At 39.2% G+C, this 60,631-nt stretch overlaps 3 protein-coding genes across 3 annotated transcripts; 2 read left to right on the forward strand and 1 right to left on the reverse strand.

The window, feature by feature from the left end:
* The first annotated feature begins 13,288 nt into the window (after positions 1-13,288).
* Positions 13,289-14,809, forward strand: LOC145779652 (uncharacterized). Its single transcript, XM_082591290.1, has one exon. The coding sequence runs from the start codon at positions 13,289-13,291 to the stop codon at positions 14,807-14,809; it is 1,521 nt and encodes a 506-aa protein (XP_082447416.1).
* Positions 14,810-23,489: 8,680 nt separating this feature from the next.
* LOC145780016 (uncharacterized) lies at positions 23,490-24,847 on the forward strand. Its single transcript, XM_082591717.1, has 4 exons — positions 23,490-23,637; positions 23,946-24,069; positions 24,196-24,342; positions 24,662-24,847. The coding sequence occupies exons 1-4, from the start codon at positions 23,559-23,561 to the stop codon at positions 24,750-24,752; spliced, it is 441 nt and encodes a 146-aa protein (XP_082447843.1). The 5' UTR covers positions 23,490-23,558; the 3' UTR covers positions 24,753-24,847.
* A 2,071-nt stretch (positions 24,848-26,918) lies between these two features.
* Positions 26,919-41,242, reverse strand: LOC145779653 (cholecystokinin receptor type A-like). The gene is made up of 10 exons (XM_082591292.1): positions 41,209-41,242; positions 40,456-40,707; positions 38,833-38,948; positions 38,500-38,645; positions 36,701-36,813; positions 35,603-35,682; positions 34,492-34,614; positions 28,806-28,913; positions 28,485-28,613; positions 26,919-27,257 (listed from the first exon to the last, which is right to left on the reverse strand). The coding sequence occupies exons 1-10, from the start codon at positions 41,240-41,242 to the stop codon at positions 27,159-27,161; spliced, it is 1,200 nt and encodes a 399-aa protein (XP_082447418.1). The 3' UTR covers positions 26,919-27,158.
* Between the last annotated feature and the right edge of the window lie 19,389 nt (positions 41,243-60,631).

A 60,631-nucleotide genomic window follows, 5' to 3' on the forward strand; every position in this document is an offset into this window, starting at 1 on the left:
TTAAATCAACCAACCCTGACAGAATACCTGGCTATTCTAGAATACTTAATTTCAAATCTATTCTGAAATTATGCGGCAATTTTTTCCAAATAGTATCAAACAAAAAGCAAAAAAAAGCTAGTCAAGCTAAAAACTACTAGTATATACTACTATTAAGAAATTCGATTCATCATTATTAAATCCTGGAATAAATTCCCAATAATTGATGCTTGTGCTAGTGTAAATATGTGATTTTTATCAAGGATTGACAGCTATACAGACCACCTCATGGTATGGAAGGCCTAGTTTCTATCGATGACGACACCAGGCAGGAGCTAACCAACGAATGCCCTGACTGACATATGGCGACAACACGAGAGAAGAAGATCAAACAATTCACTTGTTTAAGTTTGTTGCAATATGCAAAAACTGCTCATAGTTTAAAAGACACATGCATATGCAGGCCTCGAAATTCACGGCGGACACGGCGGTCATGTCCGCCGTCACAGCATGTGATGTCCGCGGGAAGTACCATCTAGATCGGTCATATTTGTCCGCCGAGAAATAACATAGGAACTAGCGATACAAATCGTCATTGCATAGCACGAACGTCGAACAATTGTTGCGACTTGCGAGAATATAATTTCTCGCGCATTCTAGCGCGCATCTAGAAAATTAAAATACTGTACGATATCCTCAGCTTCCATTCAAGCAGGAAAACTTTCGATTTTTACGTTGCTTCAACAATTGATGACATCGAATCAGCGTAACAGAGGTTAATTCTTCGCTAAGAATCGATAGGAGTACGGTACGATTTTTCTACAGCAATCACGCGCAACTTAGTTCAAGTCTTACGTCACAATGTCTGGCTTTGATCTCCGAGTAATATTGATAAGCCAAGGTTGGTTACAAAATTAGATTATACGAGTAGGCTATTACAGCAAGATGCAGCAAAATTTGTTAAGTTTTGGTATTACGTACAGTAAGTAAAAAAAAGGTCCAGGGAAAATTCACTTTCGCTCACATGACACGCAAAAATAAACTTAAAGAAAAAAATTCTAGTGAAACTTTGCACAGCAGAAAATAGTAGCGTTAGTGTAGAAGTTTTCCGACTCGTGTCCAGAGCATTGTGACGCAAGAAGCTACACAACCTCGTTCGGTAGAAGTTAATCAGATATGCGGCATATTAAGCAGCTACACGGCGCTTTGACTCTTCAAACGCACGTCGTTGGTCTTTTCAAATGGCGAAGAATTATCAAGATAAACTGATTAAGCATGACGATCGACGCTAAAACTCGTGTGTCCGCCGTGAGACTTAATTTGTCCGCCGAGATAGCTGCTCAGACCGGACACGTTTGTCCGCCGTCAACAAAAACGAATTTAATTTCGAGGCCTGATATGTGTCATTGATTCAACGTCATCAGCTGTTAAATCAACAGAAAATTGGAGGCGGGTACGTTGTCTGTCACTTTCATGAACCAAATTTTATAAAAGCAATTAGGCCTACAGGTAATCCCTTACAAACCTACACTAGACGGTCTAGGCCCTATGGACGCATAAAGAGTGAATTTTGTAGCAACCACAACGGGAACGCACTGCGTATCTGCAGTTCTGATAACTGCGTGAACCCTATGAAGGAAGAAAAAAGGCGGTCAGCGCGCAAGACGGAAAATATCAACTTTACATTTGTTTAATGTCGCACACTTTTCATTTAACAGATTTATTTTCGAATCCTGATATCCGAAAAGAAACTGCAAATGCGATTCGAATACATTGAGATTCGATATTCTGTATTGTGCATCCCTAGTGGCCGAGTGGTTAACGCGTTGGGCTCGCAGTCGAGAGCCTGCATGTTCGACTCCAGGTGTAAGTCGGAAGGCGTACACCGATGCATAACGCTCAAGTCCGCTTTCCCGCAATGCAGGATAAAGATAAACAAAACACTACAGTAGCCTCTTAGAAGAGAAAGAACTCTGAGCTCCCAAAAATTATGCAAGAATTTTCCCTACAAATTATAAAAGTTAACCAAACTGAGTCACCTAACTGACATCATAACTATCACGACTAAGTTTTTGAGTTAAGGAAACTTGTCACTTTTTGAATTTCTTGCGTGTATTGCAAAATTTACCGTAAATTGCTCTTGTTACACTTGTAAATGTTGATTGTAGTGCCTATTTTTACAACCTACTACCGGTCCGAAATAAAAGTTTTACTTTTTGCTCGGTTTGGTGTCTGTGCATTTTAAAGATAATGTTTTCCAGACACTGTTTTATCTATGCATATTTTAAACCTTTCGGTTTTGTCATCTTTCCCTTTTGTCGGACTTGGATCCTTCCAAATTCGTGTGTTTACTTTATCGTGTTCGCGCCAGCAACAGCAATGCAAAATAAATTGAAGTGCCAGAATCAGAGTTGCCAGAGCTAACAAATTTTCCAGCCAAAAATTGCAAAAACAAGCCAAAAATTTTTTGCAAGTAGTTAAAAAAAAGATTTTAAGCATATAGGTATTTTACGTAGCCTACGGTACACTTAGAAAAAATGTTTTCTTTCATATTTGTGGGTTTTATTTGTCGTCTGCGTCTCGGTTTCAGAGAACCAATGATCAGTGAAGTCACCCAATTCTGGGAGTAACTACTAATGCCCAGTGATGTGCATTATCGGCGATAATTATCGGCGATAAAATTTTATCGCTTATCGTTATCGCTCAATTATTTTTTCAGTTATCGTTTATCGTTATCGCCAAAGGCAATATTTGATTATCGCCGATAAATTTTATTTCGGATAAACACACAAGTGGAAGGACCATGAAAAGTAATATTTTTACTAGCCACCTAGTTAATGAAACTAAAATTGAAACAAGTTCTTCTTCAGTGCCTGAAGTGTGTGTGCACATGTCGTTGTCAGGGGAGGGGGCACGCCCCCCCTGCAGCGACGGCCATAACAACACAACAATTTTTAGAGTTGCAAATTGCAATTCAATGAAATGCATGCAACAATTCTCTTGTTGTTTTGCTGCAATCATCTGCAATCGACAATCGCGAGTGAATTTTACAATTAAAATGTAAGCGCACAGGTGGCACAGCTTTCTTTGAAGCGAAGCGAAAGAAATTGGCAAGCGGTTTGGGAAACTGTCGCAATACGAGCAGTGGCGTAGCCAGAAAACAAATTGGGAGGGGGGCTCAAGATCACACGGCGCTGGTTCGACTCTCGGGGTGTGCGTTTGAGCAACGCATTTCAGGACTGCTCTCCATTCAGCGGCACCTAGTGAATGGAGTAATTTCTCGGCAACAAGACTTCAACAATCGGAAAACTTCACTCTGCCAATCTCGGTAACCGGCCCTGCGTCAAGTGCCTCTACAAGTATGCGAACAAGTACCAGGAATAACCTATCAAGGCTTTGTCAGTCCGAGGATAAATATTCAAAACCAAAACCAAACCAAACCAACCAATTGAAGAGAACAACACAGTGTTTGATTTAAGCCATTGCCACTTGATGTCACAACAATGAGTAAATAATGGACAATTTCGATAAAAGTTACTGCTGATCTAAGTGGGCATTGTGACATATTTCCTGCTTTTGTGGGTTAATATGGTTTAATTGTGTCGCAGTTCCTGATTTACATTGCTTCTACGAGGATTTTGACAAAAATTACTCTCAAGAAACACAAAAAGTTTGTCAAAAGCCATAATTTGACAAATTTTGACTGTATTGAAAATTTTGACTTTATTGTCAATTTTGATTTTATTTTGACCTATAGGCTAAACTTCTTAGAAACAGTCCCCTCGGTGCTGAAAACAACTTTATTCTTTCTTCTTGTTTCGTTTGAGACTAGATCAAATCAAATTTCAGGACAGGTGGTGGAGAGCCAGGTGAGTGTAGCTTCGTCCAGCGTTGCTATAACTTACCATGCGTTCCATTTGGTGCCTTGTAGATGGGGCATTCGAGAACGACATGGTCAGCAGTTTGTAGACAGACGAGGTCCTTAAAACTTTTTGACTTCATTGACTTTTGCGGGCCCTAATCATAACATGTGACTAGGGAACTGTGTTTCGAAAGCTATTGCAATTCGCTATTACCACAGCGAACTCGCAGCATCAGGCTAAAACACATCGTTAGTATCTACACTGTGAAGTAAGCAACGATCATGCTGCTAAAAGCGAAACTCAAATTATTGCGCTTTTCTGTTTATCATCGTCTTTCGACAATCCGAACTCACGAAAATAAAATATTGGAAACTTATAAGCTACTCCTCGTCATTAAAGAAATCGTTTAGTTCAGCAGTGGTCTTCTGTTATCAGGGACAATCAATTCAATTCAAACATCACTTCAAATAAAGAAGAAAAACCTGAGACCCTTCCAAGTCGGATAGTTCCTCCAGCTGCTTCATCTTAACTATTGATCCTGCAGTGATGAACATTCTAATTGAACTTGGGATCGCAATAATCAATTATAGCTCGGTTTATAAATTTAACAAACGACAACTTTTCATGTTTAAACGTCAACTTTGTGCTGAATTATTTTTAAATTTTAGTTTAAAAAACGTTTTGTGTGACAAGAAGGGCAGTTTTTCAAAATTGTTTCAATATCAGGCTATGGGTTAGTTCCAGTAGCGCACCCAGAAAAAAATTTAGGGGGGGGGCTAATTCAGAAATGTCGGTCGAGTGATTTGCGATAATAGTGACTGTAGGCCAATGCCCATCAGTGCCGGTCTTTGGGGTGTGCAAACCGTGCGATCGCACAGGGCCCGCAAATTAGGGGGCTCGCAATCTACTCAGAAAATGCAGTAATTTTGTTATTTCCAATGGAAAAATTCAACAAAGTGAATTCAACAAAGGAATTAGCAACAAGAAAACATAGAGACTCAACGGGTGCAACCTTTTTTGTCCCCTGAATGTTTCGTATCCTGAAAAGATCGAGAAAAAAAAACAACAGAGCCGAAGTCGCTGATCGGAGTTGCCGCAAACATTTCAAAATTTCTCTCGATGTTTTCAGGGGACGAACTAAGTCGAAATTTGATTTTGTTACTCCGACTTCAGGGTACGGAATCGGGGTAAGAATTTTTTAGGGGACGAAATAGGTTGCATCCAAATCAACATAGAGACATAGCTTTATATTTCCGAAAAATGCTGAGGAAAGCATGATCTTATCCTTTTGCTATGCCACCGGACAGCACCATTTTACAGTAATATTCATACCCAAATTGTTGATGAACATGCTCTCATAATGCCCCAAATTCAAAGTAATTTTTCAAAATTTTCTAGGGGAGGACCCCCAGACCCCCCGCCACAGGGTGGGCTTCGGCGATGACGCCGTTAGGCTTCGCTCGCCGACCGTAAGACCACGCCCCTTCCTTTTCAAAATATCTAGCTTCGCTACTGAATTGGATCATTGTCATTGGAGCCAGCAAAATATATTCCGCACAGGGCCCGAAATACCCTAAGACCGGCACTGTGCCCATCTCTTTGATTAATATTTAAAGGCACTCACAGCCCACTACCCACCGGTTTGCCGATACATCAGGATTCGTTCTCTCAAATCAGATTAGAAGTTGGCCTAGTGAACCCCACGCTATTAGAACCATCAACACTCTCATCCCTACGTCCACTCTCGCAATCTTCTATAGATCTCGACTTTTCGTCATCTAGGCTTATGACAAGATAAAATTAGCTTTCCGTTTGCCAACACAGATAAGTGCGAAACAAACAACTAGCACGAAAACAGTTTGAAACAAAACACTAATTTTGTAAACAGTAAATTTGATGTGGACGTTTTTCCTATTTACAAAACATTCAAAATTAGTTCGTATTTTCAATTGAAGTCCCAGACGCCTTCGTCTCTCTGCTCAAATGTCGTAGGCCTATACAGTTTTACATGTCCGTGTGATTCGGCATTGACGTATGACGCTATGGTACATCGGTATGTCCAGTTGTCCACCAGACATTTGACCACGAGAGTACAGGAGCATCTGAGCTTTAGGGAGTTAAAGAAAGGTGCCATCAAAGACCATATCATTGAGTGTTCTTTTTGCACAGATCAAAAATTCTCTGCTGACTCATTTATAATTTTAAGCAAAGGAAAATCCCAATTTGACACCAAAATTCAGGAAGCACTGTTAACGCTATACGCTACAACCCAAATTTAAACAAGCAATTAGCCTATTTGCTGGAGGCGCGTCCATTCTCCTCAACATTTACTTGATGTAGGCTATCACGTTCCCTGTGGTGCAAATTTTTTGTAGTTATTTATGTAGTTGCCTTTTCCTAATGTAAATTTACCTTCAAGAAGTTGAAATTTATTGCATTTATTAATTATTTTCTGATTCTTGATTAGGGCTTAAAATTAAGCCGAAAGCGTTCGACTGTTAAAACTATTTGTACGGTAATTATGTAAAATATATTGTTATAATGCTCGGGCCTGTTGTATTGTTGTGTCTTATTCATATCTAACCTGTAAGTAAAAGGTATAGCCTAGCCTACATAGGGAACATACAAAAACTTTATTTTTTGTGACGAGTTTGGGGGGGGCTTGAGCCCCCTTAGCCCCATGCTGGGTGCGCTACTGGTTAGTTCAGATCTACTGCATTTCCAATTTTCACCTGGCGTAGACTTTTTTCAGAGATGCAATGTTGTTGAATTGAGATAATGGATGGGGAAAAATCGAACGAAGTAGAAAAGTTTTGAAGCGTCATTGGAAAACTTTTTCTCGTCTGAGGCACAGAAATAGAATAGATATAGAAGGCTCATAGAGCGCTTTATATGGCACCGTCGCAACTTGCTAGCCGCCATCTTTGTTAGCACATGGGTAGCCGATTCACCGCTGGAGCTTTCTCAAGTTGATATACGTGCTACAAATTGTTTACAAAATGCCTTATTGTGCAGCTATAAACTGCACAAATCGCCTCAAAAAGGGCTGAGGGAAAACTTTTTCAGGGATGGTCGAGCATTTTCAGGGGTTGTCGAACATTTTCAGGGGTTGTCAGGCATTGTAGAGTAGCCTATAGCTACTTTCAGGCATTGTCGATAATTTCCAGGCATTGTCTAGGATTTCCAGGCATTGTCGCTCAATATCAGTGGTTGGCAGGTTTGGTAGTCATTATGGAACATTTTCAGGCATTGTCGAACATTTTCAGGGGTTGTGGAGCATTTTCAGGGGTTGTCAAGCATTGCAGAGTAGCTACTTTCAGGCATTGTCTAGGATTTCCAGGCATTGTCGATCATTATCAGTGGTTGACAGGTTTGTTAGGCATTATAGAACATTTTCAGGCATTGTCGAACATTTTCAGGGGTTGTCGAGCATTTTCAGGGGTTGTCAGGCATTGTAGAGTAGCTACTTTCAGGGATTGTTGGGAATTTCCAGGCATTGTCCAGGATTTCCAGGCACGTTCGATCATTATCGGTGGTTGACAGGTTTGGTACCGTAGTCATTATGGAACATTTTCAGGCATTGTCGAGCATTTTCAGGCATTGTCGAACATTTTCAGGGGATGTCGAGCATTTTCAGGGGTTGTCAGGCATTGTAGAGTAGCTACTTTCAGGCATTGTCTAGGATTTCCAGGCATTGTCGATCATTATCAGTGGTTGACAGGTTTGTTAGTCATTATAGAACATTTTCAGGCATTTTCAGGCAACTTGAAGCTGAGGAAAAGCGAGCACAACTTGAAGCTGAAGCAGAGGAGAAGCGGGCGCAACGCGAAGCAGAGGAGAAGCGGGCGCAGCGCGAAGCTGAAGAAAAACAAGCTCAACGAGAAGCTGAAGAGAAACAAGCGCAGCTCGAAGCTGAAGCTGAAGAAAAACAAGCTCAACGAGAAGCTGAAGAGAAACAGGCGCAGCGCGAAGCAGAAGCTGAAGAAAGAAGAGCGCAATATGAATTGGAAAAGTTAAAACTTGAATTAGAAAAACAAAAACTGGACATTGGTGAGCGATCTAATTCTACTAATGATAATGCTCGAGATGTTATTGTGGCGCAAGTTAGACGTCCAGATTTGCCATCATTTGTTGAAGAAAAAGATGAGTTGGATAGTTATTTGTTAAGATTTGAAAGATATGCTACAATAGCCAAATTGGAGAAGTCGACGTGGGCTACCCAGCTAAGCATGTTATTATCGGGACAAGCTCTTGATGTATATTCAAGACTTTCGCAAGAAGAAGCCATGAACTACGACAGATTGAAGTTAGCTCTGTTAAAGCGATACAACTTTACCGAGCATGGATACCGTCAAAGATTCCGTGAGGCAAAGCCTGAACGACACGAAAGCCCAGGTCAATTTATTGAACGTTTAAGAAACCTTTTGTTAAAATGGTTTGAACTTTCGGGGGCCGAACAATCATTGGACGGATTGGCAAACCTTATAGTTAAGGAACAATTCACAGATTCATGTTCAAAAGGTCTGTCTGTTTATTTAATGGAAAGAAGTCCAAAGAATCTAGAAGAAATAGCCAGTGTGGCAGAACAGTACTTAGTTGCTCATGATGAGAAGTTGTCGACTGAAGAAACGTTGTCATGCGATAATGACGAGGAGCAAACAAATAATTTTAAAGGAGGTGCTGTTCCAAAAGAAGTAGCCTACGTTGTTTTAATTGTAATGGCTTAGGTCATCTCGCCAAGGACTGTCCGGAGAGGAGGTGTTTCCGATGTAGGAAAATGGGTCATCTTGCTCGCCGATGCACTGAAGACATTGAGGACGATGGAAACTTTCGCAGAAAACGTGACTATTGTTTTGAGAAAAGCTATCGTTGGTAGATCATGCAACGATGGACTTATGAGAATTGATTTATTGAGTAATTAATTGTTTTGTGGTGTGTTTTGTATTGATTGTGTTGTTATATTGTTTGCAACAATATTCTAAGGGGGGGCGTATGTCACAATCAATGTGCAAAGCCTCGCGTCGGGCTGCTTTGCGTCTTGACAGAATGTGCTGTTTTCATTATGGAATTCTTGAGCGGTATGTTATTATCGGTCAATGACCAGTAGTAACCTCTAATTGTGAAGTCGTTGTTCTGCAACGTAATTCTAGATCATTCTGTATCTGGAACGTTCTGTTGTTTTCACAATTGCCAATATCGTTTGTCATGATGTCACAAGGTTGTTTACGAATGGACCTCTGATTACGAAATCTGTATTATGTAACAGTCCTCTACCCCTACGTGACATTCTTTAGATTTCTTTAAACTTGCTTGTTTATGCCGCTCAATGCTACGTGACCGACGATGAGTTCGTGTGATGCAACACTACGTCACCTTCTCGAAGTTACTGGACTGAACAACCAACTATATAAATAGTGGTGTAGTTTGTGTAATGTTTTATTATTGTTATGGTGATTATTATGAGTTGATTATGAGAGGTGTGCTATGAGTTGTGGATTGGTAGTTGATGCAGAAATTAGAGTTATTTGAGAAGCCGTTCGTTAAAGTTCTTCAAGAAGTCAGATTATCATTTCACTAGTAGAATTATTCGACATTTAATTGACTGCTTTTCGGTTTGACCCATTAAACTACGTCATTGAACCTTTCCAAGTCTTTTTCCTGGTAAGAGATAGAAAGAAATCGTGACAGCCTGACAATACCTGATAATGCCCGACAATGCCTGACAATGGGTATTTAGAGGTACCGGTTGAATAGGCTTTCACGATTGGTTGTGCTAACAAAGATGGCGGCGGGCGCACTCGAGTGGTGCCATCGCGGTGTGTGGAGCGTGAATGGGAATGAGCCTTCTATATCTATTCTATTTCTGTGGTCTGAGGTCGGCAACTCTGTTGCCAATCGCAAAATTCACAAATTGCAAATGGTTGCGCAAAGTTTGCACTTTGGTTTAGAAAACGAATAAAAGCTTGAGAAAACTTGGTTGGTTTCGAATCTTTATTCTCGGACTGACAAGGCCTTGATAGGTTATTCCTGGTAGTTTTGCAATCTTGTAGAGGCCTTTGACGCAGGGCCGGTTGCCGAGATTGACAGAGTGAAGTTTCCATTATATTGAAGTGTTGTTGCAGGGGGAACTATATTAATCAATCATTCATTTTCAATCAACTACGGTATTTTATTTTTTTGTCATTAACGCGTCCGGGACGAAAAAGATACTAACTACAAAAATCGATATAAACCTACCAGCACGTTAACAAACGGGAAAAGGTGGCAAAACCTTGAAAGGTTTAAAACGTGCCTGAATGAAAAATTATGTAGGCTAGTAGGCTACCGTATTTCTCAGTAGTTAGCACGGCCACAAAATTCAAAAAACAAATAGCAAAAAATAAAACAAAAACAGAGAGAAGCACACATGTAGTAATGAATGACAGCTTAATGAAAAGTGTTGTGGATTAAATTTGCCAGTTCCAATACTGATGTGGATGAGCAGTCATAATAATAGGATAGAGAAAGAAAACCGGACATAAAAGAAACCCATCCTCAGGCAAAAGCCCGTTTCGATGTGGCCCAGGAGAGCAGGTGTTGAGCTCTTTCTATGGTTTTAGGTGCCGCTGAACCCCGAGAGTCGAACCAGCGCCGCTTGGTCTTAAAGCTTTTTTGTCCACGAAGTCACTTGCTAACCAAATGAGCTATCGGAGTGGATAAGCGATTTAGGCTTAAAAGATTTAAGCTTAAACAATACTAAAAGATTCAATCAATCAAGAGTTAGTTGAGGAGACAGATTTGTATTGCCTGAGCCCTGAGTGTGGTTAGTATTCCTTGCAAGGACCTTGCCGAATCATACTACTGTACTTTTCAAAATAGAGATAGCCAACAAATAAGTTAGGCAGTGGCTATTTGACCGGCTCTGGTCTTTTAATCTGAAACACTATTTGACCGGTCATGACAACACTATATATATAGGCACTTTTTTCTCTTTCAAAGCAAAAGACGAGAAGAGAAGAAAAAGTGCATATATATATATAAGTTCTAAATTCGACAATTATACTCATACTATCCGGAAGCGTTCTTTTTTTTTAACTAAACTTTGACCCGAAGTGACTCAATCGTTAGGCTGCTGCATTTTTGTGGTCAATTTTTAATTTGAGTAACCTACAGCCCAATTTTTTATGTCTTTTCAAATATGAGTAATAACTAATAAAGTTAGAGTTTTTTTATTTTGAGAATTTCTCTGGGTAATTTTCCGTTTGTCATAACAGGATGTGACTGTGTTTGCCAAACGATGCATTACATTTTTCTCTCAACAAGTTAGTTTGGTGACTGTAAAAAGTTATATACAATACTTCTTTAAAAAAATGGTTTCACGTCAAGTTTACTTTTAAGCAGTGTTTTTTAGCAGGCAATTTAGTAGTGCTTCTGGGTAGTATCTAACGGATGCAACCTAATTCGTTCCAAGAACAATTCGTACTGTCAGTTCGTACCTTAAAAAGATCGAGAGAAAAAATTAAAAAAATCCGAAGTTGCTGATTGCAGTTTCCGCCAACATTTTAAAATTTTTCGCAAATAAACAAAAACTATTAGGATCATTACCAGGAATTTTGAAATGTTTGCGGAAACTCCGATCAACCCTAACCCTTTTAAAATGTTTGCGGAAACTGCAATCAGCGACTTCGGCTTTGTTTTATTTTTTCCCCTCGATCTTTTCAGTTTGTTTGTTTGTGGAAACGCCCTAACCCTTTTAAAATGTTTGCGGAAACTCTGATCAACCCTAACCCTTTTAAAATGTTTGTGGAAACTGCGATCAGCGACTTCGGCAAACTTTTAGGATCATTACCGGAAATTTTAAAATGTTTGTGGAAACTGCGGAAAAAACGGAAACTGCGATCAGCGATGTTCTATTCTTTTCTCTCTATCTTTTCAGTTTGTTTGTTTGCGGATACCGCTAACCGATACCCTAATCCTAACCCTTTTAAAATGTTTGCGGAAACTGTGATCAGCGACTTCGGCTTTTTTTAATTTTTTCTCTTGATCTTTTCAAGGTACGAACTGACAGTACGAATTGTTCTTGGTACAAATTAGGTTGCACCCGTATCTAACTCATACCCTTGGGGATACCAGCCCGAGAAACATCGTACGTGCCGCTGATTCTATTGAATTTCTAACTTGTTGAGAGCAAAAATGTAATGCGTATATGCCTATAGGCACTTCTCGTCTTTCGCTTTGAAAAAGAAAAAGAAAAAAGTGCCTACATAGTGACGTCATGACCAGTCAAATAGTGTTTTAGATTAAAAGACCGGAGCCGATCAAACAGCCAGTAGCCACTGCCAATAAGTTATGACCAAGTTCCTAGCCTTTCAGGTGAATAACTAACCTTACAGTTAGGCGTACTGAGTTGACTGCCACCTCGTTCTGATGAAAATTGTGTTTATGTTCACAAAAAATGTGGAAAACACTTTTTGATTACATTATAAAGTTGGCTGTGACTATATTTACACAATATAGTGTAATAATAGCCTCAATAGTGTTGCCAGATAAGGAATTCTGCCCTAATTTGAGAAAAGTTTAAAGCTGTTGAAAACAAAAACTTGTATTTTGAAATTTTTTTTTAGTTTTTGGCAAAGATCAAAACCCTAACCTTATTCCTAAGTCTATCCCTTACCTTAAACCTTCCTAACTTTAATCCTAACTCTAGCAACACCTGATTGTAACCATGGCATTAAGTGTGGAAAAATAGCCACAAAAATAAAGTTATTAGCTAAATGATAGTTGTTACTTTACTTTGAGCTACTGTACTTGGACTATGCTTTTCATATTATTAATAATAAAATTGTTTATTTTAGACCATGCGATCCATATGACATAAATTGAGCATGTAAAATGAAAATCATAGATTCGAAATGAAATTACGAGCCCATTTTATTCAAACAACCAACTAGTAAAAAATATAAATGTAATTAAATCCTATTATGTCAATCACAATTAGGGATGATGTTAATTTGACTCACTTCTTGAAAAGAAATGAAAGCTCACCTTGAATATAGTTATTGCCGGGGGTCTTGATATCTAGGCAATGAAATGTTTACGGTAGCAATATTCGAACAGGCAAAACCAATCAAGTTATGTCTAGATCGTCCTGTTCAAACGTATATAACATGTGTATAATGTGAAACTGCTAACCTTAAAAAGCCATGTGCTGTTTGCCCAAAAATGTTTTGTTTAATCAACAATAACATGTCGCTAAGAGCCTTATTGTTTAAGTGATTTTTAGTATCACAGTCTTAAACACTGTGGCACATGTAAGGTGTTTTGTTTTTGAAATGTACTGGTGCCATGAAAAAAGATGATGATATTTTTATTATATCCATTGAATTTTTCCATTCCAGTTTGATTTTAAAATATGATAAAATGATATTCTACACTCAGATCAACCGATTAAAGTACGAGATTTAGGCATGCCAAAGTTGAAAAGGCATGAAGTGGGTTCGCTGCAATCCGTTTGCTTGAACAATGTAGTGAACCACATGGATGTATGGTCTGCTCATTATAGAGAAAGCTTTGCCGGATGTGAAAAAATTTTGTATATTATTGGACCATTCGATGACCTAAGCAGCCACTTTGTTGTAAATTTAATCAAGAGGTTGAAGAAGCGGAAGAATTTGTGTAGTTTGTATTTAAACTTGCTTGTCACTCCAACTTTAACTGAGATAGACTTTTCTGATTGTGGAAGGATTGTGAGCAACAATATCATGAAGCTTGTTGCAGCCAGATGCAATTGTCTTAATGTGTTGAATTTAAAAAATTGTCACCAGGTTTCCACAGTTGTCCTTGCTCTTTTAGTGGAGACTTATGGTTGCAGTTTGAAGAAACTTGATCTCTGTGGCACCAAGTGTGATGATGAGGTAGCAACATGCATAGGTGCCTGTTGTGAGAAACTTAAATATCTCAATGTATCAAAATGCAAAGCACCAAAGCTAAATGAAAAGGGGTTTAAAAATCTGTTTCTCAAAGGAAGGGCTTTCGAAGATAGCAGTACTCTTGAACTTACAAAATTAGCAAAGGCATTGTTAGTTTTCAATATGGATATGTGTGCATTTGCAAACATTGAAGAATTTATCATTATGCTGCTGGTTTGTTTTTGTCCACAGCTGGAAAATATCACCCATGACAGCTTATGGGATGCTGTCATGCGCATCAGTCAGCGTCCAGAAGGACCATTACTGTTGAACCTTGTAGGTGACGCAAACCAATTTCCTGGTTTTGATGTTGAATCTATAAAGTCAAAAGGAAATTTTTCTGATTTTGTTTCCTGTATCCCTCAACTGCGACACCTAACCATACAATACGGTTTTGAGAAAATGGGGAAAGAATTCCTGGATATTGTTTTCAGATGTGGTTCTAACTTACAGACAATTCATTGTGATTTTACTTTGCCATTTAATTATATTTTGTATGTTGGATTTCTTTGTCCAGGTTTAAGAACTTTGCAATTGTTTGTAAACAGAAAGGACGTTTGTGATCTTATAGATATTAAAGAATCCTTTGAAAATCAAATCACTACAATTTCACAGACTTTGGATGTTTGCCACAAGCTTCCTTGGTGCCATCTTGAAGTCTTATCAATTGAGTTCAGCCATCCTTCTCCGGAGTATATTCATGTCCTCAAGGAAATTTGTTTCAACTCGAAAGATTCCCTTCGTCATCTCAGCTTCAGGTGGAAGAATGATCCAACCATCAATGACTTTTTAGTTTGGGGAGTTGAAAATAAAGTTCTAAAAAAATTAAACATTTTAAAAATTCCATTCTCTCAAGTTACAATCGATACTCTGTGGCTTCTGATTCAAGATGATAGTGAGTTGACACGACTTGATATTTTTGGTTGTGCAAGTATTGTCAGAGGAGATTATAAAAAATTATTTGATTATGTGAAGAAAACGAATCTGAATGTCACTTTCTTTTGCGACATCGTCTGTTGAATTTGTTCCTTCTAAGCAGTAAATCAAGTATGGATGACCTAAGCTGCCAATCAAGTATGGATGACCGACGAAGTTCTAAAGCTCATGGATAAGAGAAGAGAATCGAAGAAAGATCTGAAAAATTTCAACTCATTAAATAAGGAAATCAAAACTCGATGTAAACAACTGAAAGAACGATGGTGGAACCAACAGTGTGACGAGATTGAGCGCAAACCATCCATTGCTCACATCCAAGTGAAGAAGATGCAAAAGAACTCTGTGCACTCCTGCACAGGCTGCATCAAAGCTAAGAACGGTAACATCTTGCTGGAGAAGGATGAAATCCTCGAGAGATGGGCTGAATATATCAGAGACTTGTTCGACGTACTCGTGGAAACAAACCTGCGATATCGAAAGAGATGGATGGACCACCGATTCTAGAAAGTGAAATACGTCACGCTATAAAGAAAGCCAAATTGAAAAAAGCTCCAGGCCCTGATGCTGTGCATACAGAAACCCTTAAGGTTTTAGACGATTTTGGAATAAAAAAGTTGACTGAAATCGCGAATGAGATTTATGACAGCGGAAAAATTCCGAGGACCTATTACAATCGATCGTCATCACATTACCGAAGAAACCCGGGGCGATTGATTGCGAACTACACTGCACAATCAGTCTAATGAGTCATGTCACCAAAATTTTTCTGACCGTTTTACTCCATCGACTACGCAGATGCATCAATCCCGAAATCTCAGATGTGCAATGCAGATTTGTGAAAGACAAAGGAACTAGAAACGCCACATTCCTAATCAGAACACTTGCTGAGAGGTCGATAGAACACAGGGAAGACCTGTACCTCTGCTTTATGGACTACAAGAAGAAGAAGAAGTTCTTTTATTTTGCATCATCAGCACATGCGAAAAACAAAACAATACAAGATTACAATGTGAGCTAGGTTGTTTGCTGATGACGATGGGAGTGACAGAAGGACCGAACTGGTCATCGAGTCTGCCACACCCGAGTGGTGTCATGGCTTATTTAAAATGGAACGGTGTCGAAGTTGAACGCAAATATTGATTGATTGATATATTGATTGATTTGATTGATAGATATATATTATATACAAATGCTTTCGACTACAAATGCTTTCGACCTACAGCAAAGCTTTCGACCGCGTTAGACATGAGCCACTCATGGAGATGCTTGACAGCTTAGACACAGATGGTAAAGACCTTCGACTTCTCAGAAATCTCTACTGGGATCAATCAGCAGCAGTCCGGATAGATGGCGAGCTGAGCAAGTGGACACAAATTCGGAGAGGTGTTAGACAGGGGTGCGTAGTTTCACCTGATCTTTTCTCACTCTACGGCGAAATGATCTTACGACATCTAGATGACGAAGAAGGCGTCTCTGTAGGCGGACAACATTTCAACAACATAAGATACGCAGACGACACAGTACTAATCGCCACATCAAACTCCAGCTTACAAAATTTACTCGACATAGTCATTAAGCAAAGCGAGAACCTTGGACTTAATTTGAATGTAACAAAAACCTTCTGCATGACCATTTCATCAAAAGAAATAACTCCAGTATGCACTATCAAAATACAAAATACAACAGTCTCACAAGTAAATAGTTTCAACTATCTGGGTTCTATGGTCACTTCGAATGGTCGATGCTGGAGCGACGTAAAATCAAGAATTGCACAATCCAAACAAGCTTTCATCAAAATGGACAAAATACTGAAATCTAATTCAATCTCTCTAAACACTAGAATAAGAATTTTACATGTGTACATTTGGTCAGTTCTGCTATATGGCTGTGAATCCTGGACTGTATGCCCGAAGATAGAGAAGAAGATCAACAGTGCTGAAATTTGGTTCATTCGTAGAATGATGGGAATAAACTGGACGGATAAAATCACTAACGAAGAAGTGTGGAGACGCTCTGGGTGCACCCCTGGCGTCCTCATCACAACTATCAAAAAAAGGCAAATGACATTTATCGGGCATGTCTACCGCAAACGCGGAATTGAACACTCGGCAATGATGGGGCGATTTCCTGGTCAGAGGCACCGGGGACGTCCACGTTTGGAAATCTTCAAAAATCTTTCAACATGGACAAACCAAAATTTTGAAAACCTAATTAGAAGTATGGACAATCGATCGTTGTGGAGACTCACGGTAGCCGACGCCTTATTCAGGCATGGCCGATGATGATGATGAAGCAGTAAAATGCAACTCCACAGGAAGCTTGCAATTTTTTAACTATATCACTGTGGCAGGAATAGAGTTACATTGTAATTTTGCAAATGAATTTATGAACCAAAGCTAGTGAGTGCTTTTGCTTTTTATCGTGTATTTTATTATTGCTCACTTTATTTTTGAACAGATTAGATTTAAGTCCAGACCCATTCATATTATTAAAATTTTGCTTGATTGTAACGTAATTTGTAACAATCCCGTAATTTGTATTGATATTTGCAATTATTCCCAATCGTTTTTGTAAAACGATAAAATAGAGGAGACTTTGGTAAAACAATGCAAAGAGTCAGCACTTATGTTAACGGTCTTGCGAAACATTGGTCATATCTTTCTTGATGTCGCTTTGTTCCTTATTCTTTGCATTACCTAAATAATGTCTTTAACTGAATGTATGTTATGTCTTTAATTTGAAGAACTGCATCTTTAAAAATATTATTGTCCCCATTTTCAGCAATAACGTTAGTTTTTGCATAGTTGTTTCCATTAGCAATTGACTAGTAGACCGCATGTTTGTTCCCTGTCATTATGGTAGCATGCGTAACTTTTGCATTGTGTGATTACTTGCATAATGCATATTTCAAAGTCGTGAGTAACATGAGCCGTTATCATAGAAACAGCACATCAATATAATCTCAACAAAACTTTCTCAAAGCTGTGGTGCTCTATATTGATTAAGAAAGTACGTAAATTCCCAGACATTAAGAGCAATTTACTATGCTCTAGTTCACTCCCACCTAATGTATTATCTGTTGGGGTCGTGCGTCTAAAACGGAACTGTATCCTTTAAATCTGGTACACAATCGCATCATTTGCTGTTTAAACTTCACCAAGATTAAGGACAGAATTCCCACCAAATCTCTTTTAGCAACTTGCTACAAATCGAAGACATGTTTTTAATAGAAGTATGTAAGTTTGTTTATAAAAGCAATAAAGGTCATCTACCAGCAATTTTTTTGAGTACTTTCGTCCTAGTAATGAAACTCATAACTATAATACCAGAGGTGCTAAAAAAGGTATGCTTTTTAAACCAAGAATGCATACATAGCTTGGCCAACGCTCAATTAAATTTCTTGGAACAAACACTTGGAACAAATTCCCGGAACAGCTAAGAAACGTTCAAACAATTAGTATGTTCTCTAAAAAATTAAAACTGCACTTAATGCCTGAGTATAAGTAATTGGTATAGTACCATCAAACTGTTTCTACTTATTCTCACCGTATCTCGCTAATTACTGTACATTCGCTTTTGTCTTACCAGTATGCTGTGTTGTATGTATATGCCATTTTGTATTTCTGCATCGTTTCTTGTATTCCTGTTTTTATATTGTACTGTTAAATTTCGTATGTGTATTGTTTTTTATGTTGTATATAATACATATTAAAGCTTTGGTAGAGAGTTTGCTTTGTTGAACCATAGAGAAATAAAACATAGTAACTTTAGCGGGTTTAGTATACTTTATTTCACACAAAATATAACATAATTAAATAAAATAAACTCAAACGTTTTCGACACGTACGTGTGTCCTCATCAGGAATTAAAAAAATCAGAAATTAAAAAAATAATATATATTTGCGTTCAACTTCGACACCGTTCCATGTCAAATAAACTATGATACCACACGGGTGTGGCAGACTTGATGACTAGTTCGGTCCTTCTGCCACACCTATCATCATCAGCAAACAACCTAGCTCACTTTGTAATCTTGTATTGTTTTTCGTTTTGTTTTTTCGCATATGCTAGTGATGCAAAATAAAAGCACTTCTTCTTCAAACAAGTTCTTGTTTCTGACAAATAAACCATTCAATGATTCTAATGTTGGTGGTTGACTTCAGGTGACTCGATTTGTAGATGTCAGTCACCAATCGGGGGTGTCCCGATAGCTCAGTTGGTTAGCACGTGACTTCTGGAGCGAAGTTCGACTCTTGGGGTGTGCGTTTGGACAACACACGTTAAGTAATGCTCCATTCAGCGCAGGGGCGTATCCTCAATGGAAGCAAGGGAAGCATTGCTTCCCCTGTCAAAATTGAAAAAAGAGAAGCTGATATTTTTCAGTAAAACGATTTCGTAATTTCTTTACCTAAATGCGATTTAGAACGGTTTTTAACTCATGCCCCCCGTATGATTTTAACTCGGTTTTAATTTTAAAAAAGTTGGAAGCCAACGGAAGCGAAGATTCGTATTGCATCCGTTGCTCTCGTTTTTGCAATAAGAAGAAACAAGTTTGAAAGAAAGGAAAAAAGCAGCGCAAAGTTTTCGCAATTTAGGTTTCTTTTAACTAATCGCTGGAAGCGATTTAAAAATTGCTTCCAGTCGCGGGGTTGCCAGATTAGCCAAATTCCGCGAATTAGTTTTTTTTTCAAATAACTCTTCAAAATGCATAATAATCAATATGTCTCTAATATTGTAACCTTACCAGATGAAACCATATTCAACATTGTTCAATACATGTTCTATACTTGTTTAATACTCGTAATGTGGCGGATCAAAACTCATCCGCTACTTTTATAGGCTAACTTGCTATTTTTTGGGCTACTTTCAGAATTATTTTTGCTACAATTTATTAAAATCCACTACAAGTTATAAAATATATATGTAAATTTTATTATTTTTGATAGAAACTGGTAAATATATCCATTTGACCTTTTTTGTCTAATATTTTCTTTGTTTTGGCCTTTTCTTTGTATTATTTTGACTTTAAGACTTTTTCATAGTCTGGCAACTCTGCTCTGTTGGATGTTGTGCCAGTGAGCTATGTAATGAGAAAATCTAGGGCACTGTTATGGTTATAATATCGGCCTTGTAAGCAAAAGTTTGAGCCAAATGTTGGCTTTACACTGTTATCCTGGCTGGATAGACTTTGGAATAAGACATGATATGTGAGGTCTAAGCTAGACTTGACTTTGTAGCTGAGTTTTTGGTGTTCTCTAATTATAGTCGCATTTTTTTGCCCTTTGCCCGTTCGTGTGTAAGAGCTACCTTTAATAAGTTAATAGCTGTTTATCTGCTAATAAATTTCATACAAAAATTACCCTAAAAGTGTTTCCAGAAAGCAGTATAATTCATTATTTGAGTGTAATTTTGCAAAAATTTTCCGGGGGAGCATGCCCCCGGACCCCCCTAGAAAACACGTGCCTTCGGCACGCTCTATTCCCCCACGAGTTTCATTGCTTCCCTTGCTCAACCAACCAGGATACGCCACTGATTCAGCGGCACCTAATGGATGGAATAATTTCCCGGCAACAATCGGAAACTTCACTCTGTCAATCTCGGTGACCAGGCAGGAGGCAGCGAAATTTTTTTTCCCACAAACTTTTTGTTGCTTCGCATAGAGTTTGTATTAATACCGTGTGAATGCAAACATTTTTCGTTGGCGTGTTTGGTTCAGTGGCTTCATCTTGTGCCTTATGTTCGTGAGGACAACAATTCGACGCCCATCGAAGTCAATTTTTTTCTTTAATAATTTTTGCGGTGCACAAAAGTTTTTCAAAAAGTATGACAGAATCAATTTCTTTTCTCAACTTTTTAAAGCTTGACTAGACTAGGTGTGTCTCCAGGCTACGTTATTTTTCAAGTTCAATGTTTAGATTTGGACCTGGAGGGCGAAAATTGGCTGCTGACTTTGAAAACCGCGTGAAAAAAAATGAATCGGTTAAAACAGTCACGCTCGCCTCGCGGTAACCAGTTCGTGGAAAAAAAATTCGCGAACGGGCATGCGTCAGTGGTTCAAAGCCTTTACAAGTATGCAAAACTGCCAGGATTAAGCTTTGCAAGAAGCTTTCCCAGTCTGAGGATAAAGATTCAATCAATTAGGCCTATGGTATAGTTAATAGTAGGCATAGGTGATAGGCCTACTTGTATTATAAAAGCAACAGCCTCTATAAAAGGACAATCAAATCTTTGCTGGAAGTGAAACTTAACTTGAGATGCCCAGTTATAAAGTAAAAATAAGAAGTTTCTGAAAAATGTTGTTTCTGGCCAATCGACCAAGAAAAACATTTTGAAAATCAGCACATGATAAATTTATGTGTTTTGAGTAGGTTACCTTTAAAACATTCTTCTTCACACTAAGTGGTGCTAGAGCGTTATTTTTACACAAGATCACGAGACAGAAACCACCACTAGTCTGAGCGTAAAATGCGAAAATATAGGGCCGCCTGGAATAAATTGCGACCTTAACAAATTTGGTATCGTTGGAAAGCTTAATTCCTCTAGTTTAGGATTATCACTCTCCTCCAACCAGGGACCCTTGGCAAAAAAAGTTGTGGCCGTTTTTTAAGCAACACCTTGCGCCGCTAGTGGCGCAGCTAATCTAGCTATGTTTTCAGCAGAAACAGCAAGCCGTATAAAATTCTGGCAGTCGAATTTGCTCCGGTGACCACTGACCAGCTTATTAGCCATGTAGTGGTATCCATCTTGAACTCTGAGCGTTGCGCAAAAAGAAAAAAAAAATAGCCATGAGGTTTGTAAGTAACTAGGCAGTACTGAGTAGGTTTGGGACAGCAAAGATTCTTGATCTACCACTCTGCACTGGCTGCAGTACTAGCCTAAATATCACAGAACTGAGTACCGTACCAGGCAAGCCTACCGTAGTTTAATTTGTTTTGGGAACTGTTTGCAAGAACATCATTATCGGTACCGTAAGTTAGCCTATGTCAGGTTATTCATATAATTTGGTTTGCAACAGAAGTCAAAACGTTAGATAGGGTACCGGGCAGCAGGCGATACACATTACACAGGTGCACTAGGCCTATAACAGTGTACAGTACGGTATGCTGGGCTATGATGAAAATTAAAGGAAACAGGTCTAAATGTTTTTTACATGCAGCATGTCTTATCATCTCTAGCTTATGTTAAATTTTTGAATTTACTGTTGTTCTTTTAGTTGAGTTCTCTTTCATTTAACATCTTGGATTTTAAATGGCATTGCATGCAGGTGTGAAGTATTTGTACCAATGAATGCAGTATGGTAGTAGTAGTAGGCCACTGTTACCAGTGCACTGGTGCACAAACTGACAAAGGAAGGGTGTTTATTGAGACCTGGTAGCTTCTAGTGATATCCATGCAACAATACGTTTTCTGGTAATTGCACACACTATCAGTTAAATAAGGAGGCCAGCCTACCAATAGGAGCTATGGTTCTTGTTACTTCTGAGACCACCTGTAAAGGCTATAACATATTCAGATTTAGATTAACTTTGAAAGAGCAAATGTTCTGTGTGGCCATTTTTTTCCTAGGTCTGATGTTAGTTTTCTCTCTTTACAGCTTTAAAGATTTTTATGAAATACCGGTAATGATTTCTAAGTTGTATAGCTTAGTTTATTAAACAGTTAGAATTGATAGACTAGTTTTCAGATGTTATGGAGATAATTGAATAATGGAAAATCAGAATCAAGCTTTTTATAATGAAAGTTTATGCATCAAATGCCAATGTCATAATTTATCAAAGCCACAAGAAGTGAAACGAGGTGGACTGAAGACATTAATCAGCTATGCACAAAACATTGGTGACAGTCATCTTTATGACGTCAACTGTCTGTCTCGCTAAAAGGAAATCCTTTACCATACACTGCAAACCCAACTTACCTTGGAGTAAAACTTGACCGGCAGTTGACCTACAGACCCCACATCGAGTCACTCCGTGCCAAGGTTACCTCGCGAAATAACCTCTTGAGAAGCCTAGCAGGAACAGGATGGGGAGCCCGAGCATCAACCTTGCGTACAAGTGCACTAGCCTTGGTCTACAGCTCAGCCGAATATGCCTCAGCTGTGTGGAACCGCAGCAGACACACAAAAAAGATGGATGTATGCATTAACGACACCTTGCGCATCATCACTGGCTGTCTCCGCCCCACACCTACTGCTTATCTGCCAACTTTGGCTGGCATTGCTCCTGCTCATGTCCGTAGGGAAGAAGCCTCTTACAAACTGGCTCTACATGCGAGACTCGATCCTCAACACCTTCTCCACAGTCACTCCCAAACAAATGGACCAGTCAGACCTCAACGCCTATCATCAAGGCGCCCATTCCATCGATACGCTATACAACTTGTGGATAAGAACTTCAGCTGCATGGAAACATGGGCCCAAGAATGGAACGAGCTGCCACATATCCCTCCCCAGTTTTCAGTTATGCCAGCACTCTCCATCCCTCCTGGAGCAGACCTCTCAAGAAAGGCATGGGTCACATTGAACAGGATCAGATGTGACGTTGGCTGTACTGGAGCTAATCTGTTTAGGTGGGGGTTGCATAATTCGCCGATATGTGTCTGCGGAGCGGTAGAACAAACAATGCAACACATACTCCACGAATGTTCCATCTTACGACCCCCAAGTGGAATCACTGGTATTCGACAACTGGACCCAACTACCGTATCTTGGCTGCACGAGGAGGCATTGCCAATCTAAGCTGCTACAAGTCAAACGAGAGAAGAAGAAGAGAGAGAAGTCATCTTTATCAATATCTAAAAGAAAAAGAAGAGAGCGAAAGTAGTTGTAAGGTGCATGAGGTGTGTCAAAAATTACTTGCTGTTTGCTCATGCTTGGAGTGGATGTGATACAACTTCTGCAATATATCAACAAGGTACCAATATAATTAATCAGCTTTGGTAGCAGTACATTTTAATCTTGCTTTCAGTGTTTTATCTATAGTGTTTGTTACAGTGTTTTATATATTTCTGAACTGCTTACCATGCTTGTCTGAAAGTACATTTTTACCATTTTCTGATCAGCTTTTAAAAGATATGCAAGAATTCAGATGGCAGTCATTACCAAATCCACTCAATATTATTCTAATATTGTAATACTTTTATTTGGAATGCCAATGTATGGAGTGTATGCACACATTATTTGGTGACAATGATTAATTATGTCATCTGTCTTGTTGCTTAGGAAAGCTAAAGATGTTCAATTACCTGAAGAAGGAAGAATTTCAACAATCTGCTGATGTATTTGGGAGATTAGATTCTACACGTGAGCAAATAGCTGATGCTGGAAGAGATTTGTTATTGAAAAGGTTAGTTACTGGGACTGTATTGGTGCACAGTTAATTAAATAAGAAGAAATGAAAATGTTGCTGAGTAGCCTACCAGTCTGAATGAGATTCACCGATAGTAATGCTATATTTTGTTGATCCATCAAGCTTTAGTGCAAAACCTGCCGATTCACTTGGCCAACTACGGTACGTCAAGTACATGCAGATGGTTGCAACAGCTTCCACTGTTCATCCTGAAAGATTGCCACCACCGAAGCTGCAATTCGTTTTCATTCCTTCAGAGTACATTTGCAGGTGAAATAATAGTGCGTAGCCTAATGGTATTGTAACACAATACCCGTAATCATTTAGTCTAAAAGCGTCTTTGCTCTATAGATTATACCACTTGAAGATATTTTTCAAGAATTGTTTATTGTCGGTAACTTCAAAATATTACAGCAAATTGCGCTATTAAACTGCGGTAAGGAAAAGATGCAAGTTATAGCAAAACAAGTTGCGTTATAATATGACTAGCATAAACATGTGGTGTAGGTGGTGTAGGTGGTCTACAAATCAAAAATTTTATGGCAGCAAGACTTGATTTATCTAAGTTGATATAAAACTGTTGCTTCAGGTATGTCAGTGGAAGCATCTTGACACTGAAATCTTGGATCTCGCACAATGGGGATGGAAAGCTGACGCAGCAGGTGCAGTTATGCCAATAAACGCCAATTTAGATCCGGCACCAGAATGGCTATTGAACGTTGTACGATGCAAATGCAAAGAAGGAACAAAAAATCAATGTGGTACAATGTCTTGCAGCTGCAGAAAACATGGCTTAAAGTGCGTACAGCATGTGGAGAGTGTCGTGGGGAAACTTGTTGCAATCTCAGTTGTGTACAAGAAGACTGCCCTGAGGATTGCGACGGTTTGATCATGTTTCAATAAATGATCTGTTCTGCCAACAAATTAAAATCAAAATTTTACTTGTATGCATGTCATCTGTGGGAAAATTATCATCAACGTAACATTAATCGCCTTCGTGTTGCCTTCAATAATGCATTTAGAATTATACACAATTTGCCTAAACATTACAGCGTACGTGAACATCAAGTCTTGTGCAACATTATAACATTTGATGCATTACTTCGGAAATATGTTTTTTCTTTTGTTGGAAGATGCGAAGTATCCGAGTGGTTAGCGCGTTGGGCTCGCATGTGAGAGCCTGCATGTTCGACTCCAGCCACCCGCACTTGCTATTGTTTCTCTGGGCAAGAAACTTTACGATAATTGCCTCTACCCAGTGATCGATTTCGAGTAATGGGTAGTACCAAATTTAAGTCATAAGTAGAGTAGACAACCGGAAACAAACATTACCGTCGGCTGCAGCGTGGGTCAGGTGTATGTCGGAAGGCGTACACCGATGCATAGCGCTCAAGTCCGCTTTCCCGCAATGCAGGATAAAGATAAACAAACAAACAAACTCTATTGCCTCCCTGATGAGGTCCGATTGCCATCGTATATCAAATTATCGTCTTCATTATAATAATTCTATGTATGCTGATATCTAGTTTTGATGGCTGCCATGTCATCTGATTGTTTTTATCGTTCTGAATACTTTCAGTTCTTCTAACTTGCAACACTACCGTACCATTGTCTGTAAACTTGTAACATTAGATAGCCTATTTAGTGAGATTTTGTGCATTTGCAGTTTGTGTATTATTTCGTTGTTGTTGTTCGTTATTTGTGCATTTGCAGTTTGTGTATTATTTCTTTGTTTTGTATATTGACAGCTTTGTCTGATGCAAATAAATATTATTGTTTGTGTAGCCTATTGCCCAAATTTGAGCTACCCGAAAGATTCCACTGGATAGTTGAGCTGTACTCCTCAGACATGGCATATCCACTAGCAGTGTGAGTCGAATTTTCACCGTCGACAAGAACGATAGTTACACGCCTTGGGCACTGGCAGCAGTGACCGAGTGGTTAGCGCGTTGGGCTCGCAGTCGAGAGCCTGCATGTTCGACTCCAGCCACCCGCACTTGCTGTTGTTTCTCTGGGCAAGAAACTTTACGATAATTGCCTCTACCCAGTGATCGATTTCGAGTAATGGGTAGTACCAAATTTAAGTCATAAGTAGAGTAGACAACCGGAAACAGACCTTGCAGTCGGCTGCAGCGTGGGTCAGGAGTACGTCGGAAGGCGTACACCGATGTATAGCGCTCAAGTCCGCTTTCCCGCAATGCAGGATAAAGATAATAAAACAAAAACACTCCACGGCATAATTATTGAAGTAAAGTTTTAAAAATTTTCGCATTTTTTGTATAATGCCCATAATATACTCTCGCCACTTGTAGCGTTTAGTTTCGTCATTAAACCGGACCTGGGGTCAAAATGCCCCCTTGAATCATTATATGAAGCTCCGTTATGTCTAAAAACGATTTTTGGAACAAATGTATTGGATCTGCAATTATCAATGGGCTGAGAGTAATAGGTAAGCAATTTTAATTTGATGACGTCAGAGTGACGTCATTTAAATATAAATAATATTTTATCAAATGTGAGTTGTCTCTTTCTTATACACATAGGGAAAAAAGTTAAAAATGAGCCTAAAAACTTGTGCAAAAGGAAAAATACAGTTTCGCCACTAGCGGCGCAAGGTGTTGCTTCAAAAACGGCCATAACTTTTTTTGCCAAGGGTCTCTGATTGGAGGAGAGTGAAAATCTTAATCTAGAGGAGTTAAGCTTTCCAACGATACCTAATTTGTTAAGGTCGCAATTTATTCCAGGTCAATACGTTTTACGCTTAGACTACACGGCAGGAACAAACATTCATTGAATGTCGTTCTTGAGTCCGTTCTGATGAGTTGCAAACAAACAAGAGGTCACAAGTTCACAATACTTTAAACAATAGCAGGAGAGTTCGATTCCCCAACAAAAGTTACGTTTTTGTTTAACTGCGGACAGCAAATAAACAAAATAATTGGTCGTTTTCATTTGTTAGTTTTCCACAAATAAAAATTTTAATTGCTCCTCATTGTATGAATGATACAAGATCACGATTAAGTGAATATTATCACGTCATAAACATTGTTCGGCGGTCGCCAACACAGCCACGCGTCCAAGCTCGTTCACACCATGGAGACATGCGATCGCTGAGTCTTCGGAGTGCTGAGTAAAGCCATCTGGGTGTTTTCCGAATTGTAATGTGTTGTCGCCACTGTAGATTGCTATACGAAGACATTCAATGTTAAACTTACATTATTATTATTAAAGTTTTTAGGCACTAATGATGCTCTACAGTTGTAGCGCGAAATGCATATGCCATAAACAGGGCTCTGCTGATTCTCCATGCGTTTTTAATAATAAAATATTGAATGTTAAATTATAACAAATTATAAAAAAGTTTGTTTTGAAGCTAAATCTCGACATTGTTTGAAGAAAACAAACTCATAAATTCACGTATATTTTCAAATGGTGAAATAAAACTTTGCGATAAAAAGAATCCGCGAAGTTTGGTTGGTACCTTTCCACAATGTTGCCAATCTGTGACGTCACAATCGATCGTCGTGCTCGTCCTTAGGCTACTCTGGCTGGTGCTTTGTGCTGCCACCTTTATTTAACCCAATGAACGTTCGACAATTAAGGGATCTTATACAAGGACAAAGCAGTTTGTATTGTGACGTAGATATCCACCTTCAGCAATTGTGCCAACTTCAGCAAGTAAAACTATTTGTTAGAGTCAACTTAGAGGACAAACTCAGCAAATCATGAGTCAGCACGTGATCACTCAGCAAGTTTAATTCAGTAACTATCAAACAAATCACAGTTCAGCAAGAAAATTGAGCAAAGGATATTCAGCAAGTTAAATTCATTTGGTGGAATTATTTTGTAAATTATGATTTGTATTAAGAGTTGTTTTATTTTGCTATTACCGCGTTGTTTTTATTTGCTTCAACAAAATCCACCAATTAATAAAAAACTAAGCAACATATATCGGGCAAGTGAAAATAGAGCAAGTAAAAACTCAGGAGACGAAAATCCGGAAAGTAAGCCCAAGTATAAAACCAGTGAAATATATACCAAATGCACTTCATCTGTCACACCATAATTCACGTGATCTGTGAGCACATCATTGGGCTACTATTGGCATGCGCTAACCAAAAATTGACAAGATTGAAAAGCCGCGTTTTCGTTTTTGCTGCGTTTGCTTAGATATTTTTTTGCTGAACTGTCACTTGCTAAGTTTAACTTGCTCAGTCGTCACTTGCTTGGCTTGTAGGTCCAACGGAGACAATCGTGACCACGTCATTAGTTCGCCACCGAGTGGTCAGTCATTCAATGCAACAACGCGCTTGTAGCCGCCGTTGGAAGATGACATACAAAAGTTGGGATTGATACAACAATAAACAGTGAACATAGCGACGTCATTTAATGAAACTACATGATCTGCTTACTGAAGCGAATCGCAGCCTACAAGACTTGGGGATGCAGCAGAGGAAGGAGTAGATGAATCCATTCCTGAACCTCTTGTTTATGAAGCAATAAATGATTGGATTGACCGATGTGGATACATATGACATCAGCTGTGACGACATATCGCGTCATAATCAGCGTTCGAAATAACAAGCAAAGTACTGGTTCACAATGCGCTTTCAGCACTATGACGTAACAACTTATAAAAAAGATGTGTAAAGATGACTTCTAAGTTTGAATGTTGAAAGGCCAGTCAACAATAGCATACGTTGATGTAACGTTTAAAAAATGAACTTATTCACCTGAATGATTTCTATAGATCCTTCCAAACTTTTTATCGCTCCCCGCTCGTCAAACGCCCTCCATAAATTGACGGAGAACAAAGGGGTCCAGAAGACGAAGAATAAAACCTGAAAGTTGTTATGTTTAGAATCAGTGGCTTCAAGAACTTACGATCAAGTAAAGGTGTCTTTTCGAGGAAACTTCTCACTGCTTCACATTAATAAAACTCTCTTCACTTATTGTAACAGGCCTATTCTTCAGACATAATATCATTGTTCCAACCTAAATTGTTTATGATGAAAGTTCGTGATATTCAAATTAGCAAATTTTCTCAAAGTTTTTGACCTGTAAACAGATCAATGATCATCTACCTCTGGACTTGTTTTTCATCAGCCGATTGTAGCAAGAATTGACAGCGATAGACACGTGTTTGTTGCAAAGAATATTACGTTCTAGCGTTCGCGTTCTGTCGCTTCTACCCTTTTCTAGATTTTTGTTCTGTTTGGCATGTGTTGTTTTTCTCTGTGATGGTCGGAAATAAAAAGAAACTAATCTAGCTTTCCCATGTGCATTTACGGTTTAAGGCAGTTTGAAACCAATTTGCTTGGTCAAGTTAGGGATTTCTAGAAGCAGTCTACAGGGTGCAAAACTACCTTCTCATACTATGTGCGTTAAATAATTGTTGTCAGATGTTTTTTCAGCAAAAATACTATTCTTGAGCTAGTTTGTTACATCAATCCTAAAATTTGCAAAACTGTCCAATTCAATTTCCCTGATTCGAGTTGAAACATTCGGACTTCCGAACTTTATTAATCTCTGGCCTGCTCGAGCATTGTGGCCTTGTGGGGTACATGGGTCAAACTTAATCAATAAACCTTCCCACTCAGCAAGGTGCTTCAAACCTACAACAATAATATCTTGTGGTTTATTGGCTCCTCTTTGTTTGATTCGTCCTGACATCGATTTTCAATTCATCAGTTTCACGACAATAATTTCAGCAAATGAACTTGATAACGTCACAATGTCAGACTCCATTCGACCATATGGACGCTTTATAAGATTTTTTCGTTGGTTAATTTTCACACCTTTCTGTGACAAAAGCATTAAGCTGTGTGTGATGCAGACAAAAGCATTTGTTTGCTTCCTAATTTGAGATATCGATTCGCCCAAGTCCAGTTTTAGAGTTATTGATTATGCAACGGCTTCTTTGACAAAGCATCAAAGATGAAATTAAATTCGTTTATACCAATTTTCAAACTTGACGTTCAAGTCGTGATTTGTGACACAACCGGAACAATATTCTATAACGCCACCAAACAATTAATTTACCTTTTCATGAACAAACAATGAACGCCACGTCATAGATAGACGATCAGCGTTTAGCACGCGGCTAATAGAACGTAACAAATAAACAAGCTGACATCTTCATCTTCAAAAAATTTCAATATGTTTTATGTGTTGTAGGGCATTGAAATAAAGTTTTCCACCTAATCCTAATACGACACACACTCCACTCATGACTCAACGATTCCAGAGTTTACATGGAACAGAAAGAGCATCCACCAGCAACTTGGTGATCTCGTCACTTCCTCTAGAATGCTGTTGGCTGAACGGCACCAAGTCCAATGGGGAACTGAAACTTGGGGTTGGAGAAATTGTTGTTCCATGCGAACATTTCAACATAACTCCCACAATTTTTTCTAATCTTAAGTTGAAGGGAGATCTTTATGCATTTCAACCCTGCTCGGCTGCTCATCTCTCTTTTATTTTTTGTTCTAATTCAAAAACTGCTTCCCCAAAATAACTGTTTTGTGCGCTTAATGTGCGCTTTACTGGATGTAGGTGATCGATGAAAGAATTTGAGAATTTAAAAGAACTATCAACTTTTATGCAAAAGTATACAAACTGAGTAATTAATAAGAACATTGTGCGAGAACATAAAGTGTTAAAAAACAGAAGTGGGTCAAAAAACAATCGGGCGACCCAGTATGTTTCAAGAAAAGACAGTTCAGTCATTAATGTTGCATTTTCTTGCCTGGAGTGCAATATCGTGGATTGTAAGGGAAGTCAAGGAAAGATCTTCTGAAAGTTCACTTCAGGATTAGCGCATTGGCTGCTGTCCTTTTGATAGATCTTTCTCAACAACCACCTCGCGTCGACCACCATCCGTTACAACAATTTGCTGTTGAGAAGCATCTTGAGCAGAAGTGGTCAGCTTGAAGTTTTCAATTGGTTATTGCACCAGAAGCATACCAAAGGTAAGTCAGTCCATTTGATTAAACTGAAACCAGCAGATAAAATAGACAAGTAGATGGCAAGGGATTGAGCGGAGAATCTCAGAGTGAGAGCTTTGAATAAAAAATGTAGAGTCATTTTTTGCAGACAAAAGCCAAAGATGTTTTATCCGTTAAATCAGTTATCATAACAAAACAAGACAATAGCGACTTTGCTTTTTGAAAAATAGTTTTGGGAATAGGTTTTGATCGATTTACGACGGCTCAAATATAACCAGCTTCATACAAACTGTTTGTATTAATTTCACGCTTTTGCGCATGCGCGTAGTCATGCGCACAAAGCGAACTAGAGGTCTTACAATATCCTGTTGTATTCTAAAACCAGGGCTAAAGTTAGATTTGAAAAATAAACGATCAACCCCCTCCCTTAGATTATTCCAGACGCGTGATCACCCCTTGAACGCCCCTGATCACCCCTTGAACGCGCAAAATTATCAACTCAACAGGAATTTGAATAAAACAAAATTGAATCAAATGATATCGATCAGGAAATTAAAAAATATTAACAAGCAAGAAAGTAGATAATGTTGAAATAATCAATATACTGATAAGCGTACGGAAGATATAATTGCATAGCATTAATCATCAAAGGGCTTTGTCATACCGCGCGCGCATGCCTTGTGGCAAATTAAATAATCCAAGATATTAGCTTAGTGATTTCTTTTCACACACGCTTCATTAGATACAAACAAACTATTCCATTGCAAAGTCTGCCAACAGACGACAAATAATTTTCTCCACCGCCTTCGCCTTGTCAAGCGCTGAGAGCAATATATGCGCATGTCATACAACGCTGTATGAAATATAATTTTTGAAATATGAATATTAATAATAATTATATTTTGTCGTCACATTCTCGCTCAGATGACATCAACTTCATGACGATGTTCGCTGTTCAGCGCCGTAGTGTTGCTCACATGACCGCGTTGTCGTCTTATCATGCCCGATGCTGTCACAAATAAGTTGTGACATTAAGTGGTTTCATGATGTGCAGACAGCAGAGAACCCAGCGAGTAACTTAGTTTCTTTTTGCATTGCTTTCACGTCTGTAGACATTGAATCAATATAACAAAAGACTGATTTGCTGTCTGAAAAGATATTTCAGTTGTGACATCATAAATGATTTCGTTTCAAGCAGATGACATGTTGAAATAAATCTTTTTGTAAATATAAAATTAATTAATTCTGTTTCATCACAATCGGAAACCGAGCGGCTACATTGTGCTGGCAGGCACTAGTGAGTGGCGAAACATCTTGCAGTGAGCACTGAGCAGTGAGCAGGCAAGTCACCCTGGAGCGGTGGAAGTTTTTATTTTCCACCAAGCCACAGCCTTGATCAAATTTTCTCCGTTCCAAGTTGCTTTTGTTTTTGCTGAACATTCCAGAATATCGACCGCGCATTTCGGAAATGCGCTTAACCAATTTATCTGAAAAAATTCAATTTCGCGCTCTAAAACTTAGAGCGCCATTCTGACGTCATATAACGTTTTTCCTGTGCCTCGCTGTGGCGAGGGAGGCAGGCGCGACGTTTGGCGTTGGATAAACGTTTTTGAGCAACAAACGAATGATTGAGTAACAAACTGTGTTCAGAGCTGAAATCACTTAGCAGCAGCGGAAAAAAATTAAATTATCTCACCACCAGATGCCATTTGGTTGTTTGGAAAAATTTCGAAACGTTTTTCAAAAACTTTGGAAAGAAAAACATGAACGTCACCTGCGGGAGATGCCCGTTCTATGACGACGTCGAAGAAAGCGATGATTATTGTTTGCGACAGTGCGGCTGATTGTTTGTAGATGACACAGCACAATGGATTCGCTGCTGTACAAGTTTTACTTTTGATTGAGAAGTTTATTGAGAAAACATTTCGTCATAAACTCTGCATCCAAAAATTAACCAACCGCAGCATTTCTGATCTTCACTTTCGGCTGAAGACGAAAGCTGACGAGGCAACTGCCCGGGGTTCGCAACTTTCTAAGGTTAAGATCATCTTTGCTTACAAACTATGAGGTTGTAGTTTATAAAGGGCATGGGCCATAATTCATCAATATCAGATTAAGCTATTTGGCAGCCTTGGTTTGTAATGTTTGTTCACAAGAATTAAATCCAGCGTAAGTAGCCTGAAGATCACAGTTTATCTGGCAACACTGGTAATAATATCTTTCAATATTTAATGTTTGAGCAAAATTTCCAAAATAAAAGAAAAAATTCTCCGAGAGACAAGAAACAACGTGTTACTTTAAAAAATGCTGTGATCACTCCAAGCAAGTGAGATTTCCAAGGCTTGGGGCATGTGGACGATTGTTATGACCAGTGGCCGCTCAGCAGGTGGGGTTGGCATGAAATTTCAAAAACATATGAAAGTAGAAACCATCGAATAGTGGAGATTATGGAAAACGGTTTGTAACGACACACACGCATCGTGATCCATAGAACAGATGAGAAGACCCATTGTTCCCTATCATCAACCGAATATGTTTGTCTATGAAACCCTGATTTGCTGCTTAAAGTACAACCGTTTAAAATAAATATTTTCATTTTGGCAAAATTAATGTTGAAGCTTCAACGCTGCTTCATTATTCTAAATGAAATAAATTTTAAAAGGTTCCCTGCTTGAAAAAAGATTAATTTTTGTGTATTGCTAGAACAACAACACGGCAGCAGGTTAGAAAAGAAAGAATATGAACAAAAAAGTAAAATAGTTTGATTTGTCCATAAAAAAGAGTTTATACACAATGTTTGTATATGCAATTCCTAACTTGTTTGCTGTATTAAAGGGCGGGGAAACCCAAATAAACTTTGCGAGTTTTTTTGTTTCAGCGTGATGTCATTGTGTACAACATGCGTTTTAGCAAAAAAAAATCCAAATTTTGTTGCCCTCGTCTCGCTAAGGCCGCTTTTGTTTGATACCCGTTTGCGAGGTCTCGTTGCGCATCAAGCTGTGATGCTGTTCGCTGTGACGTCACAAGGTACATATAGTTGTGGCCAAAAGTTTAGGACCAGACTTGATTTATGACGATTTTTGCATTACTTCAAAATACTGCTTCAGATATAAGATGATGCATAAAGATGATGCAACTGAAACAATATCTGATGTATTATTTTGAAGTAATGCAAAAATGGTCATAAATCAAGTCTGGTCTTAAAATTTTGGCCACAACTATATGTACCTTGTGACGTCACAGCGAACAGCGTCACAGCTTGATGCGCAACGAGACCTCGCAAACGGGTATCCCACATAAGCCGCCTTAGCGAGACAAGGGCAACAAAATTTGGATTTTTTTTTTGCTAAAACGCATCTTGTACACAATGACATCACGCTGAAACAAAAAACTCGCAAAAAGTTAATTTGGGTTTCTCCGCCCTTTAAGATTACATCTTTTATATTTCGTAATAATTACGGCGCTTCCTCACCACAATCAATATGAGCATGAGCACAACTTTCTTCTTCGCCTGCAATTGTGACGTAGATTGAGTCATTCTTGAATTGTGGCCTCGCCTCCTCGATTGCCCGTCGATAGGTGGCATGAGCATGTTCTGAAAATACAAGATATTTTCACATCAGGAACAAACAAAGAATGTTAGAAGGCTTGACAATTGCTTCTCATGCGATGACGACAAACATCAACAATAGCTGCATTGTGACGTCGTTTAATCAGTGTTTCCGTCTGTTCTTGGATAATAAATTGTTGAAATTTTTAAACGGAGTCAGAAAATATGGCGTTTGCTTTCAGAGTTCATTCTTCTGCAATGCAATACATTAACAACGAGGTAGATTGTCACAAGAGGAAGATCTTAATCCGGCTCTCTGTCTAGCTCTCTAGCTTCTCATTGTTCACGCTCGCAATCGCAAAATAACCACTTGCGCTGGCCGCCACAAAGTAATGTAATGCATGAAAATGATAGGCAATATAGTGGTTACTCTGGTTTGGTATCAAGCTCATTATAACGTTTGCGTTTTGTCGCTTCTACTTTTTTCTAGACCTCTGCTATGTTGACGTGTATTGTTTTTCGTCGTGATGGTTAGAAACAAAAACAAACTGAATTAAACTGTTCGACAATAGATGAAGACTATTTGCTTGTGCTTTTTTCAACATTTATTTCACACTTTTCTGTGTGCAGTGTTCGCATCAATAAGACAGAACACAATTGGCACCGTCTTTGTGATCATTGCAATGACCTGAAAGCAAACCCAGCATCACCAAGCAGAGACGAAAGTACAAGTCTACAACTCAGCCGCCAAGTTGCTATGTTCTCAATTTCTACGATCACAATTTCAAGCAGCAAAAGCCGATTTTGCATCAAATCGAATTTCATGTTTGCAAATCTCGGGGATTAAAGTCTTTACCTACTACAACGCGTCTACTCGAGCCTTGGCAGATTTCCTAAATGATAATCTCAAGTTCCATCGGGAATTAGCAGCAACAGAAGACGATTTGCACAGTGATTGACGAAATCAGTTTTAGGGGAAATCGTTGCTTTTAAGTCAAGGCTGCCACTAAACACTTCCACACTCACCACTTACCTGGTTTAAGGAGCTTGGGAATTCCCCTGTCCTGTTGGTGGATACGTCTTTGGATTGGCTTCTTCGCGTCGATCGGTTGCCTAGCAAACAAAAAGCGTTAAACTTGTTGTGACGTCGTAGATGACACAGAATCTGCTTTCAATGGTTATGTTCTTCTTCGTAGTATGAGCTTTCTTCCGGATTATATGTTTGGGCATGAGGTCATCAGCCACTCGACAGTCTCATCATCCAGTGCCTTCAGTCCAAGCATTCCATGTGGTGGTTGATGGATTGGGCAGTCATGGACAACATGGTCTACTGTCTGGTCTGTGGCACCACACTCGCATCCCGGTGAAGGAGCCAGGCCCTATCTGCACATGTCTGAACGAAAGCGACCGACGCCGGATCTTAGGCGGTTAAGCCGGACACACGCAAGTCTTGCGAGGGACATTCCCGGAGGGTGGGGATCGACGTCGGGTAGGAAATCACGGAGTCGGGAGGTGTTGTTTTGCCACTCCGTGTTCCATGTGTAGTTCGTCCAGTGTGCCGCACTTATTCCAAGATCTTCAACGTTGTTCAGAAGCTGTCGTCCTGGCCACCAAGCATCAATGCTTATGTTGTGATGCGTTTTCTTGCTTCTTCTGTTATCCGCTAAAACACATCTTTTCTTGTAATCTCAATCTTCATCTACCAACGTAAACCCTAAATAGAATAAACACATTCAAGTGAAGATTCAATGCAACAAGCAACCAATGCAACAAACAGTTAATACAACAAACAATCAGAGCAACAATCAAACAATGTAACAAACAAACAATCTAACAAACAATCAATCCAGCAAACAAACAATGCAATAAAAAACAATGCAACAAACAATCAGTGCAACAATCAAACAATGTAACAAACAAACAATCTAACAAACAATCAATCCAGCAAACAATCAATGCAACAACCAAACAATGCAACAAACAATCTATACAACAATCAAACAATGCAAAAAGCAATCAATGCAATAAACAATCAATGCAACAATCAAACAGTCTAACAAAGAACTTATACAACCATCAAACAATGGAACAAATAGCCAATGCAACAATCATACAATGCCGAACAAATCACCTGACGCTTCATCAACATGGAAGCCCTGGTAGATCGTCAAGCAGACGTTGAAATAAGAGACTGCCATGATGACTCCAGGGATGATGAAGAGAGCTATGATTAGCAAAGTGTACCTGAAGATGAATAGAAATCTAGCTTGAAAATAGTATTCTTACAATATTGTATCAATTGCATGTTGTAAGAATATAAGAACAAAGAGTAACATTCACACGCTACACAAAACCATCTTAACTTGGGATTTGTCGTCACAGATTTCATGCTGATTGAAAGAAGGGTGGGGGGGGAGGTACTTTTGTTTGTTTCTCATTTCGAGTTAAACCAAAAACTTTCGGACAAGTTGCGGTGTAGAGCTTATTCTCACTGAACAATTTCAGGCCAGGTACTTATGTCATTTACATGCTCCGAGCTTTATTAACGATGATTTGGCGATTCTTCCCCAGTCATTCAAGGTCGTATTTTATAATTGACAACATTTGCATTAATTTTTAATGGCGATTTATGATTCTCATATGAGTTGTCTGCTTTTTATTCTTGCCATAATTGTTTTCTCGAAATAACTTTGGTTCCATCCTATGAATAGCTTGCACACGACGTTTACAAAATCACAAAAGACTCTTCATTTCAACGTTATTGTAATGTAAATATGCATAAATTTAATAGAAATCAAGCTGCTTGGCCACCGTACTTGAATTATAACCTGTCCCGATAGCTCAGTTGGTTAACGCGTGACTTCGAGAGCGAAGAAGCTTCAAGATCAAGCGGCGCTGGTTCGACTCTCGGGGTGTGCGCTTGAGCAACGCATTCTAAGGGCTGCATTCAGCGGCACCGAATGGATGGAATAATTCTATGGTAACAAGACTTCAACAAACGGAAAATCCACTCTGTCAATTTCGGTGACCGGGCCTGCGTCAGTGATTCAAAGCCTCTGCAAGTACGCGAAACTTCCAGGATTAAGCTCTGCAAGAAGCTTTCCTAGTCCGAGGATAAAGATTTAACCAATCAATCAATCAATCTGTCTGGCTGTATTTTTTTACGATTCAAGAATTATTTGATTTCTCGAACTAGCCAAAATAAAAACAAGACGGTCTCGCAACTTGTAAACAACCGAGGTTGGTTTAATGGCGCGTCACGAAGATGAGTGATTGGGGTAACGCAGATTCGTCTTTTCAACTTGGGGTTGCTCAATTTCTTTACTTCACAATATAGATTTTAGCGACCTGTTTTAGCTTGACGCTGCGAGTTCGCTGTAAGCAACGATCATGCTGCTAAAGCGAAACTCAATCAATTGAATTTCTTTATTTGGTTTACTTGTGACTTCCAGGCATAAAAGTAGCTTCGCGTAAGGCGAAGGCTGGCCGATGGGTGTCGCCATAACATGATATCGACTTTCAGTATTTCAATGCACATCTCTTGAAACGATTTCTTGTAATTCAAACTGGAGATTATGAGATAAAATCTAAAACATACAGGCTGCCAGGCTTAAGTCTGCTGGGAAACACAAACGGGCGCTTGTGCAAAATATTTTAAACGTTTCACATTTGAAGATAAACTCTAAAATTTATAAGTCGCTGATAAAATTTGTATAAAAATTTCAAGGAAAATTTTAAGCATAAAAATAAAGAGTCCAAGATGCAGAAACTAAAGACCCGATTAGTGAATGTTTCTAAAGCTGAGTTGCTTTCATTTTCATTGATTGCTGATAATATGAAACCAGTTTCTTTTTGGAAACGTTTCTTGAACATAAATTTATATTTTTGTAACATTAAGTTGACATTCATTGAACTAACACGTGACCTCACCATGATTTCGTCAAGAATTTCGTCATCGCCAACCGACACCCTTGGGCACATTTACCCCTAGTAGGAATGGGAAAGTACCTCAGCATGCTGGATATTGGATACGGCAGCATCATGATAAAGCTTATTATCCATATGACGCATATGACCTGCAATGTCATGGATATTGCAATTGTAACGTCATAAAAGAATTTATATCACGTTATACATCAATAGAATGCCCAACGATATAGTTCAGGGGTCACTAAAACATAATTTCTTGTATTGTATGAACTAAAGTTCGAAAAAATACTTTTGCTAAAGAAACCTTGTTTGGATAGAGGCTTTTACACTTACCCTATGGGCGTGCGACTTTGTCTGCCAGCGTCTCGACTTAAAAGGGTTGCAAATGGCGTAGTACCTTTCGATTGATATCGCCAGCATAGTGTAGGTTGATACAGCCACTGACACACCTGTGAGGAGGAGGTTACAAGCATGACGTTAGCAAGTGATTGGAAACAAGAAGCTAAAGCAACTTTGCAGCGGAAGAAGCTTTTACCCAAGAAACAGAATATGAACTTAAATTTTATTAAACCTGTTCTTTACCATGAAACATGCACCCTTCTCTACGTAGGTGGTGGGATAGCGCAGGGAATAATTGTTTTCAATATTTTAAACTTAGTTCAAATCTTGACTTGAGCTGGGTGTTAAAAACACCACTCACCTCTACCCAGGGTGTAATAATGAGTTGGGAGGATAAAGAAAGGGGGCCGAGAAAAACGAAGTGGTCGACCTACTTCCGTTAATGTCAAAGAAACCTTATATTCTCGTTCCTTGGGACTCAGTAATTAAGGGACTTACGTTGCTTCATGCAACAAAAATCTGTTCTAACCCAACTCTCGGTTCGCATATTTTTATTAATTTTAATTTCCAATTTGCATGAACCGTTGTGAACTAACTAAATGTCAAAGTCTTTTTCAACAGCGATTGTTTTGATTGAGTTCATAGTTTATTCAAGTGATCTAAAACTTCGTTCTTCACCAGGCAACGTGAGACTGTACGTCACTGATGGTGACAGTTTATGTGAATGACCTCATCACGACCCAAGCTGTCAATCAAGCGTCTGTGAGAATCCGTGAATCTATGATGAAGATGTCAAAACAAAATGATTTCGACCTCCAACTCTTTTTGGAAAACCGACCTCGTAGCGAGAATTGAATTGTTCTCTATCTATTGACATCGATTTTGTAAACCGCATTAAGAGAATCTCTGCATTGATTTCAACAAAATCGTGTTCAATAATTGAAGATTGTCTTCGATTTCAACAAACGCTATTGTTATTTTGTTTAAATTATTCTTACGTCACGGACGCAATCGCCTTATCGTGATTTACTCTGGGCAACCATGTGGACGCCACTTTGTCGTTGAACTGAATCAAACAAGCGGCTACAAGATAGAAGGAACTTGCACGGAATGTTTTGCAGGATTAACAAACGCAGAAACATTTGCATCTATGCAATGACATCTGATCTTCTGGTGACACCGGAAAGCACCAAACGATGGCGCCCGCGGGTCGACAACTCGCGAGCTTCTCAACCACGCCGCGTGGGAATTATCTAAATACTATAGTTCAAACTTAGTGGATAGTTGGAAAACCGTTGCGAAAACTTTGGAAGGGGCTTTAACTTTTCGAATTTTGACCTTAAACGTAGGCTATGAGTACGGTTCGACCCCGTTCAAGAGCGTGTGACTGTGTCTTTGGCAGGACACTTAAAGGCCTGAAGGTGGACAGGAAGATAAGCTTCCTTGTCTTCCGTCTACTTCATTTAAATCTTCAACCTCCCGGCAAAGCCTGGATACGACAAAATAATATGACATAATTCAAAGCACCGCCCGACTGCAACTCTCAGGTGCAAGTTTTGTCAGAAAACGTTCTTGGACGAAGAAAGAAGTTTTGTAATCTATCAAATAAAAACTCACCCATAAGGTAGGTGAACACCTTGCACATAACAGGACCAAATATAAACTCCTGGAGGATTCTTCCTGTCAAAGTAATTGGCATGCAGACGGATGCCAACATCAGATCACTGGCGGAGAGGCTCAGGAGAAAACAATTAGTCACAGTCCTCATCCGTGGGTTCCTCAGCAAGGTGATGATGACTACTGAGTTGCCAAGCAACGCCAGAAGGAGGAAGATACAATACAAGCAGATGTACATTATTTCTTTTCCATCTGAAAGAAAAACAAGACAATTTGCCGAAGTATTGAAATTGATTCTTTAGATTTGATAAAATTGGACAAATGTATGGATGTATACTGTGATTGTATAGGTAATTCATTCTGAGGATCCGTCATATTACGGTGCCTGAAACGTTTGTGATGTAATAAACACATTTGTATGCTTCTGATTTTATTTTCAAATTTGTTAGAGGAATATTTCTGGAAAAAAGAATAATTCTGATAAACACTCAAGCTTTTCAATATTCACAAACGTAAGCAGTTTAAACTAGTCTCTTACAAATCAGCAGTTGTGAACTGAGCAACTGGCAGTTGAGCAAGTGACAACTCAGCTAGCAACATTTCAGCAAGTGGCGGAAGTTGGCAAATGATGAAACTGAGCAAGCCGAAACTTGGCATGTCACAAATCGACAAAATCAGTTTAACAAGCGATGACCAAGCAAGTTCGATGTTAGCTGAAAATCTCATTTGCTGACGATAGTAGCTGAAACGTACTTGCTGAGTTGAAGCACTTGCTGAGTTGTTGCATGCCGATTGGTCTGACGACGTCCAAGGTAAGATCAATGGATTCCAGAGGATCAGGGTTAAGATGAAACTCAGGAAAGCAGTTTGGAATTTATTTTCGCGGTAGAGTTCACCTGAGCGCTGATTAAAATTGCCAGGAGATTTGGAATTTATTGGACACATCGTTTGGAAGCAAAGTGGATATATCATGAACAAAAAAATTAATTGAAGTGAAATTCGGTAAAGCCGTGGATTGCTATATTTTATCTTAAAATGTTTCATGAAAAAACTAGGCTTAATTATTTATCTGCATCGAACAAGTTTTTATTCGTAGACAAGTTATTCAAACTGGCAACTTAGCCGGTGACGACTTAAGCGAACTGACTTGCACACAAAGCACAATCAGCCAATTGGGACTTTCAATGTGTGACGAGTTATACAAAGTGACAGCTGAGGCAAACTGCTGTGCACAATTTTTCAGCAATAGTTACTTGTACATCATTGTTATTGGCGTTGGCATCTTAAATATAAATATGTTTATTGACGCCATATGTGCCTGATGTTCCAATATCGGATGACGTACAAGAATTAATTACTTAAGATACACAAAACATTTTCAGCCATTTCTAATTTTGCTCAGAACATTTCATTACCTGGATAATTTTTTTAATAAAACCTATTGAAATGGTTTAAATGTTTTATCTTAAGTTATTAATTTTTTATACACCATCCAATATTGAAACAACAGGTCTGGGGATGATAAAATATAATAATAAATTTTTTTAGCTCTAATATTATTGCTCGAAACAATTCATTACCTAGATATATTTTTATTAATCATATCAGTGCTAAAAAATTAATTGTTATATTTTATCTTCTTCAGGCTTGTTGGTTGAAGCTTTATTCCAATTGAAATAGAAGGCGCGATGGTGTATTGTAGTGTTCACCCCCAAGCGTGTCGAGTGTCTACACAGCCACGTGTCTTTAACAAGAGGCGAACCTGCTCCTTTTCGAACGTCAAACATCACAGTCAGGCGACCACTTGGTGGCTATCCACTGTGGTCTTGGTGTAAAACTTTACCTCGCAGCTGATTATTTTATTGAAAACTGCGAGAGAACGTTTTCGAAACCCAAGTAGTTGTTGAAATCGAGCGCAAGACGTAAGCTACGTAGGTTACTGTTGGGAACAGTAGTCTGTGCGCTTGAAAGCTGAAACTGTCTTTTTACGATATAAATCTTGATGTTACTTCCACGAAAAGAAATGTTTCTTCAATTTGAGGGAGTGAGCTAATGACACTAATTTTGTGCTTGGGAGTGTTCCAACTGCAATTCAAAAACCAACAAGAGCTCCTGCAATCAGGCACTTATTCGTAATGTTTTATGTGTGTGTGCAGAGATGGGCGTGATCTTGATCTTGATCTTCAAGATCACTTTTTTTTTGGTGATCTTGATCTTGATCTAAGATCACTTTTTTTTGTGTGATCTTGATCTTGAAGAACAATAAGATCAAGATCACTTTAAAATTGAATTTTACTTCCTACATAGAGGCATTTTTTTTAGAACTCGTACTGTACAACGTAGGTAGTGGCAGTTACTAACATTAAGCCACTGTTAATATGATATGTGCCCAACAAAAGACGTTTTAAAGTATCCATCTAATCTGGTCAGTGTTGTCATTTCAAAATTGAAAAAGTTTTCTGTGTTGGTCATAATAAAGAAGTTAACTTCCGTGTACTTTATGTTGACGTATAATAAAAAATGATTTAATGTGAATTTTAAAGAAATGTTTGCTTTTATTGACCCAATTTTAGATGTTTCAAAAGTCTAGAATGGCGGTGTTAAAATATCTGGATTCTAGCCGACTTTGGTCATGTAAAGTGGTTTATTGCAGCAAATCAACCAGACCAAGACTTGTTTAGGGTCTGAGTATGGAGCGGTTTGTCGGACCGCAAACCTCTGAACTTTTATAATAGCAGACAACAGTATCAAAGTTGCCAGGTGGGTAAATGGTGCAATAAACATTTACATAATTCAGTGAAAGTTAAAACTACTTAGTAACACGAATAAAAACTCCCACATGAACCAGACAAAAATTTGGTAAAAAATGATGCGGTTCAAAGTTTATTTTTATTTATTTATTATAAATAAAAAGTATAAAACTAATTGCAAATTTTGCGACTTTTCAGAACTACTGTAATTAACCTAGGCCTTGGGGGTGACGTTGCGATTCTAAGCAAACTACGTCAACAAATGATAGGCCTATAATAGCAACAGTCACTAACTTATTACAGTTCTTAGGCCAGCGATCGAGTAGTTAAAAGTAAAAGTTAGCAATACCAACTATATACCTTTACCCAGATTGCTTATAGTTATTATTTTTTGCAACATCATTGATCAAAAACTTCATTTTTTTCAAGTACACAAAAAGTGATCTTGAAAGTGATCTTGATCTTCAAGATCACGATCTTGATCTTGATCTTCAAGATCACATAGTTTGGTGATCTTGATCTTGATCTTCAAGATCACCTATTCTTGGTGATCTTGATCTTGATCTTCAAGATCACCAATACTGGTGATCTTGCCCATCTCTGTGTGTGTGTGTGGGTAGGTACTGTTTCGCATTGTTAGAAGTTTTTTTATCAAGTTTGATTTTGAGGGAGTGATTATGGAAAAGTGGCTGAAACTTGTAAAAACAATTTAAAAGCTTCAAATAATGCTTCAACGTCATCAGGCAAGCTTGTTTCTTTCCAAGAGAGGTCCGGTAAAGTTGAGAATCACCGCAATGGAGAGTCCTCAAGAAATCATTTCAATGCTTTATTATCCTGCTCTCTAGTGGGGTGAACCACAAGCTTTCAATAGCTGTGGCGTCATCGACCTGAGAGACTTTGGTTCGATTCCGGGAGGTGCTACGCTTTGTTGTCGATGCAAGGAGTTCAACTGAGCAGAAACGTTTAAGTTTTACAATTGACCTCCATCTGAATGACGCTGTTTATGGCGACCCCGGTTCGAATCTCTGTCTAGTCGCTTCTTCTATGACCACAATTTTGTTTTCACTTCAGTCGCGGAAAATGAACAAAAAGATGAAACTCAAAACATGTAATTTTTTGACAATAATCAGGGGATTCCCCTGTGCTAAACCAAAGGAATGAGTCTACCCACTTGTGACGTAATGTAGACCTTCCTTGGGGTTTAAGGGTTTCCATAACGCTGTGTCGTCTTCTGTTTCCATGGTAGCATTTGGAACAATAGAGAAGCTATCAATGAACGGTTCGGAAGACAACGGAGCCACGCTCGCGTTGTTTGGATCTGGATGCAAAGATTGCGTCACCAGAAGCACTCGCGGTGGCGTCATGCTGACATGTGTCGGGATCGCGACGCGTTTGTAGAGCTTCGATTCTTCACAACGGAATCGGCGGGGATTTGAAGCTTTCATTCCCGGGAGACTAGTCGTCAAATGCTCCGAGGTCGGAAATACTTCAGAAACATCACTGACAACTTTTGAAAAATTATAAATCATATTTAAGAAAAGGAAATAAAATATTCTAGAAAATACGTTTATTGTTATTACGATGGCGCCTCGATATTTTATTGTAAGTGAATAATTTGGCATTCAAAACGCTGCTTTCAAAACTGATGAGGAGAAAAGTTTTTCTTGACCCAGCAAAACATTTCATACGTTGGTCTGCGATTAAGATCTACGTTCTACAGAGATACTAATCGACCATAATAACTTTTAAGTTGTAATTTGTCAGGTAAGGAAGTAGATTCTAGCCATCATTATTACGTCATCAGACATGCATTGTTCAGTAATTGCTTCATACGCAGAAAAATCAACTTTGTTGAGTTTAGAAACTGGAAAACGTTTTTGAAGCATTCAGAATATTTTGCTGTAATGGTCTCCCAGCCAGCAAATCAGTCCCTTTTTACATTGATTCAACGTCTGCAGACGTTGGAGTTTTCATAGCCAGCGTCTTGATAAACGAAGGAAGTTAATAAATGAAAGTTATCACTGATCTAAAGTAAATTAAGACTCGCGTCAAAACATGGATCTCCACTCTTTCCATTAACTTCTTTAACAAACACAAAATCTTTGGGAGAATTTCGACAAAGTTTTTTATTTACGAAACAAATCCGTTGCTTAAAGCTAAGCATAAAAAGCGAATTCCTGCAATACCTATGATGTCATAATGGCTATCTGCTTATGGTTTTCAATTTAAGTTTTGTTGTTTTCACCTCATCGCTCACTCGGCGACAACAATACACGCGATTTATTGCTAGTTCTATCGACACGAATTCTGTTTCGTTATCTGCAATAGAGGAGACTCTTGTCTTGCTTCTGGCTCTCGCTCGATAACAACACCTCGCCCAGCAGCCACCCGCTGAATGGACGAAGCTCCATCTTCGCTTTGTGTCGCGCGACCATTGCTGAAGCGCCTTCTTCACCTGGTATGTTGCAGCCAGATCGCATCGGACGTAATATTGACATTGAAATACCATCCGAGCCCAGTGAGAACTTCGTGCAGGTTACGTCACAATGGCAGCGCGAGACCGTCCAGATGATTCAAGTCAACGTCATAGCAAGATAGACACTCTACGTCTCTACGACATCATACAATGTTCGTCATAATTACATCAACCGACAAGACAAACAAGCAAAAGTCGCTAATTGTTATCGCACAAACGAGCGAGGCATCTGCTACATGGCAACATCTGCATGGAAACCTTTGCTTTCCAACTAATCAGGATTCCTTCTGGAAACTTCCGCTTTAGTTTAGTTTTACATTTTCGTGTTTGATTGCTATGAGATGATGGATGCTTCTATTCCGCTAAGGATCGATAAAGCGACATTCGGCTTAAACTAATGAGCGACGTGTTTTTTATATGTTGAGAAAAGAGGAAATGTTTGTTCCAGTTTCACCTCTACCGGGTGCCGAACCAGCGTTCTATGATCTGAAGCCATAAAACAAAGCTGTTGTTGTGACGTATGCCTACGCTGCCAATCGAGGCTGTCGATGCTTTCGAGGGCGGAAATTTGTTCGGCGACTATGCATCTTGTTACATCCAACAAACCTTTACCTTCAAACAAATGTCCGATTTGAATCGGGTTCGAACCCGCCCCCTCCCGAGTGGCAGTCTCATCATCATGACGTTTCAATCCATGATTCAAACTCAGGTTGTGACAACAGCATCGATCACGTTGTAGTTACAGTCACATGCTTTATTCCTTTAGGGACCAATTACTATGTTCTAAGACTGTTCCTTTCAGTGATGGAAAATAAATTGACAAGATTGTTATTTTGATTTATTCGTACGTACTTTCAATGTTTACCCACGATAGATTTGCACTTGATACAATTTCAAAGATTCAAGATCAAGCAAGTTTTCTTCGTTGAAAGGATTCTATGTAGTTAGGGTTAGTAATTTAGTTCTGTCGGTTTCTTTGCTTTCTGTCCAAGATGTGACTTCACTAATCAAGCTTGTCCAAATAGATCACTTAGGTTGGTCCAGCTTTTGCAATGACCAGTGCAGTTCTTATGAAAGATGACCAAATATGGAAGTCATCATGTTCCTAGCCACTGTTTTGAATCATGCAGCGCGTCCATGTAACTTCCTGCGTGATCTTGAGCCGGCGCGTAACCACTGAGTTAACGAGGCGGACTCCTTGGTAAGCCAGTCTTTCTCTTTCCTTGCTATAGTAGTTCAAATGTTTCTATTTCACTTTTGTATGGGAGATCGAGTGTGTTTGTTTGAAAGTGATGCTTTGGTTGGGATATGAACTCGTGACCCACCGAGTGACAACTCGATGCCATTCAGATAGCCGTGTTGTTGCGCCATCTACTGGTGACAACATTACCGCTTCAAAAGTCCACCGCTAGAGAGAAGTTCTTTTATTTGCATCAACAGCACATGTGGAAAAAACAATACAAGATTACAATGTGAACTAGGTTGTTTTAATGTTTGCTGACGATGATGGGAGTGGCAGAAGGACCGAACTGGTCACTAATGACTGACATGGATCCATCAGAGCTCATGGTTGAGAATAAAAACAACTCTCTGCCCTAAAAGCTTTTAAATTGGCAGCAACAACAGATGCTCGGTACACGGCGCATTGAAATTACTTTAAAATGGATGATCTGGTTCGTTTAATTAAATCTTCACCCGCACAGACTGTTGTTAATGCGCGTGTTAAACAATTATGTTGCGGTTATACTCCGCTGAATAACAATTAGAAGCTTTGTGCTGTAATTAAGTAGTTTTTGACGTCACATAACTTCATCTACTTCACCTATTGTCATTAAACAATGTGTTCAAATGTTAAAGGTCAAGTCACCTTTGCTGTTTTCATTTTATCCTCTCGCCATAACACACGGCAAGCCATCTAGCCATTGATTGGTTGTTGTATGATGTAATCAATCATGTGGAGGCCAAACACCGCACGGCTGGAAAAGACACGAAACTTCTTCATCTTCTCGCTCACAATTTACATCGTCAACCATCAGGTTCAAGCCAAGGCAAGTCAGAATAAAGCGTCAAGCCTGCCATCTTGTGGTGATGAAACTGATTAGGATTGGCCACTTCAGGTGCTCGACATAAAATGCAATGTCTGAACATCGTTGTGTTTGGTTAAAGATGAGAGCAGCAGCTGGCGGAGAGTTTGCCATCAAAGGATGAATTCTAAATTAAGAAATTCATGAAGCATTCTTCGAAAATCAGTCGATAATATGGAAACGTTTTCTTCCTAACTTTTCCAGCTGCAGATTCGTTGTGACCTTGGATAAACCAACGCCACACGGCCACTGGCTAAGTTTTACTTTGGTTGGTTTTGAATCTTTATCCTCGGACTGACCTGGTAGTTTCGCATACATGTAGAGGCTCTTAAAGCAGGCCCGTTCACCGAGATTGACAGAGTGAAGTTTCCGATTGTTGAAGTCTTGTTACCGGGGAATTATTCCATCCATTAGATGCCGCTGAATGGAGAGCAGTTCTTAACGTGCGTTGCTCAAGCGCATGCTCCAAGAGTCGAACAAGTTCCTCTTGATCTTGAAGCTTCTTCGTTTATGAAGTCAAGCGCTAACCAATTGAGCTATTGGGGCTGACAATTATTATTGTTGGACAATTAATATTTGCACTACATGTATATCAAGAACAAGACAAACATCTGAAATGACTTTCCATAGTATCACGTCATAATGCTTATCGCTTCCCCCTCGAAATTAGGTATCAAGTCCGCGCTTACTTTTATTCTCAAGTTGTAATGAAATACAAAACTCGGATGCGTCGATGTTTAAAAGTATTTGCATCTTCAATTGAAGCACAATCAGCTTCTTATGAGGAAGATAATCAGATAGGAATCATCATCTCCAGGAGCAGACCTCCCAAGAAAGGCATGGGTCACATTGAACAGGATCAGATGTGACGTTGGCTGTACTGGAGCTAATCTGTTTAGGTGGGGTTTGCATAATTCGCCGATATGTGTCTGCGGAGCGGTAGAACAAACAATGCAACACATACTCCACGAATGCCCCATCTTACGGCCCCCAAGTGGAATCATTGGTATTCGACAACTGGACCCAACTACCGTATCTTGGCTGCACGAGGAGGCATTGCCAATCTAAGCTACTACAAGTCAAACGAGAGAAGAAGAAGATCTCTAAGGATGCAAGATTGATTGCATATTGTGACGAAGCACAACTTGCATAGAACATTTTGGCAAATTTATCTTGTTTTGTGTCGCTTTTCGCGAGTTTGTTGCCCCAACAATGCTTCTCGTTGTCGGAGGAATGGAATGCATCACCAAGCAACCAAGCTTGAATCTTTTACGTTATTTCCCACACGCAGGAAGCGCAAACCTAACAAGAGGAAGTGACGTTGTCAAAATAACCAGGGCTGTGGAGTCGTGCAAAAATATACGACTCTTTCTTTTATAACTGATGTAGCAGGAAACACATCAAACTATCAACTGGAGATGAAACAGTGAGTCGACTTCATGCATCCTCAGGCGTTGTGAAATTTTCATAATTTAAACTTTTAATTTTTATCATTATTATTTGCTTGTTCAGTGCAAAATTTGAATATAAATCTCTTTTTTTTTATTGACAGGATCATCCAGACTCTACTGGAGTGTAAATCTGTAACGCGATTTTCAACGGGGTGTTTGTGAGACTGTTCATGAGATGTTCATGGTGTGTTCATGGAGTGTTCATGGGGTGTCCATGGGGTGTTCATGGAGTGTTCATGGGGTGTTAATGGGGTGTTCATGGAGTGTTTATGATGGAGTGTTCATGGAGTGTTCATGGAGTGTTCATGGGGTGTTCATGGAGTGTTCATGGGGTGTCCATGGGGTGCTCATGGGGTGTTAATGAGGTGTTCATGGAGTGTTTATGATGGAGTGTTCATGGAGTGTTCATGGGGTGTTCATGGGGTGTCCATGGGGTGCTCATGGTGTGTTCATGGGGTGTTCATATGGTGTTCCTGATGATAACATTAGATTGTAATAAGTTTGAAACTTCACGTTTTACATGTAAAATTTATAAATGAACAAACATTTATGGAAAATAAAACAAAAAGATTAAAAAATAAGATGCTTGATGTACCTGATAGCGAATGGGTTTCGTAGATGGGTTCTTTACTTGGCACTCAAGTCAGTCACGACAGTTGCCTAGTAGGGAAGGTGTGGGACCGATAAACCAGCGAGACGTTTAAACCACCACCCTAATTTTTTCCTTTCTAATGAAATTAAGTTCAATGCTTTTCAGTCGAAATTATTCTCCATCTATGATTTACAAAAGGTTACAACAAAGCAATGATACAAATGTGACTTTTTTACGGCTTCCTGTTTTGAACAGCCAAAAGTAGTTTCCATCGCCCCAGGTTAATGTTTTTTAATGCTTCCTCAGTGCTTTTTTTGATTATCTTAAATGGTTGTTATTTCAGGCAAATAGGTGCTGCAACTTATTAGAAATTATTAAAGCTTATGGTTATGTAAGAACTGCTACGTTAAAACGGATGCTTGATGCCATATGGGACCTTTAACCCAGTGATTGAAGAATGCCAACCAAGATGAAGAAATGTTTTTCAGTATTTCATCTCATCTAAAACCCATAAGCAAGACGAGAATCCAACTGTTGAAGTTCATCACAAGCACAAAAAAATGTTGTTAACTAAAACATCATACTTTGACACATAATTTCACAAGTTTGGATTGATTTGATGCCACAAAAAGCGATTTATGTTCAAAATATTACTTTCATTGTATTTAAACTTAAATATACCCATAACTTATTTCTTATTATGCGTTCAAAAAGGTCTCAAAGATTTTATTTCAGCTTTATTTGTTTTAATCTTTAAAATTACTAACACAAACTTCATTTCATGTGGTATTGCTTCAAAACACAGTTGTGTGGTTGGCTAACATCGATCAGAAGCATTGACCGCATTGTGCCAATTCATAACAATTTCGGTGTTTTCTTTAAAATTATGCAAATGTATACCATGATTTTGCTACAATTTTACATTTTTATAATAGGCTATCAATGCTGTTATTGTTTTTATAATACCGTACAAGTATACTATGAATATTTAAGACCAGCGTTGGTCAGAAGTGTAGCCAACGGTTTGCCAACAAGGTAGTTTCATTTCAATTTGTTTATGCCAAACGGAGCAGAGGTCTAGAAAAAGGTAGGAGCAACAGAAACGCGAACGTGATTCCGTGCTTGATACTGAAACAGTTTAAGTTTCCATTTGCCCTACACGTTTCCACAAAATAAACAATTGCAATGTCGGCTATACTGTATGCTGGATGTGAGGGGACAAGATTGGCAATTATGTCCAACATATTGCCAACAATACGCCATCAGTTTCAATAACTTATTTCTTATCATGCGTTCAAAAAGGTCTCAAAGATTTTATTTCAGGCTTATTTGTTTTAATCTTTAAAATTACTAACACAAACCTCTTTTCATGTGGTATTGCTTCAAAGCACAGTTGTGTGATTGGCTAACATCGGTCAGAAGCATTGCCAGCGTTGTGCCAATTCATAACAATTTCGGTGTTTTCTTTAAAATTATGCAAATGTATACCATGATTTTGCTACAATTTTACATTTTTATAATAGGCTATCAATGCTGTTATTATTTTCTGATACCGTACAAGTATACTATGAATATTTAAGACCAGCGTTGGTCAGAAGTGTAGCCAACAGTTTGCCAAGTTTGTTTGTGCCAAACGGAGCAGAGGTCTAGAAAAAGGTAGGAGCAACAAAACGCGAGCGCGATAACGTGCTTGATACCGAACCAGTTTAAAGTTTCCATTCGCCCTACGCGTTTCTACAAAATAAACAATTGCAACGTTGGCTACTTCATTTCAGCTTCACTTGATTTATTCTTTGAAAATATTAATAGCTGTTCCCGACAATTTTCACCTATTTCAAACGTCATATAAAAACAGTTCAAGTCTACTGAATATTACGTCATGGAAGTTGCTAGAAAATGTTCCAAAATTGCACCATCGTTAATAAGACTTGTGTCAAACCTGTTTGGGCCTGTTTAAACATGAATGCATTGGTTCACTAGCTCGAACACCTGTTTTGAATTGCGTGACAATGTCTTTCTATTGCGTCACAGTTATTTTCTACGTGAATTTGAGATATTGATATCTATTCTGGTCATTCGTAAAATGATTGCTTGAAAGTTGGCCGCTCATTTAACTGTTGGCTTAGTGCTTGCTAGCTGGACAAAAGTTCCGTCTTTTATTTTTTATGCTTCTAAGTGCTTCCGTACAAACACTAGCCAGAGAATCGTCTTTTATTTTTTGCTTCTAAGTGCTTCTTGGCCTACCAACTAACAAACTTTGTCTTTTATTTTTTGCTTCTAAGTGCTTCTTAGCCTACCAACTAACAAATTCCGTCTTTTATTTTTTATGGTCACAGCGGTAAACCATAATCTCTTCGTGGGAAAATTGTAACATAAAATTCCCAAATCCGTTCGTCTGTATGTACTGACGGAAAAATAAACACACTTTCGAAACGTCTATTCAAAAGTGTATTCCAGTAAAACTAGCCCACGGCTATCGAAATGACTGGTGCAACGCCTTACACCTCTAAAAACTGTCACTACAATACAAATTACTTGGATAAAAGACGGAACTTTTGTCCAGCTAGCAAGCACTAAGCCAACAGTTAAATGAGCGGCCAACTTTCAAGCAATCATTTTACGAATGACCAGAATAGATATCAATATCTCAAATTCACGTAGAAAATAACTGTGACGCAATAGAAAGACATTGTCACGCAATTCAAAACAGGTGTTCGAGCTAGTGAACCAATGCATTCATGTTTAAACAGGCCCAAACAGGTTTAAACAGGTTTGACACAAGTCTTATTAACGATGGTGCAATTTTGGAACATTTTCTAGCAACTTCCATGACGTAATATTCAGTAGACTTGAACTGTTTTATATGACGTTTGATTTGTACAGAGATTGGCCGTAACAATGATCACCACAATCATGCTGCTGTGTCGAGCGCTACCAAACATCAACAAGTGAATTCGATTAAGCTTACAAGTTGTTTTAAATTTGCTTGAACTGCACGCAAATTTTGAGGTTAGTCCTGAAAAAATGTTTTCAAAAATATTACAACATATTTTAGTATAATTAAACTTGAAAATTAAAAAAGCTTTTGTTGAACACAAGAAAAAAAATGAAGACCTGGTAACTTGAATTAGCAACCACGTTTTTAAGTTTATCGCTTGTTAGTTACCTTACCAACGTCTGCAGACGTTGAATCAATGTAAAAAGAACGGTTTATGCTAGTTGGGTATTGGAGGCGCCAAAGCCTAAACTTTCTGGAAGTGTCCTCTGAATCACAAGACATTTATTGCACTAAATTATCTGAAGCAATTGAATATGAACAAACGATTTTTATCATGGCGTTGTTGATACGAGAATACGGTATGCTAAAGAAACTGTGTTTTTCCACTAAAACACATGAGTCATTTAGTTAAAGAGTCATTTTATTGTTGGCTATTGTTCCCGACAATTTTCACCTATTTCAAACGTCATATAAAAACAGTTCAAGTCTACTGAATATTACGTCATGGAAGTTGCTAGAAAATGTTCCAAAATTGCACCATCGTTAATAAGACTTGTGTCAAACCTGTTTAAACCTGTTTGGGCCTGTTTAAACATGAATGCATTGGTTCACTAGCTCGAACACCTGTTTTGAATTGCGTGACAATGTCTTTCTATTGCGTCACAGTTATTTTCTACGTGAATTTGAGATATTGATATCTATTCTGGTCATTCGTAAAATGATTGCTTGAAAGTTGGCCGCTCATTTAACTGTTGGCTTAGTGCTTGCTAGCTGGACAAAAGTTCCGTCTTTTATCCAATTAATCTGTATTGTAGTGACAGTTTTTAGAGGTGTACGCGTTGCACCCCCTCGTTTTCGGTAGCCGCGGGCTAATTTTTTACAGAAATACAATTTGAATAGACGTTTCAAAGGTGTGTTTCTTGTTCGTTCACTGCATGCAGACGAACGGATTTGGGAATCTTACGTTACAATTTTCCCACGAAGACATTATGGTTTACCGTTGTGACCATAAAAAATAAAAGACGTGTTTGTTGTCAGCTAGTGCAGAAGAACTACTTAGAAGTACAAGAAATAATAAAAGAAGATTTGTTGGTTGGTAGTCTACACTCTTACAGAAGCAAAAAAAAGTAAAGACATTTCTTCTCAGTTTGGTACTGAAGAAAAATAACTTGACAATCATTGGCAAGAAAGAAGATTAAAGACAATCCATCTGTGCTTGAAGATTCAAGTGGAAGAATCCAAGCAAGTTTTGTGGACTTTTGGACTTCATATACTCGTACAGCTACGGTATCGTGCATTTAAATTCTTTTTTGTATTTTTACGGTCTTTACAGTTAAGTTTTTTATAACTTAATTTTGTGTGTTTGTGTAACTTAATTTTTTAATTGTTAAATTTAGCCCCAACATTTAATATGTCTACACTCGGTGGCGACAGGGACTCGGCCGCCGTCGACTCGACTGAGTTTAAGCCTGATGATGTTCTTTGCGGTCGGGCAGGCCATTCTGGGGAGGGACCCATTAACGATGAGGCTAAGTCAGTTCGAGAGGCCCGGCATCTTAGACGGGATATTTTGACTCAAATTGGGGAACTTTCTGTAGCCCTAGGTTCTTTGAGTGATAAGCAGGAACTGTTAATTTTTAAATCTAAGTTTTCTACTTTGGAAGAGGATTTACGGCATTTCCATGCTCTTTTGACTAAAATTTTTAACTCTGCAATCTTGGCAGAACTTCGTGATAGGGTAGATCTCGAATTTAACTCGTTGAAAAATAACTTCGAACAAAAAGTAAGTGAGTTCTCGGATAGGTTGGATGCTGACATACATCCTGAGGATAGCGCCTCAAATGTAAGCACTAGGATGTCTGAGAGCTCGTCACGGATAGTTGCACAAATTAACCTGCAGTTAAGACGAGAGGAGCTCCAGATACAAGCTGAGGCCGAAGCAAGAGCTGCTGAGGCCATGGCGAGAGCTGAGGCCATAAGAGCTGAGGCTGCCGTGAGAGCTGAGGCCGAAGCGAGAGCTGCTGAGGCCGCCGCGAGAGCTGAAGCCATTCGAGCTGAGGCTGCCGCGAGAGCTGAGGCCGAAGCGAGAGCTGCTGAGCCCGCGGCGGGAGCTGCTGAGTTCGCACTCAAAGACGCACAGTTGAGGGCTGAACAACGTAAAGAGGTAGTTTTAGCTGAATATCGATCAGAGTTGGGCTCCCGGCGTAGTTCTAAGAAGGGCTCTTCTAGCCATTCCAGAAATGAACATCAATCGCAGTTTAATTTACATAACCTTTTCCAAACGCCTGTTCAATCTGTAAGTGGACCAGTACAATCCACATCTTTTCAAGCTGTTTCAGGAGGTCTCGGGGCCGCGGCTAAGGATCTTCCGAAGGCCGTAGAGCCAAGGCCTGCGAATTATAGCCGAACTCCTCCCCCAGAGCGTGCAGGTCACGGGGCCGCCATTAGCAGTAATGCTTTGCCCCCTTCACAGTTTTCTGCGCCGCTAGTTTTTGATCGCCCAGCTACACGTAATTTGGGTGATTGTGAGAGGCGTAACGCGCCTCCTGATTTTAACGTTTGTGAGGATCGTGATCGGGCTGTGCATATGACTGAGCCCTCTCAGCCCCTTAAGGGATATAGTTTGTCTTCTCCCGCTAAATCGAGTTCTCAACAACAGGATTGCTTTTTTGAATACCAAAATAGTAGGACGTTTTTCGATAAGGCGGCCTTGATTGGTTACGATGGTAATAATATGCCATTTATTTTCTTTAAAAATCGTGTTACGGCCTTGATGGCAGCTTCGCCCTTTAAGGGAACTCGTTTAACTTTGTTACAAGCAGCTTGTGTTAGAACAGCTGCGCAAACGATTGCTAATTTGGTTTCCGACACTCCTGGGTTGTCAGAGGAAGACAGGATAGAAATGTCGTTAGCTCACTTGTCCCAGCGTTTTGGGGTTCGTGGAGGTCTTTTCGCAGAACCGGAAATTAGAAAGTATCGCTATGGTAGCAAATTGAATTCAATCTCTTCCAGTGATTTGAAAGAGTTTAAAGATGAATTGTCACAGTGTCTGCTTTACGCGCAAGCTTATGGTCAGCGTGACAAATTAGAAGGACGTTTTGTTTTGGATTTGGCTAAGCGACTCCCGTTTAACGCTAAGCAGCGTTATCTTGACTTTTTAGGTGATCAGTATGGCGGTACTGATGAGCCTACTTTTCAGAGTTTGTTTGAATTTGTAGTTCGGGAGGAAACGCGCAAGTCGACTGATTTTAGCATTATGCTAATGGGCGATTCTGGTGAGTCGCAGCATTTTAAAAAGTTTGGCAAAGGAAAATTGCCTTCATGTCCGGTTAGGCAGACGTCCGTAAAACCCCATGATAATGTGATTTCAGGGAGTTCGCAGTACTCGACTGCTGTTGGCGCACCGCGCGGTGGTGTGGCCAGACGTAGTGACATACCGGCATGTTTTTATTGTTCGTCACGTGGTCAAGTTGAATATCATTTTTTGTCTAATTGTAAAGAATTTTTGCGCTTGACACCTAAAGATCGGAGAGATGTCATTGTGAAAGCTGGCAAATGCTTGAATTGTTTGCGCCAGCATATGGTTAGGGATTGCGTTCATGCAAACAACTGTCGTAAGTGTGGTCCTAACAACGATAGGAAACACTATTTTCTTCTGCATGATTTTTATGTGACGTCACGTGATTCTTTGGATTCGGTCGGTAAAGATGATGCTGGTGCCAGAGTTCCTGTGCGTAATGTTAAGATTGGAAATGTTAAAGCAGCCTTTAACCGCATTACTGCTGCTCGTGTTTTGAATCCAATGACTGGCAAATCGAAGTTGGTGTATTGTCAGCATGATCCTGGTTCGCAGTTGACGTTTGTTTCGAGTGATTTGGTCTGCGAGCTTGGCATTAAACCGTATGACAAAGCGTCGTTTAAAATGGATACTCTGGCTGGTCAGAAACCTGCTTGTGCTGAACTTGTTAAACTCAACATTCAGTCGTTAGAGACGAATGAACTGTTTTGTGATATAACTTCGGTGGTTAACCCAGCTTGGGCTGACGATGTTAAAACTTTACCACATAAGCAGGATTTAAGTAGTTTCCGTCATTTTAATGACGTGAATATGTTTCATTTGAATGATTGTAGTACTGTAGATGTACTGATTGGAAACGACAACGCTTATTTGATGTGGGCAAAAGAAGAACGTGTTGGTGAAAATCGCAGTGAACCGCATGCTTTACTCACTCCTCTCGGTTGGTTGGCTTGTGGTGGTAAGTCACCCTTAGTTGAAAGCGTTGCTAAAGTGTGCAGAGTGCAGACGTCTTCAGAGTCGGATGTCATCTCTGGCTTTCAGCGTAAAATTGAGTCTCGTGATATGGAAATAGCAGACCAGAATAAAGTCATTCAGGATTTGACTTTGCAAAATGAAACCTGTGAATTGTCTCGCAATGATATTTTGGCTAGAGAACTTGTCGAACCGAATATTGAGTTGAAAGATGGTCGATTTGAGATACCTGTACCGTTGAAGGAAGATATTGATTTACCTAACAATTTTGTGTTGGCGTCAGATAGAGCTGCTGCTTTAAGAAAGAAAGCTTTAAAACAACCTGAACTTCGTGATTTCCTTACTGACACCATGAAAGATCTTAAATCTAATGGCTATATTGAGCGTGCTGGTGAAGCAGGAAATGTCAAGGGATTTGAATGGTATTCACCATACTTTGTTACGTCACAATTAAAAAAGCGCATTGTTTACGATGGCAAGTCTGAATTTCGAGGAACTTGTGTTAATGATGTAATGTCTTCTTGTCCTGACTTGTCTGACTTGTTAAACCCTCTGGCAGATGTCTTGGCTAGATTTCGGCTTGAAAGATTTGGTTTCATGGCTGATGTGACCAAATACTTTTTTCACATTTTGGACTCTTCGCTACGTAAGCCCAATTTTATTGAACTGCTTACGTACACCAGCAGTGCCGTTCGGATCGTGAACGAACGCCCTTTGGTTCCTTTGAGTGACGACCCTAGGGATTTTACTGTCATTACCCCTGCCTCACTTTTGACCCCATACTTAGACCCATACTGTGCTGTTGGGCAACCACATGATCGTGACCAACTAAGAAGGGATTATCGGTTCAATTTGTCACTTTCTCAGCAGTTTTGGAGCAAATGGATCGATTTTTACTTGCCAGGTCTTCAGGGCCGGAAAAAATGGCTGAAAATGGCCGAGAATTTGGAGCCTGGTCAACTTGTAGTGGTGGGTTCTCTCCAAGACATTGGTAAACGTGGGAAGTATCAACTTGGGAGGGTGCATGAGGTAGTTCCACAAATTAGGAAAGGGATGCCTGTAGTTCGTAGAGCCAAAGTTGCCGTCTGCAACTATGATGAGAGTACGGTGAAAGTGAAAGAGGACTACGTGTTGAGGGATATTTCGTGCCTCGCCCCCGTAAAGAACACCTAAGTGTTAGGGTTTGAGCTTGGTTTTGTCTGCGGTGGCCGACCCTTGTCTGAGCCCGGAACAGTCGGTTATTATCGCAACCATTGTATATAGCGTCATTTTTTGTGGTACCAATTTCATGTATCATCGTGTATTATTCTTATTGCTGTTCATTCTTTGCATGCCCTTTGTATTTGCGTATTAACTTAAACGTGAGTGATTCAAACAATTTGTGTATCATGTGTTTTTATTCATTGGCTCACGATTGTCCTTCAATTCTTTTTTAGTTATGCCGTGTTAGACTGTCATAACTAGGGGCCGCTATGTTACGGCCAATCTCTGTACAAATCAAACGTCATATAAAACAGTTCAAGTCTACTGAATATTACGTCATGGAAGTTGCTAGAAAATGTTCCAAAATTGCACCATCGTTAATAAGACTTGTGTCAAACCTGTTTAAACCTGTTTGGGCCTGTTTAAACATGAATGCATTGGTTCACTAGCTCGAACACCTGTTTTGAATTGCGTGACAATGTCCTTCTATTGCGTCACAGTTATTTTCTACGTGAATTTGAGATATTGATATCTATTCTGGTCATTCGTAAAATGATTGCTTGAAAGTTGGCCGCTCATTTAACTGTTGGCTTAGTGCTTGCTAGCTGGACAAAAGTTCCGTCTTTTATCCAAGTAATTTGTATTGTAGTGACAGTTTTTAGAGGTGTAAGGCGTTGCACCAGTCATTTCGATAGCCGTGGGCTAGTTTTACTGGAATACACTTTTGAATAGACGTTTCGAAAGTGTGTTTATTTTTCCGTCAGTACATACAGACGAACGGATTTGGGAATTTTATGTTACAATTTTCCCACGAAGAGATTATGGTTTACCGCTGTGACCAATCATGTAATCATTGAGTTGCGGCTGCACTGCCGCCGCGCTGCTGACCTGTCTGCAGACGCTGAATCAATGTAAAAAAAATCGATTGATGCAGTATCACTTATTGATTTTGTTCTGAGAGCAGTCTCGCTCACTGTCTGATTTTCGCCACGTGAGTGAGATTCTCGTGTCGCCAACAAAGGGGCGTCTTTAGTTTAAATGTAGCAAAGCTTGCACAATAGGCCAGCTTCAGGAGCAGTCATGTTGCGTCGAAATCTCTCCTCAATTTCTTGAAGCGAGATTTCACAAAACGATCGCTACTTTTACTTTCAACGATCCGGCAAATCGTTTTTTCTCCTCTCGCGGTGCATAGAAAAACACTGCAGGCACAATAATTGTTGTGAAAACTCCATTATGAAGTCACTACTTAAACTTTGACTGGGCAATATGACGCGTTGAAGTGAAATAGGCAACAAAGCTTTAGAATGCGGCGATGAGTTATATCAACGTGATGAGATGCAATTTAGCAGAAGAACTTGTTTTTTTTTTATGAAGGAAGACAAAGGCCATGACTTAATCCTTTGCTAAAGGGATTATGACGTCACTCGATTCACTTCGACTGTTCAAGCATGGCGGTTGTGCTCAATACACAATTACGTGGAGAGCCGAAAGCACAATGCTTATGTGAACAGCGCTAAGAGGAATTTTCGCTTCTTGCATCGAAAATATAAAAAATCGAATTCAAGTGAGATAGGCCTATTACGGCCGTAAGAAGTTTTAGAAATGATCAAAATGAAACTATAGGAATGACTTGCGACAATGTTTATGAAAACCTGGTAAGTGAATGTCTTTTATTCATTGAACCTGAAATAATTGCGTAAAGTCGTTTTTGTCACTAGGCTACGTTTACACAATTTAAAGAAAGTTATAAAACTCAATTTAGAGAAAGTTATAAAACTCAATGACCAATGGAAAACTTTCATATGAAATATTCTCGTGACAAATTTAGTGCCAGTGCTCCTAGATGAGTGCTAAGAAGATATCAGCAAAGTAGCAGAGCTTGTGATGTCCCACAACATGTGTAGGGTTTTGCTCAATCTTTGATTTTGCTGCTCCGGCAGTGTTTGCCTGACTGCTTGAATGTGTTTGTGTTTTTATGTCGTGTGGATAGGTCTGTGATGGTTGTAGAGCAGGGGTCACCAACCTTTTTTGCATGCGGGCCACTTTGGCACTAAGGAGAGCTGTGGCGGGCCGCACTAATAAAATTTTAGGTAGGTTGACTCTTATGCTAGAAATGAACGCGTTTCGTACCCAGTATTCAGCGTTACATGTTGTTACTATTTATCTTAGAATACCGCAGCAACAAAATTAGTTGAACAACGCTACCGCCAGGCCAAGCTCCTTTAACAACACTTTTGACTTCTTTAGCAATGTCTAATAAACGAGGCCACTTGTTTTGCGCACTTGTAGCGAGGCGAACGGTTTCATCAGAATATTCATCGCCAAGCAAGAGTGATGTCACTTCGCTTCGCA

This window comes from Aplidium turbinatum, chromosome 11, assembly GCF_918807975.1.
Source record: "Aplidium turbinatum chromosome 11, kaAplTurb1.1, whole genome shotgun sequence".
NCBI lineage: Eukaryota > Metazoa > Chordata > Ascidiacea > Aplousobranchia > Polyclinidae > Aplidium > Aplidium turbinatum.

Bases quoted from the DNA above. Each gene is read 5' to 3' on its own strand.
- LOC145779652 (XM_082591290.1), top strand. From the start codon at position 13,289: ATGCCAAAGTTGAAAAGGCATGAAGTGGGTTCGCTGCAATCCGTTTGC.
- LOC145780016 (XM_082591717.1), top strand. From the start codon at position 23,559: ATGAGGTGTGTCAAAAATTACTTGCTGTTTGCTCATGCTTGGAGTGGA. The intron at 23,638-23,945 runs GTACCAATATAA...CTTGTTGCTTAG, and splicing joins TTCTGCAATATATCAACAAG to GAAAGCTAAAGATGTTCAAT. The intron at 24,343-24,661 runs GTGAAATAATAG...CTGTTGCTTCAG, and splicing joins CCTTCAGAGTACATTTGCAG to GTATGTCAGTGGAAGCATCT.
- LOC145779653 (XM_082591292.1), bottom strand. From the start codon at position 41,242: ATGCAACAACTCAGCAAGTGCTTCAACTCAGCAA. The intron at 40,708-41,208 runs GTACGTTTCAGC...TTTTTCTTTCAG, and splicing joins CAAGTGCTTCAACTCAGCAA to ATGGAAAAGAAATAATGTAC. The intron at 28,614-28,805 runs GTGAATAAGTTC...ATGTCGTCACAG, and splicing joins GATCTATAGAAATCATTCAG to CTGATGTCATATGTATCCAC.